The sequence below is a fragment of the Lampetra planeri genome, chromosome 33 (genome assembly GCF_965212315.1).
Source record: "Lampetra planeri chromosome 33, kcLamPlan1.2.h2, whole genome shotgun sequence".
Lineage (NCBI taxonomy): Eukaryota > Metazoa > Chordata > Hyperoartia > Petromyzontiformes > Petromyzontidae > Lampetra > Lampetra planeri.
In genome coordinates this window covers 9,188,250-9,249,197 of record NC_136139.1, presented here as the reverse complement: position 1 = coordinate 9,249,197, position 60,948 = coordinate 9,188,250, and the positions used below count along the sequence as shown (strand labels likewise).

General features: G+C 51.6%; 1 protein-coding gene across 1 annotated transcript; it reads left to right on the top strand.

The window, feature by feature from the left end:
- Positions 1-1,142: 1,142 nt before the first annotated feature.
- Positions 1,143-42,740, top strand: LOC144729763 (uncharacterized). The gene is made up of 7 exons (XM_078610231.1): positions 1,143-3,099; positions 29,459-29,558; positions 31,509-31,725; positions 32,463-32,667; positions 38,945-39,046; positions 40,091-40,162; positions 41,222-42,740. Exons 1-7 carry the CDS (start codon positions 2,098-2,100, stop codon positions 41,597-41,599), a joined length of 2,076 nt encoding a protein of 691 aa, XP_078466357.1. The 5' UTR covers positions 1,143-2,097; the 3' UTR covers positions 41,600-42,740.
- Positions 42,741-60,948: the final 18,208 nt, after the last annotated feature.

The following is a 60,948-nucleotide window of genomic DNA, read 5'->3' as shown; positions in this document are numbered from 1 at the left end:
AAGAAGAAGAAAGGGGTTTAGAAGTACAGTACAACAATGGATTTTTGCTGCACTGGCCTGCGTAGGGTCCGAGAACTGACGAGATCGGGAATGTTCTGGAAACGTATTTAAAAAAATAATAAAATAATTATCCCACCCAGGAAAGCCCCACTGCGTGACCGTGTGCGTGGGGAGCGGTGGCGCAGTGGTGAGCGCGCTCAGCTTGTAAAACCCAGCGACCCGGATTCCATTCCCGCTCACGGCCACCCACCAGGGACGCTTGTGAAGGCCGTGACGGCCTTCACAGGTGCTCGCGAACAGCACTTGCCCCAACAGTGTGTTAATGCTATACGGGGGATCTTTGTATTTGTCATGGTTCACGCACTGCGCTCCGAGCCCGGACAGCTGGGTGGGTGGCCAGCACCACGCCCGGTCGCCTTTGTCTTCCCAGTGCTAATGTTTACACACCGCACCATGTAGTCATTTATGGCTTAGTCGACCTAGGGGAGGCCCAGGACCGGTTCAGATAATCCGTCACTGGCGCTGGCGACCGTGAGCGGGCGAATCGAACTCGGGTTGAAGGGGGTTCACAGCGCGCGCGGCCGCGCTAACCGCTGCGCCTCCACTCCCTAGACAGACAGACAACACGCGCACACACAGACAAAGATCCCCCGTGTAGCCTTAGACTGTAGGGGCAAGTGCTGTTAGCGAGCACCTATTAAGGCCGGCACGGCACACCAGGGTTGGGTGGCCAACACCACGCCCGGCCGCCTTTGTCATCGCACCAGGTACTCATTTGAGGCTGAGTCGACCTAGGGGAGGCCCAGGACCGGTTCAGATAATCCGTCACTGGTGTTAACCATGAGCGGCGAATCGAACTCGGTTCGCAGCGTAGCGCTAACCGCTACACCACCGCTCCCCACACACACATACACACGGGCGCGCACACACTCGCACATACACACACGGGCACAAACGCGCACGCCCGCGCGCACACACACACACGCACACACAGACACACACACACACACAGACACACACACACGCACACACACGCGCACACACAAACACACGGGCACTAACACACACGCGCACTGTATATGTAAAACCGCTCGAGTGACGCGCGAGGTTCGCCCCGATGACGACGTCGCCGGGGGGATCCCCTTAAAGGGTCGCTCCTCTGCGCGGCGCACACGCGAGCGTCTGCGGTGCTGCGCGCGCTCTCCAGCCGGAACAAGTCTCCCTCTTCTCTCTCTCATCTCTCTCTCATCTCTCCCTCCGACTCTGTCTCGTCCGCCTCTCTCGCTGTGTCGCACGCAGCCTGCACCGTCGACTCCCGCAAGACTCGACGTCGCCGTGCCCCTCTGCTCGTGCCGAGTGGTTCCCCGACGGGCAGCAGCGATCTCAGCGCGCCCGTGCGTCGGGGACCCGTCGCTCTCTCGCTGCGGAACCATAGAGCCGCCCGCCTAGCTCTCATCATCAGCATCATCAGCAGCAGCATTATCAGCAGCAGCAGCATCATCAGCAGCAGCATCAGCATCATCATCAGCAGCAGCATCATCATCAGCAGCATCATCATCAGCAGCAGCATCAGCATCATCATCAGCATCGGCAGCAGCTCTACTGGCGTCAATATCGGCATCAGCACCTCGTAGCAGCGGAGTCATCGGGGGGTTGCACGCTTGGTTTTGGAGCAGGTGACTGGGAGACGTGAACTACCAAACACATTTCGCGCACGGTAGAGACGCATCTTTGTCGGCAGCAGTATCGGCAGAAGCCACCGTCACATCAATTGTATCAAGTAGATGTCGTCTACTCAACACAGAATCTGACGTGTCATCATCAGTAGTAGCAGAATCACGTAGATTGCTTTATTGCCATCATTATCAGCATCATCATCACCGCCAGTTGCAGGATCGAGTACTGTCACTTGCATCATCGTCAGCATCATCAGCAGCAGCATCGAGTGCTGTATATTGCATCATCATCAGCAGCATCATCATCAGCAGCATCATCATCAGCATCATCATCATCAGCAGCGCGGCACGGACTCCAGTTCGCTCCGCTCGCCCCAGGTCGCAAGAAGCGCTGCCACCGCGGAATGGCTGTGCGGCCGGCATGGAGACGAGGTCTGTGAGCGCGCGCTCGGAGGCGGCGGCGGAGGAGGAGAAAGAAGAAGTGGAGGAAGAGGTGGAAGTGGAGGTGGTGGAGGAGGAGGAAACCACGAGGTCTAGGGGAGACCACGCCATGGGGGTCCGTCCAAGCGAAACCGGCGGATTCCCTGGGGTGGACTCCACCCACGGCGGCAGCGGCAGTCAGATGGAGGAGGGGGGAGGAGGAGGAGGAGACCTGAATCTCGAGTCGAACCCGACCCCTGACATTTGCGGTGGCGGCGGTGGCGGTGTGAGTGTCTTAGCGGACATCGCCGGAGCACGTGAGACCGGCAGGCGGCAGAGCGGCGACCGCGTGGCAGGGCAGCCACCTGCCATCGGCAGCGGCACCTCGGACGCGCGCAATACCCTCGGCCTGGATCGGTTGTGCACGACGGAGAATGGATCCGGGCAGGAGGCAACGGCGCCATCGGAAGAGGTGAGCATGATCACCAGCAGCAGCAGCAGCGGCACCAGCAGCAGCAGCAGCACCAGCAGCAGCAGGATCAAAGTCCATCGCCACCAAGCCAGCCCCGGATCCGTCTCGCGGTGCAAGAAGAAGATCAAGGAGGATCGCCATCCGCAGACGGCCACCGCCACCAGCACGGACGAGCGGGGGGTCTCCTCCCGGGAGGAGATGAACGGTGGGTCGGGACCCCTCCCGGTGGTCACCGTGACCGAGCACGAGAGCGATCGCCGTGAGTCGGACTCGAACGAGGCGGCGAGTTCGTCGGACGGGGCCGTGGGATTCGCGGCTGCGGCGGAGACGCGCGGATTGAGTCCCGCGGACGTGGCCGCGAGCCGGTCCCCGTCTCCGCAGCGCGTCCACTCGGCGTCCTCATCCGACGGACTTCTGTCCTCGTCGTGCGAGGAGTCCGAGGGAGGAGGAGGAGGAGGTCAAGAGTGGCCGGGGGCTGAAGGACAGGGCCAGAGGAAGGCGGCCAATGGAGAGCCGAACAAGCGACCCACGGTGAGGAGGGATTTTGGTGTGTTTCGTGTGCGCGTGGACGAATTCTTACTTGAAGCGCGGCCCCCGGGTTTGTGTCTGCTGGGATTCTTTTTACGAGGCCGTGCGTGGTCAAACGTGCTCATCGGAGGTGCGACTCGGGCTCAGATGAGTAATGCGTTTCTGGTGCGATGTGTGACCATCGCCACTGGGGAGACAAAGGCGGCCGGGCGTGGTGTTGGCCACCCAGCCACCTATTCGTGTGCCACACTGCCGGCCTTCATAGGTGCTCGCTGACAGCACTTGCCCCAAGTGTATGATGTTAAGGCTATACGGGGTATCTTTGTCTTCATTGCTATTTCACGTGACGTGTTTGAACCGGTTCTACGTCTCCCCCTAGGTCAACTCAACCTTAAATACGTTACCTGGCGCGGTGTGTAAACATCGACGCTTGTTGGACAAATGTGGCCCGGTTTGGCGTTTGCCAGCCACCACCTCGTGTGCCACAGTGCCGGCCCTCACAGGTGCTGCTACTCGCGAACAGCACTTGCCCCCAACAGCCGGTGTTAGGCTTTGCGGGGTGTGTGTGGGGGATCTTTGTCTTTATCTAATTTCCACGTGGCCGAGCCGCAGCCATTGCCTGTTGCTTCTGGAGAATCCAGCAACAACAGCGGCGCAGTCGTCTCAGTTAACCCGAATGAACGAAGTCACCACGCGGTTCTGCTGTGCCTACCGATACCACACAGACCAGCGTGGGGAAGTGTGCTTCAGATAACCCCCTGCGGCTTAGGGAGGTCCTCATTCAGCAGTGGCATCCAGCAGTGGATTGACAACATACCCTGTTAGCTGGCTCTGTCCCCTGACCTTCTTTTTGTGTGCCAGCGAGCCTATGACGACATTTCCACGTGGCCCCAAAAAAGGGGCAACCTAGCCTGGCACGAGAGCTGTTGTGACGTCACCGGCACGCATTGGCGAATGGCGGCTGTTGTTGTGTTTTGGGAGTAGTGGCGCAGTGGTTAGCGCACCGCGTTACGCGACAACGCCCAGTCCAAGTGCGCTGCCCAGCCACGGCTAACATCTCAGCGGCGGATGATGATGATAACTGAACCGGTCCGTGGCCTCCCCTAGGGCGACTCAGCCATAAATGAGTACAGTACTTGGTTACGGTGCGCAGACATCAGCAATGGGGAGACAAAGGCGGCCGGGGGTTGGTTCGCAAGGCGTGTTTCTCGCACGGCTGATTTATCGGCCATCGCTAATAGGACTTTCCCGAACAGTCTTTAAGCCTACACGGTGGATCTTTGTACACGTGTGCGTGTGTATATGTATGTGTGTGTGCATCTCCTTTGTTGGCACAGCGTCAGTGATGGACATTCCACATTCATATGGCAGGGGGTACGTCTTCCCTGCAGCGTCTATTGACCACCACATTGCGTCGTGGCCTTTGTATGTTGAACTTCTTTCGCACCGTACGTAGCCAACCGTGCTAATCGGAGGCGCGGGGAAAGGACAACAAACCAACACACACAAAGCAATTGCTCAAGAAGTTGGTGGTTCTTGACCTTCGGGGTCCACGCATCCCCTGGGGCTGCGAGATTCCCTTTCAGAGAACCAAAGGGGGGGGGGGGGGGAGTGCAGACTTCAGTAAAGAACCGCACTGATCTATGAGATGACAGCACAGCAAGTGGGTACGTGCAACTGCACCCACCTTAAATTTCGATTTAAAGCTTTCGTGACTGCAAGGATTCATCTTCTTGGTTCTTTCGGTAAAGTCACGTAGAATGAGGACGGCTGCTTGCTTTGTGGCCGAAACGTCGTGAGAATTATTTTATTATGTTTTATTTTTATTATTTTTTTATTTCCATTTTACGTGACTTTACCGAAAGAACCAAGAAGATGCACCCACCTTGACGAGCAATGTCCCCTCGAATGCACCGGTGGGTTTTCTCCGGGCACTTTGGTTTCCCCCCCACCCCCCGCCGCACACGTGGCTCCAATTACCACATCTTCCCTTGTTAAATAAATAATATTATTAACATCATTATTATTTCAACGTCATTATCGGTCCACGATCTATCCACTGCTAGATGAAGGCCTCAAGAGTCCACCCCATCCGGTAGCACAAGTCGCTATACCTGCTACGGTCCCCGCACTTTCAAGGGCCCCGCGCTAAACGCTTTCAAGCGATCAATTCCGGTTCAGTGATTCTGCACTTGCTCTATTACTATAGTACTATACCGCCTTCGACTTTTATGAGCGATTGGGTGTTTAAGGTTAGCGATTTGTGGTATTATCTGGCTGTATAGCAAATGCAAAAATACAATTACCCTACTATGGAAGTTACAAATTTGCGTTTTAATATTTACGTGCTTTTTTGTTGTTGGTATTTAGTGCCCCTTTATAACAACATATGCTACAGGCCCCGCACTAGCTTAATCCGGCACTGGGTGGACGTACGTCCTTCTTGAGCGTCGTGTTTTTTCCCTCCCTTTGACCGGCACTCCGTGGCTAGTCTCGACCACCGTTGCAGCAGTTGCGTTCGTTGACAACAACAACAACAATAATGCTACTACTACTAATAATTGCAGAATCACGTGCAGCTCTGCACTTGAAACGACGCCACTGGCTTTTCTCTGCGCGGTATCACAGTCGGGCATATTTGCGGAATCCACCACGCCGCCGTTGACCCTGCAGGCCATTGACCGAGCAACCCAACGTTCCTACCAGCTCCCTCCGCAGGACAATGTGTTTATTTACACCAGAGGAATCCGATGATCTGTGAAGCTGCGCTTTTCACAGATGTTCAGTCGGGGTGGCGGGCAAGAACTTTCCAACAACAAACAGTGCAAAAATACGACAGCAGTGCAAAGTACAAGAAAGTTAAACAAATCACCCAAACACACAGTAGAACCCCGCTTAACGACGGTGATTGGTTCCATGAATTGGGTCGTTAAGTGATTTGGTCGTTGAGCGAGTATCGGAGATGCATGTTAAAGGCTTTATTTGTTCCGATAGCATCGAAGGTTACCCCCTTTTTTACCCAAAAAACGTACTTTATAATGTTTAAACAATGGATATTAATATCTAAAGATCCTCACAACATTATAAACACATACTATTAACAGAAACGCGGTTAATCGATGCATTAATTAATATTTACTATACCTACAACAGCCCAACGTTAACAGGGGAATGGTCGGTTGGCGAACACATTGGGCTCTATGGAGGTCCGTCGTACTATACACTACACTATGTACTACACTACTATACACTACACTGTACACTACACTACTATACACTACACTACTATACACTACACTATGCACTACACTACTATACATTACACTATGCACTACACTATTATACACTACACTATACACTACACTACTATACATTACACTATACACTACACTACTATACACTACACTACTATACACTACACTATACACTACACTACTATGCACTACACTATGCACTACACTACTATACACTACACTGTACACTATACACTACACTACTATACACTACACTACTATACACTACACTATGCACTATACTACTATACACTACACTACTATACACTACACTGTACACTACACTACTATACACTACACTGTACACTACACTACTATACACTACACTATACACTACTATACACTACACTACTATACACTATACACTACACTATGCACTACACTACTATACACTACACTACTATACACTACACTATACACTACTATACACTACACTATACACTATTATACACTACACTATACACTGCACTACTATACACTACACTATACACTAGACTACTATACACTACACTACTATACACTACACTACTATATACTATACACTACACTATACACTACACTGCTATATACTACACTATACACTACACTACTATACACTACACTATACACTACACTACTATACACTACACTATACACTACACTACTATACACGACACTACTATACACTACACTACTATACACTACACTGTACACTACACTACTACACACTACACTGTACACTACACTACTACACACTACACTACTATACACTACACTATACACTATACTACTATACACTACGCTATACACTACACATTGGCTCTATGGAGGCCCGTCGTTAAGCGATTAGTCGGTAATAGGGGTGGTAATTAAGAGGAGTTCTACCATTCTTTGGGTTTTTCGGTAAAGTCACGTAGATAGGTTCAAAGAAAATAACAAAAAACATTTATTATATATGTTATTGTTTGTTATTTTCCTTGAACCTATCTACGTGACATTACCGAAAGACCCAAAGAATATGAATTCCTGCAGTCACGAAAGCTTCAAGTCAGGGGTTCTATTGTACAAATACCACTAAACCATCCCCACCCTACCAGACAAAGCCCATTCAACACCACCACCAACAACAACAACAGCCACAATAGGAAATGCATTTACAAAGAGCAGCAGCACCTCCAAAACTATAACAGCCCCGGGCTCACGATCAAACTTAGTTTGGCACTGCACCAACGCAAGATCGCTGTTAATCATATCACTTATGTTTTGTTTTGCTCATTGCTGCTACTGCTGTTGGGTTGGCAGTGGTGCCCAAGCGAAATTAACAACAACACTCGACAACACATTCGTCGTTGTTAACTGCGCCCTTAAAAGGAAACACCCTCGATGATTGGTGACGTTTCGGGGGATGGATCTTCTGCACACCTGCACGAGCTACAGGTGTAAGGGGATCTAAGTTAAACGCACCTTGGATTACCGTTGTTAATCCACTGCTGGATGAGGGCCTCTAGTGGCCATGCGGGTCGTGGGTGGTTATTTGAACATACTTCACCACGCTGGTCAGTGTGGACTGTGAAACAGAGGGACATAGACGTCAAAGCACAAGTGCAATACACCAATGTCAGAAACGAAATTTTTATGTATCCTGGAGAAATCCGATGAACTATGAAGCTCTTTTTCCACAGATGTTCCAGTAGGGGCAACGGGGTCAGAAACTTACAGCAACAAGCAATACAACACGATTGGTGTGCAAAGTATAGGAAATATCGAAAAACATAAATAGAAATAAAGTATGAAGTTCAAATAGCACAAGTACATCTATTCCCAAGCATAGGCACTGAACTGCCCTCTGCTGCCCACAACGTAGCCCCACAGCAGCAGCAGCAGCCTATAGCACCTGTTATCCGTGGTGGTGGATGCCCCCATCCAATCACTACTCCAGGCTCAAAGTCCCTGCTTAGCTTCGGTGACCTTGCTCGCAGGAGCACCCCCCCCTGAAGCTGGTCTCAGGAAGGCCGGAGGACCCGGAGAAAAATCCATGCGACCACGAGGGAGAGAGACACCGCACACTCCAAATATACAGCAGCAGGCGTCAGGGGTCGGGATCGAACCCACAACCTCCTGTATACCTAGCGAGGTAGTTAACATCGCCTAGCCACCGTGATGATGATGAGAGAGAGACACGCAGACTCCAAATGTACAGCAGGCGTCAGGGGTCAGGATCGAAGCCAAGGCCTCCTGTAGACCTGGCGAGGTAGTTAACATCTCCTGGCCACCGTGGTGAGATTGTTGTTATTTTTGACGAAACACAGCGGGGGGACAAGTTTCACGACGAGATCGCCTCTGGCCACACATGGGCGGGTGGATGAACGCCCTCGGAGCAAGCCCCATCGCAGAGGCGGCATCGCGGTGGTGGCCTTTTGTTTGTACGGATCTCAAGACAAATTCTAGAACATTCTGAAGTCAAACTATGCAAGAGCTCTGTCATGGGACCCTTTTTTTTTGCTAATGTCAAAGTAAAGATTTTAATTGCTCAAACCGAGATATGAATACTTTGATACCTTTTGGCGCTCTCTGGTCCAACACTGGTGAAACAAGGCCACGAAAAAGGATGTCTCCAGTGTAGGCCAATCAGTTTGAAAGACAATGCATATGATTAATTATAAGAGCACGTTTTTTTGTTGCATGTTCACCACAAGTATGCGCGGTTAATGCAGACTGGATTCCTTGCAAAAGGTATCCATTTGGTGTATGAACAGCTGTTTTTTATTGCCAGTCTGCATCAGCAGTAGGCCATGCTTTCCCACCTGATGACGGACGCTTGTGTTGTGCCCGAAACGTCGCGATTTAATTTAGTTGTTTTAATTTATTTTATTAATTTTTTTTACCTACGTGACTTTACCGAAAAAAACAAAGCGTAGGCTACCACCTCTTCTTATCGCTTCATATGCAAGGGTTGTGCGCGAAAAGCGTCGCTCTTCATTGCAAGCCACTGGAAGCTCCTCCGGGTGGCCTTTCGTGTGACCGCTGGTTGCACCCCCATCATCATCATCGTGCTGCTGTCAATCCCCCCCTCCTCTCCCACCACCAATGGCTTCAAATGCGTGGCGGTCCTCACGCTGATGATTTCTTATCGTCGAAAGTGCCCCCCCCACACACACCCAGCCTCTTAAAATTCGTGAAGAATACCGCGCTCAAATATTACACACATTGTAAGATCATATTACACACACCCACGCAACAGCACCCCGTGGTGGCGAGATGGGGGGGGGGACGAAAATAAAGTGGGGGGTGGGGGGGTTGAGACGTTTGCGCTTGAGAGAAGTGATGGGGGGGGGGGGTTGGCGTGGGTGGTGAGTAGAAGTGACGGGGGCGGGGGTAGGCTAAGCTGGTGGGGGGGGGGGGGTAAATCCGCACCCCCCCCCCCTCCACGGGTCCCGCTCTGCGGTTCCTCTTATCGGAACCCCCTTATCGGGGTCCCCCCCTCCTCCACCCCCACTCGGATTTTTCCACTGGGCGCGCGCTTATCTGGAGTCGAAAGGCGAGAGAGAAGCACGCGCAGCGGAGGCCCGGGCTGATGCACAAACAGCAGCAGCAGTCGCAGCAGGGAGTGTAGCAGCAGAGAGTGTAGCAGCAGTAGCAGCTGTTGTAGCAGCAGGGAGTGTAGCAGCAGAGAGTGTAGCAGCAATAGCAGCTGTTGTAGCAGCAGGGAGTGTAGCAGCAGTAGCAGCAGGGAGTGTAGCAGCAGAGAGTGTAGCAGCAGTAGCAGCTGTTGTAGCAGCAGGGAGTGTAGCAGCAGTAGCAGCAGGGAGTGTAGCAGCAGAGAGTGTAGCAGCAGTAGCAGCTGTTGTAGCAGCAGGGAGTGTAGCAGCAGTAGCAGCAGGGAGTGTAGCAGCAGAGAGTGTAGCAGCAGTAGCAGCTGTTGTAGCAGCAGGGAGTGTAGCAGCAGTAGCAGCAGGGAGTGTAGCAGCAGAGAGTGTAGCAGCAGTAGCAGCAGGGAGTGTAGCAGCAGAGAGTGTAGCAGCAATAGCAGCTGTTGTAGCAGCAGAGAGTATAGCAGCAGTAGCAGCTGTTGTAGCAGCAGGGAGTGTAGCAGCAGTAGCAGCAGGGAGTGTAGCAGCAGAGAGTGTAGCAGCAGTAGCAGCAGGGAGTGTAGCAGCAGAGAGTGTAGCAGCAATAGCAGCTGTTGTAGCAGCAGGGAGTGTAGCAGCAGTAGCAGCAGTGAGCATAGCGGCTGTTGTAGCAGCAGTAGTAGCAGGGAGTGTAGCAGCAGTAGCAGCAGAGAGTGTAACAGCAGTAGCAGCAGGGAGTGTAGTGGCTGTTGCAGCAGCAGTAGTGGCAGTAGTGGCTGTTGCAGCAGCAATAGCTTGTTCTTAGTAGGAGCAGTGACAGCAGCCATTGTCAGCAGCTGTATCAGTATCAGTAGGAGTAGCAGCAAGCAGCAAGGGTACCTTAGCAGCTGTTGACTTTCACCATAGCAATAGCAGCAGTGTGTAAACCACCTGCGCCACCGCTCCATCCTGATGGAGATGGATTGGGGATGATGACGATGAGCGATGGATGAGAGTGATAATGATGATGGAGGACACAAATATTTGCCCTGTGTCTCATGCACCAGCGGTGGTCAATCACTTTCAAGAGAAAGTTTAAACCCATACAAAGGCTCTAATGCACGTCTGTTTGCTTTAACGGCCCTCCTGCGTGCGCCTGCATATAGGTGCGCTGTGTAAACATCGCCACGGGAGACAAAGGCGGCCGGGGGTGGTGTTGGCCACTTAACCTCTCGATGTCCCACCGTGCCGACCTTAATAGGCGTTCGCAAACAACACCTATGCCCTAAACTCGACGGTGAGCCCGTGGCGGTGTACATACCCTGACCCTAACCCTGGCCTGAACTTTGACCCTAACTCTGACCTGAACCCTGACCCTAACCCTGGCCTGAACTCTGACCCTAACCCTGGCCTGAACCCTAACCATGACCTGAACCCTGACCCTAAGCCTGACCTGAACTCTGACCCTAACCCTGGCTTGAACTCTGACCCTAACCCTGACCTGAACCCTGACCCTAACCCTGACCCTAACCCTGGCCTGAACTCTGACCCTAACCCTGGCCTGAACTCTGACCCTAACCCTGGCCTGAACTCCGACCCTAACCCTGGCCTGAACTCTGACCCTAACCCTGGCCTAAACCCTGACCCTGACCTGAACCCTGACCCTAAGCCTGACCTTCCGTTATGCTGAACTCAGCGGTAACCCCTTTAGACGTGGCAGTAACTGGGCTTGGCGGTTCAACACGAAAACAACTAAAACTATTTGTTTTGATTTGACCCGGTGAGGCCCAGTGAGCAGCACAGCTCTTTGTCAGACGCGACGTGGCCACAAATGCGAGCTCGACGAAGTGGCGGATTATCACGTGGACATTCATAGCAGGCACGTACTCCGAAGGCACTTTGATTGTAAATGTGGAGGACAAAAAAACCGGAGGACCCGGAGAAAAATCCACGCTACCACGGAGAGAGAGAGAAAGGCATGCAAACTCCAAATATACAGCAGGCGTCAGGGTCAGGATCCGAACGCACGACCTCCTGCACACCAGGCGAAGTAGTCACCATCTCCTAGCCACCTTGATGATGATGATGAGAGAGAGAGACGCAGACTCCAAATATACAGCAGGCGTCAGTGTCAGGATCCGAACTCACGACCTCCTGCACACCAGGCGAAGTAGTCACCATCTCCTAGCCACCGTGATGATGATGAGAGAGAGAGAGACGCAAACTCCAAATATACAGCAGGCGTCATGGTCAGGATCCGAACCCACAATTTCCTGCACACCAGGCGAGGTAGTTAACATCTCCAAGCCACCGTGATGATGATTAGAGAGAGAGACTCAAACTCCAAATATACAGCAGGCGTCAGGGTCAGGATCCGAACCCACGACCTCCTGCACACCAGGCGAGGTAGTTAACATCTCCTAGCCACTGTGGTGATGATAATGAGAGAGATAGACGCAGACTCCAAATATACAGCAGGCGTCAGGGTCGGGATCCGAACCCACGACCTCCTGCATACCAGGCGAGATAGTCAACATCTCCTAGCCACCGTGATGATGATGAGAGAGAGAGAGAGACGCAAACTCCAAATATACAGCAGCAGGCGTCAGGGTCAGGATCCGAACCCACGACCTCCTGCACACCAGGCGAGGTAGTTAACATCTCCCATCAGCCACCGCGGCGTAGCTGCAGTTGCCCGTGACGCTGTGCGAGCTGCCAGGGGAAACCCTCGGCCACGCGAGACGGAAACCGCCGCTTGAAAAACAGGAAACGCTGCCAGCGAGAGATGGCAGCGTCCTCCCCCTCCCACTCTTCCTCCTCCTCCTCGTGCCCCCTGAGCTCAGACTCTGGGGGTTCGAGTCCAGGACTGGGTACACGGGGGGGGGGGGGGGGGGGGGCGTGGGCCACGCACACCCGGCGAACACACCCGGCGAACCGAGTTCGGTTCCCGCTCTCGCGGCCACCAACAACCCATTGGCGATTATCTGAAGCAGTCCTGGGCATCCCCTCCTAGGTCGACTCAGCCTCGAATGAGTACCTTGTGTGGTTTGTGACATCGCCGCTGGGGAGACAAAGGCGGCCGGGCGTGGTGCTGTCCACCCATCCCCCTCGTGTGCCGTTCCGGCTTTCATTGGTGCTCGCTAACAGCACTTGCCTCAACAGTCTGTTTAGGCTATACGGGGGATCTTTGTCTTTGTATGTACATGTGCCATCCTAAAGTGCACCTAGCCTGGCACACGCATTGTGGTGGCTATCACCGCCGTACACTGTCTATGCATGTGTACAGCCAGTCTGTCAATCCACTGCTCGATGAGGTCTCTTCCCGCATGCCGTGCAATTAGCAGGGTTTGACTATACTTCACCACGCTGGTTATTAAATGGGTACTTCTAGATGTGAAGCTTTCGTGACTGCAAGGATTCATACTCTTAGGTTTTTCCGGTAAAGTCACGTTGGTGAAAAATAAATAAATAATAAATAATTTCTTTATAATAATACAAATAAAATACTAAATCACGACGTTTCGGAGGCAACACAAGCTTCCTTCGTCGGGTGCAAAAAGGCGCAGCGAAATAACTGTAGTGGGAGTATTTGTTATGGGAAATTGATATATAGGGTAAGAGGAGGGGGGAGGAGCCAAGGAGAACGGGGACCCCCCCCCACCCTGCACCCGTCCTCCTTGGCTCCTCCCCCCTCCTCTTACCCTATACACTTATACAGTATAACAATGTCCCATCACAAATTAAGTCTCACTACAGTTATTTTGCTGTGCCTTTTTACACCCGATGAAGGAAGCTTGTGTTGCCTCCGAAACGTCGTGATTTATGATTTTATTTCTATTATTAATTGCAAGTATTTTATTATTTATTTATGTCTTACCTACGTGACTTTACCGAAAGAGCCTTAGAGTATTAAATGGGTAGGTCGAGGAGGGGGGGGGTGTGGAAACGCCGGACCAGTTCAGAGATGTCACTCACCACTGAAGTTGCCCGTAGCCGAGAGTTGAACTCTGCTAGCTGGGTTCATGGCCAAGTGTGCCAACCACTGCCCCACTGCATTACCCGGGCATGTTTTGGCTGTACGTGCCAATGCAAGTGTATGCGGTCTTCGTTTTGTGCATCTGATTTCTGTGTTCAAGCGTGTTGCCTGGTTCCCTGTATTTTCATACATGCAAGCAAAATGTATGCGATGGTGCCGTATGCAAAACACACTGTGCACGCTCGTGTAGGTAAATGACACAAAGCTACGTGAAGCTGCCATGCGTACAGATGTGGGCTTATATACATATACACGCAAATGTAGGCATGCTTTCTCTCCGACGTGTGACCGTCCGTACGCTTCCGCATGTATATATTCCCACGTATGCACGTGTCCATCTGCACGTGCGCCTATGCATGGTTGAAACAAATGTAGGCAAAACTGCAGACTGTCTCCAACGTAAGAATAATGAAAACATGAGTCCTATCAGCCACCTGTTGTTGGAGTCTGGCACCGGTTTCAACCTCTGCCTGGCTCTCATCAGCAGCAGGCAGCGTCGTCATCTTCACGTTTCGTTAAAAACCAATGCCAGCTGTTATTGGCATGGGCACTCCATATACATTGTGGGGTCCCCCACCCCAACTCAACGCAAACAAAGAGCAGTGCCGCACACGTAGACTCACAGGCGTGCGTCGCCGTTTTGCATCGTCGATGCAATCAATCAGATCTTTGTCTCCCCAAATATCATGGTTTTATGATATCGGCCTGTGTGTATGGCATCCCTGTGTATGTGAACACGCCCACGTCTACGGGGAGCCGTAGTGTAGTGGTAAGTGTGCTGCGCTGCGAACCTGGCGACCCGAGTTCGATTCCCGCTTACGGCCAATATTAATGACGATTTTCTAAACCGGTCCTGGGCCTCCCCTAGGTCGATTCAGTCTCAAATGAGTACCTGGTGTGGTGCGTAAGACATCGCCAGTAGGGAGACAAACGCGGCCGGGCGTGGTTGCTGGCCACCCCACCCCCCTCGTGTGCTGTTCTGGCCTCCATAGTTGCTCGCTAGCAGCACTTGCCCCAACATTCTGTTAAGACTATACGGGGGATCTTGCCTTGTATCTATAAGTATCTCTGCGTGTGCACTTATGTATATGAATGTATCCCTGTGGGGAGCGGTGGCACGGCGGTTAGCATTCTGTACAAACGAAATTTTTTTATTTACCAGGTAAGGCCCACTGAGCTATGTTCAGACGCGGCCTGGCTATCACAAATGAGAGCTCAACGAAAGTGACTTATCACGTGGCTATTTATATTAGCAGCCAAATACTCTAAACACACGTTTATCACGAACATGCGACCCGAGATCGATTCCCGCTCACGACCAACACCAGTGACAGTCATCTGAACCGGTTCAGGGCTTCCCCTAGCTCGACCCAGCCTCAAATGAGTATTTGGTACAGTGTGTAAACATCGCCGCTAAAGAGAGACAAAGGCGGCCGGGCGTGGTGCTGGCCACCCACCCCCTCGTGTACCGTTCCGGCTTTGTCTTTGCACGAATCGCCATGTGCACGTGCGCTGTTGCCGTGTCCTAGAGTGGTCACAATGAAGGGGTCATCCTTTAATTTCCGCTCCCTTTTTTTTTGCGCAATCAATCACTGAGCGAGTCGTGACCATTTCCCACCACCCCTCCCCCCACTCTCTCCCCTCCACCCCAACCCCCCCCTCCTTCGACTCCCCCCCCCCCCGCGTAGATCCCTTGGGAAACCCCAAGTCACGCAGTAGCCCCTGGAGAGGATCTAAAGGTCCCCCCCCCTCCCTTGCCATGTCAACAACTCCCCTCCCTCCTCTCTGTTGCTGAGCAGCGTGACCTTGACGCGCAGGAGTGGAGGGTGTTCGAAGCGCGCTGCGCGGATTATTGCTGCTGCTTCTACTGCTGCAAAGCGGGCGGCGTGATGGGGGGGGGGGTTAAGATCGTGAGGGTAATCTTTTATTGAACTCGGATATGGGGGAGGGGAGCGGTGGCGCAATGGTTAGCGCATTGCATTGCGCTCTGTGCTCGGCGAAGCGAGTTCGATTCCCCCGGCCACGGCTCACGGCGTCGGTGGCGACTGATTGTTGTTGGGCCGGTCCTGGCCACCTTTCGCCAATCCGGTAACCGACCAGCGTGGTGAAGTATGGTTAAACAGCCCTTACCCTCATGACTAACAAGGACGTGGTAGAGAAGCACTCATCCAGCAGTGGATCAACAAAAGACCGGTTTGGAACTGCTTGGGGTGTCACTCGCCACTGGTGATGTTGTTAGCCCTGGCCGTTAGTCAAACTCAGGTTGGCGGGCTCTTTGCGCGTCGTTGATTCATGTTTGCAATGTCACAGAGTCGAGTGAATTGTCAGAATCTACGGTGATTGCAATCCGCAGCAGCTCCACGCGGTGTTTGGTGTCACCGGTGGTGGTGGTGTGAAATACCATTAAACCTCAGCAGATCGACGTTAACCAACAACAGGGGATTGTGCGCTCTCCGTGCGGCTATCGTCTGCACGTGTTATTGATCACACATGGTCATATCGATGCAGCATCAATGTATTTGATCGACCCCCCCCCCCCCGTCTCCCACTGTGCAGGTCGGTCGATGATGGGTCGAGATTTAAAGGTCTCACGCACGACCTGCTGATGTGTCACCACCAACAGTTAACAAATTAATTTAAATAATTTTTTCAAAAAATACAACTCTCATCACGCAGTCTAAAGTATGACTCGAAGAGCGACTTCATTTTAAATTTTATTTTTTTATTTTTTTGAAAGGGTGAAGCACATCTGTTCCGCTAATTCAGAAAAGGGAAATGTCGATTACACGGCGTGATCCATTTATAGATGCCCCACCGAAATGTCCGAGATGCGTTAAAGAGGCGGTCACGAAGGGGGCGACGGGGAGGGGTGGGACAGGCGTGACGATGACGTCGGCTCGGCAGGAGTTCTATCCAGCAGTGGATTGAGCAAGGCCGACGACGATGAAATCATTTTTTAAATGTCTTTAAAAGCCTCGTAGGTAAAAAATGAAATTAAAATTAATAAAAGTAAAATTAAAAATCACGACGTTTCGGAGGCAACACAAGCTTCCGTCTTCAGGTGGAACCGTCACAGCACGATTGCTTGATACAGCAATTAATTTTAATTAAATGTTTTACCTACGTGACTTTACCGAAAAAAACTAAGAGTATGAATCCTTGCAGTCACGAAAGCTTCAAATCTAGAATTTAAAAGCCTCCCCCCTCCCCCACCAAATGCATTTATACGTGTATGTTGAACTTCTTTTGCACCGTACGTAGCCAACCGCGCTAATCGGAGGTGTAGGAGGACGACAAACTAAACACACCAAATAGCGGTTCTAAATAAATGAGTTTTCAATGTTAGACGATTTAAAAGTTGCAAAGCATTACGTCTGTTCACGCTCTGCTCTGTTGTAAGACTACACCGTGGCGAGATGTTAACTTCCTCGCCTCGTATACAGGAGGTCGTGGGTTCGATCCCGACCTGTGACGCCTGTTATATATTTGGAGTCTGCGGTGTCTCTCTTTCTCCTCCACGTTTAGAATCAACATCACGCGTTTAGAGTGTTTGGCTGCTATGAATGTCCACGTGATGAACCACATCAGTTGAGCTCTCATTTGTGGCCAGCTCGTTTCTGAAAAAGAGCGATACATTTCAGCGGGCCTTACCTGGTCAAATAAAAAAAATAGTTTAGCTTTCACAACACTCGGTCCGCTCTTGAGAAGTGGGAGAGGCTCATTAGAAATCATTGGGGTATCTATATATGGGTCATTGTGTTTGTTTTCTCTTGTCGATTATCTGCTTTACAACACCACTGCAGTCACATAAAACAAGCAGTGAGATTGGTTTGACGGTCCAGTACTCACTGATTGACTCTTGTCACTCACTAAATCGGCGGTCAGTCACCTACTTATTGCTCTTCTATCGCTACTACCATGGTTAGTACTGTCCCCTGTGTGTTCAACCACCACCACCACCATCGACACTGCAAGTCAAAACAACACACCCACTCAATAACCCGGTCACCTATTCACTCATACCCCATCATCCACTCACACAGCCTGGCACAATCGCCGTCATCTCGGCGATTGTGCCAGGCTATGTGCACATTATTGCCACGTGAAGTGTCGAACGCCCGCTGGCAGGTCACGGGATAAACCCAGGTGTCATGGGTTACCCACCCCCCCCACTCACTCAATCGCCCACTCACTCACCCCACTGACCCCACCAACTCACTCCACCCATTCACTCACCCACTCACCCCACCCACTCACTCAATCGCCAACTCACTCACCTCACTCAATCGCCAACTCACTCACTCACCCACTCACTCACCCCCCACTCACCACACTGACCCCACCCACTGACCCCACCCACCCACTCACCCCTCCACTCACCACACTGACCCCACCCACTCACCCACCCACTCACCACACTGCAGGTCGCAACATTCCGCTGCGTGCGTCTTCCCTCCCACTGCTCCACGTTGGAATTCCCTCCTGCCATCGTCTCTTATCCCCACGTTCTTAGAATAATCGTGCTCACTGCAAGAAACGTGCTACACTTTTGCCTGTTTTACTTTCAACGGTGCTGTTTGTTGCCGCCCGTTTAGCGTTGCAGGCTTGTGCTCAGCAACTGTTATTATGATAATATAAACAACGCAAAGTAAAATATAACCGGGGGCAGGACTCAAACTTGTCAAGAAAACCTTGAAAGGTGATAGTTCCCCGTGTGGATATACATCAATCCACTGCTGGATGAAGGCCTCCCCAAGACACTATCATCACCTTTCACGATCCTGCAATACAATAATCTATTTGGATATCCACATAATTTGATAAAAAAAATTCTGCTCTGATATCGACTCTATTGGCTAAATCGTGGGACAGTAAAATGTTCTTCGTGTGTCGATAAAAAGGTAACTTTTATGGATCTCAGAAGTAGATCTGTGATAGATGATTCCATGGTTCGTTCTCTAATACGGGGCGATGGGAAGCCAATCGTATACTTGCTTAAAACCAAATGAGGGTTATTTGAGGCTAGCCGTGTCCTTGACGAGGGAGATCGCTAAGCAGCCAATGCATCTCCTTCACGTATCATCCGTCTCTCCACGTGCAAAAGAAAAGCCGCCTCGTTCACACCCCATCAGTTGAACAGCCTTCTGGAAACGCGCAGTTTCAGCGGCATTGATTCAGTACAAGAAAAACCCTGCACCGGTGTCGACACTCAGTGTTTAGTCAGGCTCGCTTGAATATATTCTGGTGAACTGCCAGATCTTTATTGGCATCGACTCTCTCTCTCTCTGTGTTAGATATGGGTCCTGGTTCGATGCCAAATTGGCTCGCGCGATGATACGTAACTCAAAACGATCGGAAGCGTTGTTGGCTTGGGTGGAATATAAATAAACCCGAGACCAGCGGACAAATATACGTCTTCCTTCATTTACCAAGGGAGGTCAGGGTCACGAATGATTGGACGGTTTAATGTGATGTATAGCGGCTATGGTTAGGAGTTATGGTGAGGGGCTGAATTATCTTCATGGTGCTGCTTGCCCACGGCACTGGAGCCGCCATGCGTTGCGGCTCTTGAAGGAACTGCTGCTTCGTGACGTTATTCACGTTGCACCGCGGCTCTTGAAATGTTGAGTCTCTTTTTTTTACACCGAATTTTTAAAAATAACGGCTCTTCTTCTTTTTTTGGCTGCCGACACCTGAGCTAGACCAAAGTTAAGTCAGCAGCTTGGGCTGTTATGCGTTTCGTTCAGAAGTTTACAAAGTGGGAACTATACAGCGTTTAAAAAAAATAAAACTTCGACTCGGCCTGCAAGACAACAGCGGCAGCAGAGTGCTGTTGCCGATGCTGTAGTAGCTGTAGTGGTTATATTAATTTAATAATAGTTAACTTATTTATCCAGGAAAGCCACACAGAATCGTATGACTCGTTTCCAGGAGGGCCCTTCATTGTTTAATTTTATTTCAAGATTAATGATGAGTGTTTATTATTATTATACAGCCGGGAGGAAACGGGAGCACCCAGAGAGAAAACCCATGCGAGGGGGCAACGCTCTATCCCCGTCCAGATGAAAACCAGATGGCCAAGATTAGTCCGCACGTTTCCCTCCCGTCCCGCCGCCTTCTCGCGGCGAGCCAGGCTACGGGCACCTCCACGACGCCCGCTCACGGGTAGAGAGAAGGGAGCTCCACATCAACATGTGCACGGCGATCCACCCACCCCCTCGCTGACGCTGCTGCTGCTTACGCGTTGCTGGAGGGTCGCAGGCACCAGCCACGTGCAGCAGCAGCATCCGCAGCCTCCCGGTATCAGTCCTGTCCGCTGTGGTTGAGTTGCGGGGCGAAGCTGTTGCCGATGCCACGAGGTGACGCGCGCTTTCTGCCGCCGTTCGTGGTTGTTACGAAACGCAGCGCGCGTTTGTGTGAATTAAACTAAAACTGCCGAACTATTTTTTTTATTTCGCCAGGTAAGGCCCACTGAATCTTGAGGCCGTTCGAGCGTTATCCAGATGGCTCGACCCCCTGCTTAGCATCCGTGATCTGTGGAGCTAAGGCGCATAGGCAATCATTCATGGTGATGCATTCTCTGTTTAATTGTACATACGCATTGTATACGATTCGCGGGACTTGTAGACAAGACGTTAAACTTTTTGTTTTGGCAGGTAAGGCCCACTGAGCTATGTAGCGCTTTTTTCAGAAGTGATCTGGTTGTCACAATTCATAGCTCAACGAAGTGGTGGCTTAAACATCACGTGGGAATGTAAAGCAGCCAAATACTCCGGACGCGTGATGTTGATTCTAAATGTGGACGGGAAAAACCGGTGGACCCGGAGAAAAATCCACGCGACCACGGGAAGAGAGAGAAACTCCACATATACAGCAGACGTCGGGATCAGGATCGAACCGACGACCTCCTACACACCAGGGGAGGGAGTTCACGTCTCGCCGCCGCGGTGCTCCAGCAGTGAAAGCAGCAGCAGAAGCAACAGTAGCAGCAGAAGCAGCAGCAGCAGCAGCTACAGCGGCAGAAGCAGCAGTAGCAGAAGCAGCAGCAGAAGCAGCAGCAGTAGCAGCAGAAGCAGCAGCAGTAGTAGCAGCAGCAGAAGTAGCAGAAGCAGTAGCAGCAGTAGCAGAAGCAGCAGCAGAAGCAGAAGCAGCAGCAGAAGCAGTCGCAGTAACAGCAGCAGCAGTAGCAGCAGCAAGAGCAGCGAGTTTGCCTTTCTGTTCAAAAGCAGTTACCGAGCGCAGAGCCCAAAGGCCCAAGACGTCAAGCGGCCTGGAACAAACAGCACCATTAGCATTGCCATAGATCACGAGTCAACAGCCACGCTTCTAGCAATGAGCAAGGTTATTGTGGGTTAAGTGTGCCTGCGTGCATGCGCGTTTGCTAACAGCACTTGCCCCTACAGTCTGTTAAGGCTATATGGGGAATCTTTATCTTTGTCGGTGTGGGGAGTGGTAGTGTCATGGTTAGCGCACCGCCCTAGGAACCCGGTGACCCGAATTTGATTCCTGCTCACGGCTGACATCGTTGGAGAATATGTGAACCGGTCCTGGGCTGCCCCAATGTCGACTCAGCCTCAAATGAGTACATGGTGTGGCGTGGAAATATCAGTACCGGGGATTCAAAGGCGGTCGAGGATGGTGCTGGCCACTCACCCCCTTTGTGTGGTGTGCCAGGCTTAATAGGTGCTCTCTAACGGGCACTTGCCCCTCACAGCCTATTAGAGGCTATACGGGGGATCTTTGTCTTTATGGACTTGTGCACTGCGCTCCGAACCTGGCTCTCCGCGTTCGATTCCCGCGCCGTGGCTCGTGAGTCGGCTCAGTCAATCACGAACCCTTCCGATAAAACGCGGTCGTCTAATTTTGACAGACTCATCCCCGCCAGAGTAACGTGGAATGTCCTCCCGCCGGCTCTAGCTTGTAGACCAGCAAGACGAGCCCCCTCTTCAATGCCCGTGAGAGAGCAGGCAATCGTCTGGGCTCCGTGCGAGCGAAAGAAATCGACGTCGAACAGACGAGGAGGCATCATCCCGCGCCCGTTGACCGCTCGCTCTCTCTTTCCCCTCCGCGGGGAGGATGTTGATGCCCTTGACGGCGGTGACTTTGAATTTAAGCACGCAGCGGTGTGTGGCGTTTGTGCCACGTTTGTTTGCGACGATGATGATGAGACTGTAATTATTGCCGATGACTTCGAATCAAAGTGGCTGCGGAGCAATTGCTGCCGCAGCAATAAAACTGTTTTAAAAGTCAAAAGTCTCTTTCCCCGATGGTGGAGTGGGAGCAGTAGGTTGTCCAATGTCACAAAGTGCCGAGCGACTGGGTTCACTGGCGGTTGTGTTGTTGTCGTTGTTGTTTTGGATTTCACCGAAGCCAAACTTTTAATCATGAAAAAAAACCGTAACACAGCGAGAACTGTCGGGGCTTCTGTGCGGTGTAAACAGAGCGCCGCTTTGTGCCTCGTCTCAGAGAGGCTCTTTTGTGAATCTCGGGCTCGTGTCACTCTCCTTACTTTATCTATTTAGTTTAATATATAATTGTTATTTTTTAAAACTATCATTCTCCCTCTTTGTCGAGTTCGGGAACGAGACGGAGCGATTCTTTTGTGCACTGCGCATGACTTCACTCTTCATCCAAACTTAGAAAAGCGTTGGGACAAGCGATCTCATTCATCACGAAGCGTTTTTGCCCTTTCATTCAGAAACTGTGTGGACGTTTCGGGCGATCGACCTACTTCTTCAGAGCAGAGCGAGAGTGTTGGCAGCTGAGCTCCTGGAACGCATTCAAAACTCTTCCACGCTCTTTACTTAAACGCAGCTCAGTGATTTCATCATTGAATTAGCACCCCCCCCACCCACAACCACTCAGCATATTTAAGAGCAATTCAAATGCGAATGTAGGTCATTGTTTCGTATAATCATTGAGTTTAGTTTACTTGATATCTTTAATGCTTTGCATCTTGATATTTGTTTTTTTACCCTTTTACCTGGCAACAAAACTGACACCTTTTTTTACAAGGAGTCATGTTATCATATTTTGCTCCTGGCCAAGGAGGTTCCCATGGTGCCTTGCATCTTGTTTATTAACCCTTGCTGCCGTGTCCGGTTGCTGGCCGGGTGACCCCTGAACCAGAGCCGCGTAGCTCAATGCGTTATTTACTCTGATAATAAACTTCTGATTCTGACCACAGCGCCCCCCCACCCCCCCCCCCCCACGATGGCACGATGTCCGACGTTTCATCTCCACGCGCTGGCCGGGAGCTTTCTCAATCTAACGGCAAAATGTCCCCGAGAAAAATGTTGCGCGCCTTGCGAAGGGCGATCGCGCGTGCAGGTCGCGCGGCGGCTTGACACCGCGAGCCCTTTCACGCGTGACTTTTGCACGGTCAGAGCAGACCATACACCCACGACGGACAATGCGTGTCGATGCTACACTGTGAGTGGACGTCAGGCAGCCCCACGTAGCCACAGAGCCACGTTACAGTCTCCTCCTCCTCCTCTTCCGCAAGCACGTGCAGGACAACAGCCAGTCCGCCCGGCACGCCCTCGCTGGCTTCACAGCCGGAGACGGTCGATGTGCGGCCACGGTCTCCGAACGCCGGCGTGTGTCTGCGTGGCACCCTCGCTGGCGCTGCGTGCACACGCACGAAGTGCCGGATTAAGCTAGTGCAGGGCCTGTAGCACATGTTGTTATAAAGAGACCCTACGTTCAACATAAAATGCGTAAATATTAAAACACGAATGTTTTTTACTTGCATAGTAAAGTCATTTTTTTTCATTCGCTGTACAGCCAGGTAATACGACAAATCGCTAACCTCAAACACCCAAGTTGAAGGGCGGTATAGTACTATAGCAATAGAGCAAGTGCAGAATCACTGAACCGGAATTGATAGCTTGAAAGCGTTTAGCGCGGGGCCCTTGAAAGTGCGGGGCCCGTAGCTACATGTGTAGCGACTTGTGCTGCTGGGAGAATCTGCCAATGATGTGGCGTAAACAACAGGGTCAACAACACGGTAAACAACACGGTAAACAACAGGGTAAACAACACGGTAAACAACAGGGTAAACAACAGGGTAAACAACAGAGTAAACAACACGGTAAACAACAGGGTAAACAACAGGGTAAACAACACGGTAAACAACAGGGTAAACAACAGGGTAAATAACACGGTAAACAACACGGTAAACAACAGGGTAAACAACACGGTAAACAACAGGGTAAACAACACGGTAAACAACAGGGTAAACAACAGGGTAAACAACAGAGTAAACAACACGGTAAACAACAGGGTAAACAACAGGGTAAATAACACGGTAAACAACACGGTAAACAACAGGGTAAACAACACGGTAAACAACAGGGTAAACAACACGGTAAACAACAGGGTAAACAACACGGTAAACAACAGGGTAAACAACAGAGTAAACAACACGGTAAACAACACGGTAAACAACAGGGTAAACAACACGGTAAACAACAGAGTAAACAACACGGTAAACAACAGGGTAAACAACAGAGTAAACAACACGGTAAACAACACGGTAAACAACAGGGTAAACAACAGGGTAAACAACACGGTAAACAACAGGGTAAACAACACGGTAAACAACAGGGTAAACAACAGGGTAAACAACAGGGCCGGCGGTCGTCTGCCTTCGTTGAATCCCGAGGGAGACAGCTCGGGGGCTCAGAAAAGCAAAAACGATTCGCGTCTTCCTTCCTGTCCCACGCCCCAACCCCGGTCTTGGGTTAAAACAGAAAATTGCCGTGGGACGAGCACGGTAGGCTAAGTACGGCGTGAAAGAAGTTCAACATGCGCGCACAACGGTGCCCGCACTGACTCGCCATTGTTTAGGGTTCAGGCAGCGCTGTCGTCGACGGTGACGATGCGGGCACGTGTAGAGACGCGCCGCCCGGCAATCTACTGCTGGATGAGGGCCTCCCACCGCCCCATCCCCCACAGCCGTGCGTAGCCATGCGGGCAGTGATGGTTATACGACCATACTCTACCTCGCTGCTTAGTGCGGGGATTGGGGGGGGGGCACGATCCAGGCTCAAGCCTGCTTAGCTTGCGCGGTCTGAAGGGGGTGGGGGGGTCGGTCGGGTGCATTTGGCCATTTTCTAATAAAGGTGCGATGACAAGTCTTGAAACGTATATTGGAGAAAAAAAATGTGTAAATAAGGGACACAAAGGAGGAAACGTGACCGTGAGCTCAGGCGGGGCGGATGACATCGCGATCGCATTTTAATAATCGCGGGATGGAACGCGTCCAACAAAGAGGAGGAGCACCTCCACCGCGGAGATGGAGTGATGAGATCGGCTCGCGTGCAGCAGCAGCAGCAGCAGCCGCAGCCGGCGGATTGAACTGATGATGATGGTGGGGAGGCGTTCATCCAGTAGTGGATTGATCATGACTGATGATGATGGTGGTGGGGAGGCATTCATCCAGCAGTGGAGTGACATCACTGCGCACGTCAGTGTGCGTCTCTCGTCTACACTTGGCCTCAAAGTGCACCTAGCCTGGCACAAGCGCTGTGATGACCCCACCATCACTTCGTGGGTGAATGGCGGCTGTTGTGCGCACGTAATCAAGTGAGGCGTGGTGGTGGTGCCGTGGTTCTCCATGGCTCTCTTATGTCAGTATGTGGGTCTCGACGTGAGTTCGAGTCTGTAGTTCGTTATGTATGGCGAAGCGTCTCTACGTGAATCTATGGGTCCATGCGAGTCTGTGGGTCTCTGTGTAAATCTCTGGGTCTCTGTGTAAATCTCTGGGTCTCTGTGTGAGTCTACGGGTCTCTGCGTCAGTCTATGGGTCTCTATGTAAATCTCTGGGTCTCTGTGTGAGTCTACTGGTCTCTGTGTCAGTCAGTTTGTGGGTTTCTATGTAAATCTCTGGATCTCTGTGTGAGTCTATGGGTCTCTGCGTCAGTCTATGGGTCTTTATGTAAATCTCTGGGTCTCTGTGTGAGTCTACGGGTCTCTGCGTCAGTCTGTGGGTCTCTATGTAAATCTCTGGGTCTCTGTGTGAGTCTACGGGTCTCTGCGTCAGTCTGTGGGTCTCTATGTAAATCTCTGGGTCTCTGTGTGAGTCTACGGGTCTCTGCGTCAGTCTGTGGGTCTCTATGTAAATCTCTGGGTCTCTGTGTGACTCTACGGGTCTCTGCGTCAGTCAGTCTATGGGTCTCTATGTAAATCTCTGGGTCTCTGTGTGAGTCTACGGGTCTCTGCGTCAGTCAGTCTATGGGTCTCTGCGTCAGTCAGTCTGTGGGTCTCTTTGTAAATATCTGGGTCTCTGTGTGAGTCTATTGGGACTCTGTGTAGTCTATGGGTCTCTGCGTCAGTCTATTGGTCTCTGTGTGAGTGTATGGGTCTCTGTGTGAGTCTATGGGCCTCTGCATCAGTCTATGGGTCTCTATGTAAATCTCTGGATCTCTGTGTGAGTCTACGGGACTCTGTGTGAGTCTATGGGTCTCTGCGTCAGTCTACGGGTCTCTGCATCAGTCTATTGGTCTATGTGTGAGTCTATGGGTCTCTGCGTCAGTCTATGGCTCTCTGTGTGAGTGGCCACTGACAGGGCGTTGAATTTCGCCAACGAGCCTCACCGGCTCACATCATTCCCCTGAGACTGGGACGCCCAGTGGGGTTTGTCAACAGCTCCACCTGGAGCCAGGGACTGCCACTCCTAGCCCCGGGCTAGGGCTGAGTTGAGAAAGTCAGAGGCGAGGATTGTTTTTTTTAATTCGTATTCAAATCGCTGAGAGCTGCCCGTGATATATTTCCCTGTGGTGAGTCACAGGGTACACACAAAGACAAAGATCCCACCGTGTAGCCTTTAACAGAGTGTTGGGGCAAGTGCTGTTAGCGAGCACCTATGAAGGCCGGAAAGGTACACGAGGGAAGTGGGTGGTCAGCACCACGCCCGACCGCCTTTGTCTCCACGAGTGGCGATGTTTACACATCGCACCAGGTACTCATTTAAGGCTGAGTCGACCTAGGGGAGACCCGGGACTGGTTCAGATAATCGTCACCGGTGTTGGCCGTGAGCAGGAATCGATCCCGGGTCGCCGGGTTTATAGCGCGGCGCGCTAACCACCACACTACCGCTCCCCACACACACACACCTCTACAACAACAACAACGACCTCCATTCGCCACTAAGTGGCGGTGACGTCACCACGACGCTTGTGCCAGGCCAAGTGCACCTTGAGGCCACGTGAAGTGTCGAACGCCCGCTGGCAGGAGGTCACGGGGCAGACCCACACACACTCACACAGACGCCGCCTCTGTGTATTGGACACGGCGAGCACAATCGTGAGTGAGGGCTGCCCGAGGCCTTCGAGGCCCAGGGGGACGACCAAAACCGAGTCGTCGGCCGCGCGTGGGCCCCGTGGGCCCCGTGGGCCCTGTGCGCATGGGCCCTGTGCGCGTGGGCCCCGTGGGCCCCGTGGGCCCCGTGGGCCCTGTGCGCATGGGCCCTGTGCGCGTGGGCCCCGTGGGCCCTGTGGGCCCCGTGGGCCCCGTGGGCCCTGTGCGCGTGGGCCCCGTGGGCCCTGTGCGCATGGGCCCTGTGCGCGTGGGCCCCGTGGGCCCCGTGGGCCCTGTGCGCATGGGCCCTGTGCGCGTGGGCCCCGTGGGCCCCGTGGGCCCCGTGGGCCCTGTGGGCCCTGTGCGCGTGGGCCCTGTGCGAGTGGGCCCCGTGGGCCCCGTGGGCCCTGTGCGCGTGGACCCTGTGCGCGTGGGCCCCGTGGGCCCCGTGGGCCCTGTGCGCGTGGGCCCCGTGGGCCCCATGGGCCCCGTGGGCCCCGTGGGCCCTGTGCGCGTGGGCCCCGTGGGCCCCGTGGGCCCCGTGGGCCCTGTGCGCGTGGGCCCCGTGGGCCCCGTGGGCCCTGTGCGCGTGGGCCCCGTGGGCCCTGTGCGCATGGGCCCCGTGGGCCCCGTGGGCCCCGTGGGCCCCGTGGGCCCTGTGCGCGTGGGCCCTGTGCGCGTGGGCCCCGTGGGCCCCGTGGGCCCCGTGGGCCCTGTGCGCCGCTCTCGCGGGCTCCCCGCAGCGCGGCGCAGAGCGGCCTCGGAAGGCGCCACGCGGCACTGCGGAGTCAGAGTCGGCCCGTCGGGGTGGGGTGGGTAGGGGGGTGGGGGGGGCGGATGTTTCCGTGTGGCAATTTGCGAATGTGTTTTTTGTTGTTCGAACTTGGCAACAAATAAAATGTTGAACCGAGACGCCAGCGCGCCTCCGGCCGACTAGAACGAAGCCAACGACGCGAGGCGGACGGCGTACGGCTTGCGTGGTTAGCCAGGGCGGCTGCGGGGTTAGAACCGCGAGGCCTCTCTCCTTATTTCATTTCTTTAGTTTAATATACAATTGTTACTTTTTGTTTCACTATCATTCTCCTCTTCGTCGAGTTCGGAACGAGACGAAGAGATTGTTTTGTTCACAGGCGCATGATTTCGCTGCAGCAAAGGCGGAAAATTCGCGAAGGCTCGGCCACTTCTCTGCCTGCTCCCCTCCGCATTTCCACTCAGTTTGTATCTTCTTAGAAGCCTAATTTGATCACGTGGCACGAAGACAGATTGACAACTCTGCACTTGAAAACTGCTTTTCACGTTTAGTTTGTTGCCCTTCCCCCGCACCTCCGATTAGAACGGTTGGCTACGTATGGCGCGAAAGAAGTTCAACATAGGTACATGCATACGACACGTGTTGTTGGTGTCGCGCCGTCACGAGATGGGTAATCAACCCGCAAGGGCAGTGTGCGTCTTCGCGTTGGAGAATGCCCCGCGGAAGCGGACATTACAGGGCTACCGCTGAGCACGTGCGCCTTGAAGGGAGCTCTGTTGCACACAGCAGAGGGCAGCGCTCTCTCCACCCGACTCGCCGCACAGAGTGACGTCCGCCACGTGACAGCGAAAGCGATATTGAATTCTCACAGCTGGAATTGAGGCGAATTCAGTTTTAGAACCGAATTAAAATGGGATAAAAACAAATGTGGCTAGCGACCCACGTGTCCTTTGTACGTCCCTCCGTCCAGCCCAGCACACCTTTTTTCGTCTTCAAATAAAAAAAGACGATGGTGTTTTTGACGATGGGCTTTCACGTGATTTGCGTGCGGGCAAGTGCAGCGCCCTCGGCGGCGTGGATAAGAGGTAACTTGAAGGCACGTCCGAAGCAGTTCTGTAGCATTCCTTCCGCGGGCCGTTCTCTATCTAACACGTGCTGATTGGTGGGCTGATTACTGCGGGAGCTCCGGATGGAGTTTCCCAATAACCACGCGTGTCTCCCCGTGTGTCTCCCCATGTGTCTCCCCATGTGTCTCCCCATACCTTCCCCTGCACACCCCTCCCCCAAACACAACCTCTCCCTCCTCACCCTCCTCACCCTCTCCCTCCTCACCCTCCTCACCCAAACACTCTGATACACCCTCACCGTGGACATCCTTCCTCCCACACTCTCTCCCGCACTCTCTCACCCCTCCCACACACCGTGCCCCCCCTCCCCGCCCCCCCCGGCGCAGCACAAGGCATGGAAGAGGATTCAGAGCATCATGCACCGCACGCCGTTCATCGTGGCTCTGAAGAAGCGCTACCCCTGGATCCAGCTGTCTGGCCACGCAGGTGAGAGGGACACAGAGAGAGAGAGAGACACACAGAGAGAGAGAGAGACACAGAGAGAGAGGGATACTGAGAGAGAGACACAGAGAGAGTGGAGTTGTGGAGAGATAGGATGTTGGGGGCGAGGGGCGGAGGAAGGGTAAGGGCTGTGGACCAGTGGGACTCGCAGTGTCAAGTCGAGGCATCGTATAACGATGTGCACCACGTGAGACTCTTCAGTCGATCCACTGCTGGATGACGGCCTCCCCCACGCTATGCGGCTCGATCAGACGCCCCCGTGAGGAGTCGCTCCGCATTGCTCTCCGCGCGTAGTTCGGCACTGTGTCCAACGTTTCGTTCCACTGAGCTCTTCAAGAACTGTGTTGGCTTCAGCGATAGTTGCCGGCGATAGCGGATTACGCCATGAAGCCTGGCAATTGCTTGAGACCGGCGACTCAAGCGTGGCGAGTTGATGGTTGCTCCCCAGTCACTCGTGACATCACTTCGAGATACACAGAACCAAAGACTGTTGGGGCAAGTGCTGTTAGCGAGCAACCTATGAAGGCCGGCCATGGCACACCAGCAGGGTAGGGTGGCCAACACCATTTTCCCGGCCGCCTTTGTCTCCCCAGTGCTGATGTTTACACACCTAACCAGGTACTCGTTTGAGGCTGAGTCGACCGCATTCACCCGCAAACACGTGACAGAGCAGTAACAAATGATGATGATGAGTCAGAACCGCGGTCATTAACGGAAAAAATATGGAACAAAAACTACAGAGTGCCCTAATAAGCATAGGGAGACGCATGCTCGCAGCAGTTACATTGAGAGGCAACAATAGGAATGCGTGGATTGGAGAACACACGCAGTTTTACTGACATCGTCAACCAAACTGCTGTATCAAGGAGAGTGAGGCTTGCGCAGGACGGGTCGCGGCTTGAAGAAGGCGTACGACCAGCATGTTGAACTCCTCTTGCATCGTGCGTAGCCAACCGTGCTAAATCGGAGGTGCGGTGGGAAGGGAAACAAAGTGACGGCCGATGGTCAAGAGCAATAACGGAGTGGCAGCCAAGGAATGGAACGCGTGCGAGACGATGAGATGGAACCGTGTAACCAGATCCATCACCAGATCGTTGAAGGTGGCGGCGGTGGCTTCGGGAGGCCTTCATCCAGCAGTGGGTTGATCGTGACTTTATGATGATGATGTAATATTCATTTCAACTTGTAGCGTGCGCGTGCAGTATTAGCTCACTCTAGGAGAGAGAGGACGACTCAGAGGCGCGTGGAACCACAGACGAGCCGAGAAGGCAGCCACGCGACTAGCCGGTGCTAGCAAAAATGTCCCAGAGCTCTGCAGTCCTCTACATATCAACGTATTGTCGGTATATTAATGGGTGTATACAGAGTGGGAGGAAACCCACGCCATGCGCGAGGGGGCAACACTCGATCCCCGTACAGATGAAAGCAGATGCGAGATTAGTCCACGCTTTGCTGTGTACGCAGCTCGACGCATACCCGCCGGCAGTGGAGTTCTTCAACATCTCTGCGGCGATCCACCAATCCCAGCTGCTGCCTCCACAGTGCTGGAGGATTGCAGGCGGCCACTAAAACTTAAACTAAAACTATGTTATTTGACCAGGTAGGGCCCACCGAGCTTATCATGTGGAAATGTGCAGCAGCCACATATCCTTACCGCGTGACGTTGATTCTAAATGTGGAGGGAAAACCCGGAGGCGACCCTAGAAAAAAATCCACGCGACCGCGGGGAGGGAGAGAGAGAGAGAGAAAGAGTACATGCAAACGACAAACATGCAGCAGGCGTCAGCGTCGGGATCGAACCCACGAGCTCCTGCATACCAGGCGAGGGAGTTAACATCTAGCCGCCGGGACACCCCACGTTTAGGGCACCCACCACCTCCTCCTGGCCACAGTGAATCACGATGATGATGAGGATGTTGCTTTGGTGGCACGCAGGGAACTTCAAGACGGGGGAGCAGCAGGGCGTGGTCCTGAAGCGCTTCTGCGAGGGGGAGCAGCGCTGTCTGCGCTTGCTCATGGGCGACGCGCTGCGCCCGTTCGTGCCCGCCTACCTGGGCGAGATGGAGAACGACGGCGTGCGCTACGTGCAGATGGAGGATCTGCTCACCGACTTCCACGCGCCCTGCATCATGGACTGCAAGATGGGAGTGAGGTCCGTGCGTGCGTGTGCGGATAGGTGTGTGTGTGTGCCGTTCCGGTTTTAATAGGTGCTTGCTAACAGCACTTGGCCCAACAGTCTGTGAAAGCTATACGTGGGATCTTTGTGTGTGTGTGTGTGGTGGGTGGCAGTAGTGTAGCGGTTAGAGCGCTGCGCTACAAACCAGGCCGCTCGAGTTGGATGCCCGCTCATGGTCAACACCAGCGACGATTATCTGAACTGGTCCTGGGCCTGGCCTAGGTCGACTCAGCATCAAATGAGTACTGGTGCAGTGTGTACTCAACACCACTGGGGAGACAAAGGCGGTCAGGCGCGGTGCTGGCCAACCACCCCTTTCGTGTGCCGTGCCGGCCTTCATAGCTACTCGTTAACAGCACTTGCCACAACCGTCTGTTAAGGTTATACGGGGGATCTTAGTCTTTGTTTTGTGTGTGTGTGTGGAATGGTGTGCTAATACTTTGCACAACATCATTAGCACTGTCCATCAGCACTCCATACATCATCGGCAGCCCATCCATCGTCAGCAGCCCGTCCACCATCATCATCATCATCAGCAGGCCACACCACGGCAGAGCTCGGCGCCACGATTTCAGCACCTCGTTGCGCTGAACAGCGACCCACCCACCCACCCACTCACTCCCCGCGTGGCGACGCGACGCATCGTCAAGGTTGAGAAACCTCTTTGGCCCTTCCTCAACCCTCTTTGCTCTCCACCCCAACTCGCACCGCAGGACCTACCTGGAGGAGGAGTTGGCACGCGCCCGGGAGAAGCCGCGGCTGCGCAAGGACATGTACCAGAAGATGGTGGCGGTGGAGCCCGGAGCGCCCACCGTGGAGGAGCACACCCAGCGCGCCGTCACCAAGCCGCGCTACATGCAGTGGCGCGAGACCATCAGCTCGTCCGCCACGCTCGGCTTCAGGATCGAGGGCATCAAGGTGCGTGGTGATCAGGTGATGATGATGATGATGGTGGTGACGACGGTGGTGGTGGTGGTGGTGTGCTGGTGGTGGTGATGGTGGTGACGACGGTGGTGGTGGTGGTGATGATGATGGTGGTGACGACGGTGGTGGTGGTGGTGGTGTGCTGGTGGTGGTGATGGTGGTGACGACGGTGGTGGTGGTGGTGATGATGATGGTGGTGACGACGGTGGTGGTGGTGGTGTGCTGGTGGTGGTGATGGTGGTGACGACGGTGGTGGTGGTGGTGGTGATGATGGTGGTGACGACGGTGGTGATGGTGGTGGTGGTGATGATGATGGTGTTGACGACGGTGGTGGTGGTGATGATGATAATGATGATGATGGTGACGACGGTGGTGGTGGTGATTGAAGAAGTTGCCGGTGATAATAATGATGCCATTATTATCAAAAGGTGGTGTAGCAGTGGTTCAGCGGTTGGCACGCTGCGCTACGGACCCGGTGACCCGAGTTCGATTCCCGCTCACGGCCACCAACACCGGTGATGATTATCTGAACCGGTCCTCGACCACATCTAGGTCGACTCAGCCACAAATGAGTACCCAGTGCGGTGTGTAAACATCGCCGCTAAGGGAGACAAAGGCGGCCTGTGTAGCGTTGGCCACCCACCCCCTCGTGTGCCGTGCCGGCCTTCATCGGTGCTACTCACTAACAGTACTTGCCCTAACATTCTGCTCAGGCTATAGGGGGGATCTTTGTCTTTTGTTTGGTGGTGATGATGGCGATGATGGTGTGGGCAGTGATGCGGCCGGGCGGTCAGGATAATGATGTCAACTCGGAACGCTGCGCCACCATCACCGCCGCACACAGTATTCACTCTTCGCTCTCGTGGACAAAGAGCAGCTGGCGCCAACAATTTCCCAAGCTCTGCAGTCCTCTATATATATGTGAAGGTGTTGTCAGCCAATTAATGAAGCTTATCATGTCGCAGAAAGCCGGAGCACCCAGGGAAATCCCACGCTTTTCGAGGGGGAAACACTCGATCCCATACGGGTGGAACAGGTGGAGTCAACGTTTTTTACTGTGCTGCCTTCTTCTGACGAAACAGCCTCCTCGACGCCCACCCATGGCGGAAGGGAGTTTCACCACAACATCTGTGCGGCGGTGATCCACCAACCCTCGCTGCTGCCGGATCACAGGCGGCAGTCACGTGCGGCAACGTAGCAATCACCACCCAGATATGGGTGGGTGGGGGGGGTCAGTCAAAGTCACATGCTGGCTCTCTCCACCTTGAATCTGTCTGCGGGAATCTCCCGATTGTTGTTGTTGTTGTTGCACTGCGCAAGCTAAGCGGAGTTTGAGCCTGGTTAAGGGGTAGCTTAGCAGTTGAATGGCGTGGTCGGCATCAGCACTGGTGGAAGGAATTAAATGTGCGCCCACCCTCGCCCTTCCCTGTCCCAGTGGGGATCGCCCTTCGTAGCCCAGACCGTGGGCCCCTCCGGCCCGTGGGCCCCTCTGGCCCATAGGCCCCTCCGGCCCGTAGGCCCCTCCAATCCCGTGGTGCCCCGGTGCAGGGCCACCGGACTGCACCGCTGCTAGCTGCCTGAGGCCTCTACCTCTCTTCTCAACGCCGGTGCAGACCCAGAGCTTGCTCTCGATTCCAGGTCGCTCGGCACTTTCAACGCTCACGGTGCTCGAAGCATCTCCCTCGGGGCCAACCCCCTCCTCCCTCCCCTCCCCGTGACCTCCGCATGAACCCTGCAAGCAGGGGGGTCACGCAGGGGTCACCACATCCCACTCTCACGCGAGTGGGATGTGGAGGGGACTGTGTCGGTTCTTACACTTCATAGAGCCACACACGTGGGTGTGTGTGCGTGTGTGCCTGTGTTGTTATTCGTCTCTGCATTTGCCCAATTTTATTCCAATCCATGTCACGGAACGAGACGGCGAGTTGTCCGGTTGGGACGCTCAGCGCCCTGGCATATTCATCACGGAGCGAGCGGTGCCATCGCAGTTAGAGGAGGACCCTGGAATGAGATATGTTCGTCGCACTGGCAGTAAAGCAGACACATGATCATTCTCGGAGTTGGAATATTTTGATGAATTGAGTGAAACGTGCGTGTGTGTCGACTGTAATGAGTAGCTGGTGCGGTGTGTAAACATCGCCACTCGGGTGACAACGGCAGCCACGCGTGGTGCTGGCCACCCACCCCCTCGTGTGCCGTGCTGGCAGCACTTGCCCCAACAGTCTGTTAAGGATACACGGGTGATCTTTATCTTTGATGCCATGTGGCGAGATGTTCCTGTAAATATCTCTCCTGGTATACACGATGTCGTGGGTTCGATCCCAACCCTGACGCCTGTATATTCGGAGTTTGCATGTTCTCCCCGTGGTCGTGTGGATTTTTCTCCGGGTCCTCCGTTTTTCCCTCCACATTTAGAAACGTGCGTTTAAAGTGTTTCGCTGCTATATATTTCCACGTGAAAAGTCTCTTCATTGAGCTCTCATTTGTGGCCAGGTCGCTTCTGAAAATAGCCATATAGCTCAGTGGGCCTTAGCTGGTAAAATAAAAAAAATAGTTTATCGTTTAGTTTTTATTTACAGATCTCCACCATAAATTCAACACAGCGAACCCACTGCATCGCACTGGAGACTTACCTGGGCAGTGACTGGTCGTACAAAGTCCACATCACCCAACAAGCGTGTACACACGGCGTCTTGAGAGATAGTAATCAATAATACGGACATGACTCCAACGGACATGACTCCAAATATAACACTCGCGAAACTTAAAACGGCCACGTCGACACAAGTAAAACCTGATCACAGTCCCATCATAACGGCGAGACAAAAAAAAACCTCCCAAATATATGCCGAACAACTAAAATAAATGACCTCTGATCGAGGCCAGTTGAGGTTCAGAAAGCCCGGTGGGTGTTTGGTGTGTGTGTAGTAGTAGTCGTAGCACGCTCCTAATCGACCGTGACCAGAAGCATCTGAGTTATTGCAGCCACCACGCTGCCTTGTAAACTTAATCTCCGGCGCGATGCTGTGCGTTGGCTTCGGGTGCGCGGGGGTGGGGTGGGCCTGGAGGGTGGGGGCGGGTGGGAGTTGGGGTGTGTAGCGGGGGAGGGAGGTGGAAGAGATATGAGGCCACGGGGTTCCACGTTTGTGGTCACACAGTGGAAAATACCACGGGGGGGGGGGCGGTGGTGTGGCGGGGGGGGGGTGAAGGAGGGGGCTGCTTGACGGAAGAGGGGGAGGGTGCCCGGCCAGGCGATCGTTTGTGGGTGGTGGTTGGAGGAGCGGTGGCGCAGCGGTTAGCGCGCTGCGAACCCGGCTACGCGCGACGAGTTCGATTCTCGTTTTACGGCCACCAAGAACCCCGTGATGATTTTCTTGAACCGGTTATGGGCCTCCCCTAGGTCGACTCAGCCTCAAACGAGGACAGCACCTGGTGGCGTTGTGTAAACATCGCCGCTGGGGAGACAAAGGCGGCCGGGTGCGGTGCTGGCCACCCACCGGAATTCATAGGTGCTGCTCGCTAACAGCACTTGTCCCTACAGTCTGCTAAGGCTGTACGAGGCGGGGGGGAACTTTGTTTTTGGTGGTAGTTCGAGCAAAGAGCAAAAGCGACGGTTGTGCCTTTCATGCCGTGACGTCAGTAATTTCCCCTTTTTGAAAATAAATAAGGAAATGCGTTTCAAATTTAAATGGCCAAACGGGCTCGGTTGGTGGTGATGTTTGTTTTTGTGTGTGCGTCTTGTTGATGATGATGACATTCGTGGTGTGGTTTACTTTCCTTACGTGTGTTTATCGTTTGGGGGGAAAAAATGTAAAGTGCGCGCGCATGAGTATTTTAAGACGTTTTAAGTGCTTGCAATTGAGCGGGGTGTGTTTTTTTGTTTAAGATGTCACATTCTTTAGCAGCAAGAAGCGGAGTTGTTCCACTTTAGAGTGTGCCGATTGTGATGTTTGTGTTCGTTAGGTCTTGGCGCGCGTGCGTGTGCATTGCACGTCTGTCGACTCAGCCTTAAATGTGGAAACCTGGTGCGGTGTGTAAACATCGCCACTGGGGAGACAAAGGCGGCCGGCCATCTATCCCCCCCCCCCCCCGTGTGCCGTGCCGGCCTTCATAGGTGCTTGCTAACAGCACTCGCCACAAGAGCCTCTTATGCCTATACGGGGGATCTTTGTCTTTTTCTTGGTTCTTTCGGAAAAGTCACGTAGAATGGAAATAATAAAATAATAAAAATAAAACATAATAAAATAATTCTCACGACGTTTCGGCCACAACGCAAGCAGCCGTCCTCAGGTGAAGAACAGGTCTGTCGGAAAGACAGCGTCTGAATGAAACACCCCAGGCTTGGAGCGTGTGTTTCATTCAGACGCTGTCTTCTCGACAGACTGTAACAACTACAAGGGCATCTCACTCCTCAGTGTGCCGGGTAAGGTCCTGGCAAGGATTATTCAACATCGCCTTGCTAGGCACGCTGAGGAGAGGCTTGCGGAGCCCCAATGCGGTTTCAGGAAAGGGCGGTCCTGCACAGATGCCATATTTTCTGTCCGTCTGCTACAGCAGAGGTGTAGGGAATTCCGAAAAGACCTACATCTCTGCTTTATTGACCTGGTCAAGGCCTATGATACCATCAGTAGGACTGGGCTCTGGGTTGTTCTTCGTGCTTTCGGAGTCCCTGACCCTCTGCTCACGATCATTAAGGACCTTCATGATGGTGAGCGGGCCCGGGTAAAACTACGTGGCCGGGAGTCAGAGCCTTTCCCTGTACACCTTGGGGTGCGACAGGGATGTCCTCTGGCTCCCACATTATTTAACATCTTTTTCGACTGCGTAGTTCGTGAAGCCTTCAATAGCTGTACCGGGGGAATTTCCATTTGGTACAGATATTATGGGAGGCTGATCGACGCCCGGGTGCGATCAAGGGATGGCTCCCTATTGGTCAACCACGTTATGTATGCCGATGATTTGGTAATAGCTGCTCATTCAGAAGAGGAGTTGGAGACGCTGCTGCTGAGACTGGAGCGTGCCACTAAGAGGTGGGGCCTTACCATCAGCCCCACCAAAACTAAGCACCTGCCTGGGTATTTTGTACCATCGGACACTCCACCCCCACAACTCCCAATTGGTGATGGGGCAGTTGTGGAGAGAGTGGAGAGTTTCCCATACCTGGGCAGTGTGCTTATGACCGGCTCCAGTTTATCAGCAGAGGTCTCACTCCGAATCAGTCGAGCGGCAATATCTTATCATCGGTTGCGTAACGCTGTGTGGAAGCTACCTGGTCTGTCGCTCCGCACGAAGCTTCAGGTCTTCTCGGCTACGGTCATTCCCTCCCTTCTCTACGCTTACGAAACGTGGACCCCCCTAGTGGAGCATCTTCGCCGGTTGGAAACATTTAGGCTGGCCTGCCAACGATCCATCCTGGGTTTAACCAGGCTGGATTGTGTGAGGAGCTCACAAGTCCTTGAAAGATTTGGGCAAAGTCCCATCAGTGAGCTCCTCCGGCAGGCAAGGCTGCGTTGGCTGGGTCATGTAGCCCGCATGCCCAGCCACCGCATGCCTAAACAGCTTTTGTTCGGCCGGATCGAGGGGGCTAAACGGGCGCGGCACGGGCTAGAGAAGAGATGGAGTGGTGTGGTACAGGAGGACGTGGAGCTGAGTGGACTTGCCGATGACTGGTACCAGCAGTGTCAAGATCGGCCTCAGTGGAGGAGGCTCGTGAAGGACGCTACTGGGCAGTTGGAGGCAGTCGCCCTCCAACAACAACGGAGGGCGGAGGAGCGACGCTCACAACAACGAGCGGAGCGCCGGGTGGCTAAAGCACAGCAAGTTGGTACAGTAGGGGGCACAGGTGGTGCATCAGCCAGTCATCTCGGTCATCTCGGTCAGTCGACCCGTGGCACCTGGGTCTGCCCCGTGACCTCCTGCCAGCGGGCGTTCGACACTTCACGTGGCCTCAAGGTGCACATGGCCTGGCACAAGCGTCGTGGTGACGTCACCGCCACTTAGTGGCGAATGGCGGTTGTTGTTGTTGTTGCATACGTTTGCGTGCGTGCATGCTTGTACTGTGCGCGTCCTTGTGTGTTCACGCGCGCGTTCACGTTTTGTGTTCACGTGTTGTGTTCAAGTTTTTGTGTTCATGCGCACAGTCAACTGTGTGTGTGTTCATGCGCGTGTTGTGTTCATGCGCGTGTTGTGTTCATGCGAGTGTTCATGTGCATTCGAATTCACGCGTTCACGCGCGTGCTCACGTGCGTGTTCACGCGTTGTTGTTCACCAGAAAAGCGACGGCTTCCTCAAGCAGGACTTCAAGAAAACGAGAACCCGCGAGCAGGTGATGGATGTCCTTGATGACTTCATAGGAAAGAATGTGAACATTCAGGTGAGCTGGCTGTCTGTTGAACTTCCTTCACACAGATGACTGGTGACCACCCAATGAATTGACCCCTAATAACCCCCCCCCTCATTAAATATTAATTTATGTTGAAAATAAACCTTACTTTTTGGAAATATGAGGTTTATTAATTAAATGATGGGGGGGGTCACAAGACATCTGGACCACTTTGAAGCATTCAACGATGGACGTTACTGCACTGCCCCCTGCTGGGCACGAGTTGTAAGGGCGGCAGAGCTACTATGCCGCACAATCAATTGTTGCATTTTCCCATCGTCTATAGGGTAACGCTGACCGCATTCAATAGGCGGGTAAGATAACAGACCCACGACCAGCGCAGGCTGGGAGAGACCCTGATCCAGCAGTGGATTGATACAAGGTGCTGTGCAACTACTGCACACAGTTATAATTCCTACTCTTAGTTCTTTCGGTAAAGTCACGTAGGTAAAATTAATAAAAAATAAAACAATACAAATCAGGTGAAGACGGAAGCTTGTGTTGCCTCCGAAACGTCGTGATTTTTATTGTTTTATTTTTATTAATTTTACCTACGTGACTTTACCGAAAGAACTAAGAGTATGAATCCTTGCAGTCACGAAAGCTTCAAATCTAAAAGTTATAATTCCTATTGAGCGGACTTGCTGCTGCAGTGTCCCTGAGTGTATGTGTCCTGGCGCTGTGTGGATCTCAACAGAGATGGCCTAGCGGTTCGTGCGCTTGCACGACGAACTCGGCGGCCCGAGTTCGATTCCCTCCCACGGCCGCTAACAGCCGGTGACGAATATCGGAATCGGTCCTGTGCCTCCCCCTGGTCGACTCGGCCTTAATCGAGTACCTTGTGTGGTGTGTAAACATCGCCACTGGGGAGACAAAGGCGGTCGGGTGTTGTACTCGCCACCCACCCCCTCGTGTGCCGTTTCGGCCTTCATTGGTGCTCGCTAACAGCACTTGCCCCTACAGTCTGTGAAGGCTCTACCGGGGATCTTTGTCTTTGTTCGTGCGTGTGTTCTCACGGTCTGCTTGTGTCTTCAGATCCGATACCTCGCCCGGCTGAAGGCAATGAAGGCCACGCTGGAAGACTCCCCTTTCTTCCAAACGCACGAGGTGAGCGAGCAAGCGAGCGAATTGTGGAGCCGAGGAAGAGGATTTTTTCTTTTAATCTACGACACCTTTTTTATACTCTTTTGGTTTTTTCGGTAAAGTCACGTGGGTTAAAAGAAAACAAATAAATTAAATCACAACGTTTCGGAGGCAACACAAGCTTCCGTCTTTAGGTGGATCCGTCACAGCAAAATTGCTGTATCAAGTAATTTTGCTGTGACGGTTTCGGAAGCTTGTGTTGCCTCCAAAACGTCGTGATTTAATTTAGTTGTTTTCTTTTAACCCACGTGACTTTACCAAAAAGAACAAAGAGTATGAATCCTTGCAGTCACGAAAACTTCAAATCTAGAATGAACACCTTTTTTGCCAGTCTCGAAATGATGAAACAACAAGAGTCGAGGTTTTACCCTTTCCGCTAATAAAACAGGAGGTTTTAAGATGTTCAAACCACCAAATAGATACATTTTGCAAGGCATCCGGTGTACATTAACCACATGCACTCGTGGCAAACATGGAAACAAACGTGCTCTAATAATAATGCATGCCGTTCTCTGGTCTGACACTGGTGAGACAAGGCCATAATGAAAGCTGTTTCTGGTGTAGGCCAATCAGTTTCAGAGACAACGTGTGTGTGTGTGCGTGCGTGTGTGTGCGTGTGTGTGCATGTGTGTGCGTGCGTGTGTGTGTGTGCATGTGTGTGCGTGTGTGTGTGTGCATGTGTGTGTGCGTGTGTGTGTGTGCGTGGGGAGCGATAGTGTAGTGGTCAGCGCGCTGCGCTACGAACCCGGCGACCCGAGTTCGATTGATGCTCACGACCAACAACCAGTGACGATTGTCTGAACCGGTCCTGCGCCTCCACTAGGTGGACTCAGCCTCAAATGAGTACCCGGTGCGGTGTGTAAAAACACCGCCGCCGCTGGGGAGACAAAGCCGGCCGGGCGTGGTGCTGGCCACCCACCCCCACGCGTGCCACAGCGCCGGCCCTCACAGTCGCTACTCGCGAACAGCACGTGACCCCAGCCGCCTGTTAAGGCGACATTGTGTCCCGCGCGCGCGTCCCAGGTGATCGGCAGCTCGCTGCTCTTCGTGCACGACGGGTGCGGCCGCGCCGGCGTGTGGATGATCGACTTCGGCAAGACGACGCCGCTGCCCGCGGGCCAGACCCTGAGCCACCGCGACGCGTGGAGCGAGGGCAACCGGGAGGACGGCTACCTGTGGGGGCTCGACCAGATCATATCGGCGCTGGAGGGGCTCGCCGCGCGGTACGCCGCGGCCGGGGGCCTCCACAGACCGGCGAGGGACGCCGCTCACGGCGGCGACGGTGGCGGTGACGGTGGTGGTGATGGTGGTGATGGTGGTGGTGGATGTTCCGTCGCGCCGAGCTGCGTGTCGGCAGAGCCGCCCTCGGCAGTGTCGCTCGCACCGGACTGCGGAGTGTAGCGGCGTGTGTCGCAAGTGTGCACGCGCGCGCGCATAGACACAAGGACAAAGAGCACCCGTATAGCCTGAACAGACTTGTTGGGGCAAGTGCAGTTAGTGAGCGCCTATGAAAGCCGGCACTGTGGCACACGAGGGGGTGGGTGGCCAGCACCACTCCCGGTCGCCCTTTTCTCTCCCCAATGGCGATGTTCACACACTGCACCAGGTGCTCATTTGTGGCTGAGTCGACCTCGGGGAGGCCCAGGACCGGTTCAGATAATCGTCACCGGTGTTGGCTGTGAGCGGGAATCGAACTGGGGCCACTGGGTTTGTAGCGCAGCGCGCTGGCCTCTACACTACCGCTCCCCGTTAGTACGTGCGTACAAACACATACGTAGTGCTGCGTGCCCGAACACACGACCCCTCTATAGCCGGAGGGAGACTGTTGTTAGCTGGTCCTGCACACGAGGGACTGGCATGGCAAGCGTCTCCCCCGGTGCTGATGATTTTTTTTTTTTACATATCGCACCAGGTACTAATTCAAGGCTGTGCGGACCTAAGGGAAGGCCCAGGATTGGGTTCAGATAGTCACCACTGATGTCGGCCGTGAGCGGGAGTCACCGGGTTCGTCACGCGGTGCGCTAACCACAGACACATGTGGCGAATACACAGAGACAAAGATCCCCTGTGTAGCCTGGACGGACTGTTGGGGCAAGTGCTGTTAGTGAGCAGCTGTGAAGGCCGGCACGGCACACGAGGCGATAGTGTGGCCAGCACCACACACGGCAGCCTTTGTCTCCCGAGTGCTGATGTTTACACACCGCGCCAGGTACTCATTTAAGGCTGAGTCCACCTAAGGGAAGGCCCAGGACCGGGTTTAAATATTCTTCCGGATTCGTAGCGCAGTGCGCTAACCACTGCGCCACCGCTCCGCGCATATGATGCACTCATGGACTACACGAACACATAGTTTACGTGCGCGCGCATACATGCGTATACATACACACGCTTATGTACTTAAATACATACACACGCGGCTTCATATTTTCAAAAACTAAAAGTTTTTTTTTCAAATGATAACCCAACGAAGTGGCTTATCACGTAGACATTTATAGCAGCCAGATACCCTAAAGACGTGTTGTTGATTCTAAATATGGGGGGGGGGGGGGGTAAACCGGAGGACTCGGGGAAAAATCCACATGACCACGGGGAGAGAGACATTCAAACTCCAGGGTCGAGATCGAACCCACGACCTCCTGTATACCAGGTGAAGTAGTTAACATCTCCCCATCGTGGCTGCCCCATTTTTCCGGCTGCTACTAGTCACAGCCACAGCAATAAGTACACAGTACTGGATGTGGTGTGCCGGGAACACAAATTTAAACTGTGATCATTCGTCGACATTAGGCACGGAACGATTTTGTTTTGATTCGATTATTTGTCTCAACCGTAGTATCTTGTTTCGTTTGTCTCGTTTGTATTGTCTGTCCCGTTTGTATTGTCTCGTTTGTATTGTCTCGTTTGTATTGCCTGTCTTGTTTGTATTGTCTGTCTCGTTTGTATTGTCTCGTTTATATTGTCTGTCCCGTTTGTATTGTCTGTCCCGTTTGTATTGTCTCGTTTGTATTGTCTGTCTCGTTTGTATTGTTTCGTTTGTATTGTCTGTCTCGTTTGTATTGTCTCGTTTGTATTGTCTCGTTTGTATTGTCTGTCCCGTTTGTATTGTCTCGTTTGTATTGTCTCGTTTGTATTGCCCGTCTCGTTTGTATTGTCTGTCTCGTTTGTGTTGTCTCTCTCGTTTGTATTGTCTCGTTTCTGTTGTCTCGTTTGTATTGCCTGCCTCGTTTGTATTGTCTCGTTTGTATTGTCTCGTTTGCCTTGTCCGTCTCGTTTGTATTGTCTTGTTTGTATTGTCTCGTTTGTATTGTCTCGTTTGTATTGTCTCGTTTGTATTGTCTCGTTTGTATTGTCTCATTTGTATTGTTTGGCTCGTTTGTTCCATTTAAATGTAACACTGAACAGTCACATATTACTCATTTGCATTCGTGGGAAATCATCGATCTCACGCGCACTACGATACGCTCGTCACGGTTGACGTAACCCTCTATTAGAATCGATTAATCGTAATCGACTATTCATCGATCGTAATCGTCACGGGCCGACTAATAACGTCACGGGGTGGACTTGGTGGGGGGGGGGGGGGGTGAGGTGGACTGCGGTTGTTTTTTTCTTTCATATTTAATGTGACTTTTAAAAGACTAATATAATAATAATGCGGGGTAAATGTTTTAACGTTTTTTTTTTTATATTTCTCTGTGGTGTGGCGTTCGAGGTACCAAAAAGCACAACTGGCTCTTGCAAACGCGAGCGGTGGGAATCACGGCGTGAATTCAGACGGAGCCGTACGGGGCTCAGTTCCAGAAAATATGTTCCTTCTCACCCTCCCCCCCCCCCATCCTCCACGAGGGGCTGGGGGGTTGGGGCAGGTGCAGGAAAATGTTCCCATGAGAAATTAAGAACCCGAGTCGGAAACGATTATTATCATCGATTTTTTGTTGTTGTTGCTGTTTAATTTTAAACTTCGTTGTCTCAAGCAGCTGGCTGCAGGGTTACACGCGAACCGATCACCACACAGCGGAATACGAATCGGCGATAATAAAACACAAACACCGCCACTTCGTGCCGGTGACGCTGCTGTTGTTACAGCGATGGCAGTGGTGCACAACTGACGATAACGACACTATCATAGAGGGGGGTATTTGGGTTACATCGCGTAAATATATACATGTGTAGTTAAAACCCGCCGCCACCCGACACAGCCAACTAGTAAGGGTTGTCACGTAAACAGAACGTGGCCGATTCGTCACTAGTACAGCACTAACCGATGTGTTGGAGAGCCAAGCCACAACATTTACAATCTGAGTACGACGTTTGTAAAACGTGGTATGCCTTCTTCATAGTACATGCTATGAAGAAGGCCCATTGCCTGAAACGTCGCCTATTCTATAACAATGTAAAGCCACAAAGTGTTGATACGTGTTGAGTGCTGCTGGCATTGTTAACTTAAACTATAAAAAAAAATTGTATTATACCAGGAAATGTATAGCAACCAGATACTCTGAATTTAAGTTTCTAAATGTGGAGGGGAAATGAAGTGGTTTAACATATGGAAATGCACAGCAGCCAAAGGCTCTAAACTCATGCTTCTAAATGTAGAGGGAAAACTGGAGGCCCCGGCGAGAAATCCACACGACCACGGGGAGAACATGCAAACTCCAAATATACAGCAGGCGTCAGGGTCGTGGATCGAACCCATAACATCCCGGATAGCAGGCAAGGAATGCATCATCTCGCCTGTGTGCCAATGCCAACGCTGCTGCGGCAGTAGCAGCAGCAGTAGCAGCATCACCACCGGGGGAAATTGGTATAATTTTGGCAATAATCATGCGCGATCGCATTCATAAACGGGGCTTCGTCGTAGCATCCTTAAAAGCCGCGACCCAGTCAGCTTGCCACGTTGGGCCACTTGGTTGGATCAACGTTCCGTGTTTACTGAGAAGGCACGTTGGCTTCGCGGAGTCGCGAAAGCGACGAGAGAAGAGCCCTTTGCGTCTTTTTGTGTGAGTGTGTGTGTGGCGTATTCCTAACCAGTTTGAGCTGCAAGGGAACCATGATGATGTAACTATGACGTGTATCATAATGCTCGCTTTTAATTGCACAAATATAATGCAAACTTGGGTCGTTTTATTGTATTATACGGGGGGGTGGGGGGGTGGGGGGGTTCTAGCCGCGTGTATAGTTTTATCCATACGTCAGTGAGTAGTGGTACTAAAGAAAGTGGTAGTTAACCTTGAAACGTGAAGCACACCGATGGGTGTAATGGTACGATCTGACAGCTGGGGGGTGGATGTCTCGTACACGACGAGGTGGACTGTTTCATTAATTGTGTAGGGTGAGTTACGTTTCAGAAATAACTAAAGTTGTTTTTGTCAGTTATTGAGAGTTTATTCATATGAGGTCGTTATTGTCTGCATTGCCAACTATGGCAAGAGGTTATTTAACGGTATCTACGCAATGATAATAATACAACACAATATAGTTTGGATTTCGGATGAGTATATTAATATTAATAAAGGTATATCAAACCCAATAGAAGAAACTGAACCCAGAAAACGTAGCTACCAGCCGTTGAATACAGCCACTTGGAGAGGATTATCAGACATTATGAAGAATCATCAGAAAATAAATTAATATTTGTCAATCACACTGTGACCTTAAAATAAACAATACAACAGGTGACGTTTCGGGCGATGCCCCCTGCTTCAGTACACATAAGTGGACGGATCATTGCCCGAAAATGTCGCCTATAATATATGCATTATTCGAAGACATCGTTAATATTGGCCAACGCGGAATCGCCGAACGAATGAGTTTCATTAGCAAGGAGTAATAGGATCAGCAGCGTGGACGTTGGGGAAAATCGACGCGTCGATAACACGTAAAGTGTTGTTGATAGCGATCAGCAGGGGGAGGAAGGGGAGGAGGAGGAGGTCGTGATGGGTGGGACACGTGCGTGGTGGGACAGGGCAGTATCAAAACTGTGAAAATAAATATATTACAAAATGGCTTTACCCTTTCTGGCAATTAAACGGTAGGTTTCGATTTAAAGCTTTCGTGACTGCAGGGATTCATCTTCTTGGTTCTTTCAGTAAAGTCACGTAGAATGGAAATAATAAAATAATGTCTCCTCGACAGACCTGTTCTCCACCTGAGGACGGCTAATTGCTTTGTGGCCGAAACGTGAGAATTATTCTATTATGTTTTATTTTTAGTATTTTATTATTTCCATTCTACGTGACTTTACCGAAAGAACCAAGAAGATAAACAGTAGGTGTTAAGATGTTCAAATACCGCTTAGATACCTGGCCGTAGTATCCAAGAGGCACATCAGGACCTGTAGGTACTGTGCCTAGGGCGTACGAAAACGAAAGGGTTTACGAAGAAAGTTGCCCATGGTTTTTTGGGGGGTTTGTATGATGAACAAAAATGTAACCGATATATCTTCTTGAATAAATATATTTATATAGCAAGTGTATATTCCTAAGAGGCAGAATCACGTCAATCTTTTTGTTTCTCATAAGGTGAGAGGAAATTAACTTCGGAGATGAACTTTTAAAGAGTTTTGTTCATTGAAAAATTAGCCATAACATCTTATTATTGTGTTTTTCGCACTATCAAGCGGAGTAGTTACAGCGGCGGTAGTAGTAATACGGGGCAGCAGTAGTAGCTGTAGAAAGTGATCACCGAAGGCCTACGAAACAGAAGTGTCTAGGGCCTACAAGAACAATAATCCAGCCCTGCCGTGATACCTCTTGCAAGGCATCGGAGTCTGCACAGATGTAATCGCTCAACCCGAACGATTGGAAACTTTGATAACTTTCATTGACTTTGCACCGTTCGCCTTTTGGCGTTCTCTGGTCTGACGCTGCTAGTGAGACAAGGCCGTTGAAGAAGGCTGTCTCTGGGGTAAGCCAATCAGTTTCAAAGACAATGCATACATTATCACAGATTTTGTTTGCATGTTTTGCCACAAGTGTGTGTGGTTAATGCAGACTTGGTGCCTTCCAATGGGTATATAAGTGGTGCATGGACATTTTAAAAACCCGTTTTATTGCCAAGAAAGGTAAATAAAAACTTCTCGTTTCCATCAAGCCTATAACACCTGTTATGCAATGATGGTCTCTCATCCAGTCGACTACCCAGGCTCAGCCATGCTTGGTGTGCGAGATGCTGACGAGGTCGGTAGGGTGAATTCTGGGTAATGTTCGGTGATAGGCGATACGCGCGACTTCCACCGGGAGGGAAGCATTCTCATAACACTAAGGCGTTTGAATCAATACTGATAGTTGTTGCTTGCAATTACTCTTTTTTTTTTCTTAAGACTATAGCGGAGTCGTCGGCTGTAAGATTACGTGCTTTTGTCGTGTACAGATGTAGGGTGACTTAGTTGTGGTACTGTGTGACAGCGACTTGGGGTGAAGCAGCAAACTGCATAGCAGTTGGATTTTATTGTTTTAAATTAAAGTTCATGATGTGGAAACTTATCGAAGTGTGGAGTGCGGTGTTTATTGTTCTTCTTCTCCTTCTGTGCGAGTCGACGAGCCCGTTCGGAAATCTCGCAGGGCGCGAGCGTCGAGAACGGCCCCGCTGAAGTGGATCTCGGAGAGCTACCTCTGAGGTGCCATCGAAGTGACCTCTGGTGTCGCAAAGCAGGGGACGGAACTTTCACAGCCGGCCTGCCACGGAGAGCAATGTTCGTCGCACGACAGTCAAACCGAAATCTTTTTTTTATCCTCAGAGGAGCTGGAATTTTTGGCAAATAAATTAAATACAGGTTTCCCTCGCTTTATGCGCTTGGAGATGCATTCCAAGAAAAGGGCGCAACAAAGCAAAACCGCACGAGGAGACAGCTCCCTTGCCTAGTAGCGCACACAAAGACAAAGATCCCCTGTATAGCCTGAACAGACTGTAGGGGCAAGTGCTGTTTGCGAACACTTATGAAGGCCGGCACTGCACACGAGGGGGTGGGTGGCCAGCACCACGCCCGAACGGCTTTGTCTCCCTAGTGACGATGTTTACACACCGCACCAGGTACTCGTTTGAGGCCCAGGACCGGTTCAGATAATCGTCACTGGTGTTGGCCGGGAGCGGGAATCGAACTCGGGTCGCCGGGTTCGTAGCGCGCTAAAAATTAGATGATGATGATGCGTGAGAAGGAGGACACGTGGAAGAGAGGAGGAAGGGGTGGATGACGACGATGGTGATGAGGTGGAGGGAGGGAGGATGGATGGGGACGAGGAGCGGTGGAGGAGACGTCGAGACGCAGGGGGGAGAGTGGGTGCCGGAGAGTTCGCGAGATGTCTCCGGTCACGTGGCACCACATGGAGGAACCTCCGGGCGCAGCGTCTCCAGGAGCGGAGGATGGGGGCTTCGCACCCCCCGCCCCCTGGGGGCCTCACACCCCCCACACCCCGCCCCCCGCCCCGCAGCTACCAGGGTAGGGGGTTGAGGCGAGGCTACGTGAGCCAGCAGTACTCGCCCAGGTCGGACGAGTCCCATGTGGTCCTACACACTTTATCCGAGAGCCATGTGTGGTCCTACATACAGTAAAACCTTGGATTGCGAGTAACTTGGTCTGCGAGTGTTTTGCAAGACGAGCAAATTTTTTTAATAAATATTAATTTGATAAACGAGCGAGGTCTTGCAATACGAGTAGTACGTGTATACGCTTTGTCTGCCGAGCGTCACGTGATCACAACTGATATACGAGTGCTTTGATATACGAGTGCTTTGGATTACAAACACGTTTCCGGAACGAATTATGCTCGCAATCCAAGGTTTTACTGTAATTTATCAAAGTTACATGTGGCACTACACACTTAAACCCAGAACCATGTGGTCCTACAGTCCGAGTGTGACGTGTTAGAAGTGTCTCTCCTGAGTTCTACTAAAAACCAAATGTGTTCAAACATTGTTTTCTTCTTGGTTCTTTCGGTAAAGTCACGTCGAAGGGAAATAATAAAAGAATAAAAATAAAGCAATATATTATTTTATTTTATTTTTATTATTTTATTATGTTTTATTTTTATTATTTTATAATTTCCCTTCTACGCGACTTTACCGAAAGAACCAAGAAGATGAATCCTTGCAGTCACGAAAGCTTTAAATCGATGTTCAAACATTGTTTGGTTAAAATAAAAACTCGTAATTTCGCGTTGCTGCTCCACGTTGCGGGAATCCCCATTGCCGCTCATCTAGAGATTGGCTCCCTCCAATCACTCCCCCTCTTTATCTTCCTGTTACACCAACACACACGGAGTTTTCTTTGCACGTACACCTAATTCTAGATTTGAAGCTTTCGTGACTGCAAGGAATCATATTCTTAGGTTTTTTCGGTAAAGTCACGTAGGTAAAACATCAAAATTAATGAAAATAAAATAAAATAAAAACAAAAATCACCGAAACGTCGTGATTTTGTTTTTATTTTATTTTATTTTCATTAATTTTGATGTTTTACCTACGTGACTTTACCGAAAAAACCTAAGAATACGAACACCTAACTTTGTGTTCCTGACGCCTCTTGCCCAACGCACGACTTTGTTTCGATTCGCGTGTGATTATGTCACTGTTACACTCAACTATAGAGCTTGCATCTTGACTGAAAGCTTTCGTGACTGCAGGAATTCATATTCTGTGGGTCTTTCGGTAAAGTCACGTAGATAGGTTCAAAGAAAAGAACAAAAACACTACAACACAAGCGGTCGTCATCAGGAAAAAAAGTTGCAATGACGTCGTAGTTTTTAGTTTTTTTCTTTGAACCTATCTACGTGACTTTACCGAAAGACCCAAAGAATATAGAGCTTACGTCCACCTGTGCCTATCGGTTTTTTTAAAAAAATGTATCGTGTGTTTCATTTACGACCGTCAAAATACCTCGTCGTATATTTGGGCAATACTCCTGAAGTAACTTTTTCTCTGCGATATTCACGTCCGTGCCTTTAATTTTCTTGCCGCTGCTGCCGCCGCTGCATTCACGGAACGCCACAGATCTCCGGGGCAAGATAGCCGGGCCAGGCTGGCCAAACGGGCCCCACCGTCCGTGTAATCCGCACCTCCGATTAGCACGGTCGGCTACGTACGGTGCGAAAGAATGTCAACATGCGCAAATACATCCCGCGAGGCAAATCAAAATAAACGTCAACTTGAGCCTCGCCGTCACGCGGCTGCGTAGGTTTGTCGCGGCTTTGCTGCCGCTTGCTGCTGCTGCGTCGCCCTCTGAGTTGTGAATCCCAGGGTTCATACAAAGAATATGAATCCTTGCAGTCACGAAAGCTTCAACATCTAGTATTCCAGGGTTGTTGTGGGGCTCCGTGATAATGACAACAATAATGCATTTTATTTAGACAGCGCTCTTTCCCACGCTCAAAGCACTGCACGGTAGAAAAAAAAAATCAATATTTACATACACAATAAGATCTTAGATTTGGGACAAAAAACAATGGCATATGTATGACAAACTGATGGATTCTCCATTATCTCCGGTTGTGGCCAACATTTTCACGGAAAAATTTCAGACGGACGCCATCCAGGCATTCACTCTGCGCCCGTCACGTGGATGACACGTTTGTCATCTGGCCACATGGCCCACCGGCTCTGGAACAATTTCTCAACCACATCAATTCCATACACCCAGCAATCAAATACACCATGGAGGTAGAAAAGGATGGCATGCTACCCTTCTTGGATGTCTTAATCAAAAAAAGAGACCAGATGGCTCAATGAGCCACTCTGTCTACAGGAAAGTAACCCATACCGACGCCTACCAATCCATCCCAGAAGAATTCCCTCATCAAAATGCTACACCATAGAGCTCAATGTATCTCCGACGATGAACACCTGACCAGTTAACTCAAACACGTACACCAGGCTCTCAAGGCGAATGGATATTCTGACTACACAATCCGCAAAGTCATCACCCCAACCGCGAGGAAGGAGCCATCTGAAGATCCCAATCAAAACCATCACCTTACCTTACAAGGATAACCAGAAAGATTTCAGCCTGTGTTGCGATCGGAAGTTTGTGGGGAATAATAGCCATTTTCTATACTTTTTAGGCAGATGCAATTAAAAAGTAACACTTAGTACCCAGTAACAAAAATTGTGTTACATAATTATAAAAGTATATTTTTTTGCATTTTACCATAAGTATGTGTGGTTAATACAGACTCGATTCCTTGTAATAGATGTCTAGTTAATGTTTGAACATCTTAAAAAACCTCCCGTATTTATGCCATGAAAGCCTTTTTTTATTCATTAAATATATTGGTACTGGCCAAAGGTTCGAGTACAATCGGACGTTGTACCTGAATTTCGTTCGCTTCTTAGGTTGGCATCAGAGAAACTTTACCAAATGCGACTCGTGCGTGTGCTTGTGTTTTAATTATCATTTTAAAACCGAATTCTCCACCAAAATATCATCACGAGGCTCTGCTCCTATGGGTTTTTTTTTATAAACGGAGGACATTGTTGAAGATTATTGATTATTATTCCGTTATGATTACGACGCTTCTTTACCCAGGCGCTTTGAGTGGCGGACTTGTGCAAGAAAGGTGCCACGTGTTTAAGGGAAAATGAAATTTACTTGACTCACCAAGTCTCAAGACTCGTTTTCAGGAGGGGCCTGCCGAGTTGTTGCAGTAGAGGGCGATGTTGCTGTTGCCGCTGCTGCTGCTGTGTATTCAGCACCATAGGTCGATTGAAATGAGTACCTGGTGCGATGTGTAAACATCGCCGCTAGGGACAGGGCGTGGTGCTGGCCACCCATTCCCTCGTGTACCGTGGCGGCCTTCATAGGTGCTCGCTAACAGCACTTGCCCCTACAGTCTGTTCAGGCTATATGAGGATCTTTGTCTTTTTGTGTGTACGTATATTTCTCTTTGTCTAAGCACAATTGAGTGATTTTCAGGCATTGTTAAAATTCAGTTTTGGGTTGTTTGTTTTGGCCAATACCAGTTCCATTGTGTGTGCGGCAGTTGTTTTGTTGATCTGTGGGAGAGAAACGGGAGAACCATAAGTAAACCCATGCAGAACAGAGGGGGAGACTTAAAGCTTTTGTGATTGCAGGAATTCATATTCTTTGGGTCTTTCGGTAAAGTCACGTAGATAGGTTCAAAGAAAATAAAATAACCAAAAAACTACGGCGTTTCGATCGCAACACAAGCGGAAGTCATCAGGAAAAATGGGGTGACGACTGCTTGTGTTGCGATCGAAAAGTTTTGGTTTGTTATTTTCTTTGAACCTATCTACGTGACTTTACCGAAAACCCCAAAGAATACACATTTCACTTTATTCCATCTCTCAAAATCAGCTCAAGCCTCCCGTAAATTCCGCAACTTTTTGCGCGGCCACCCCCACTCGGAATCCCTCCCCTCTCCTCCCCGCCCACTCTGAAAACAGACGCTGGCACGTGCAGCGGCGTCGACGCCGACAATGGCGAGATGTTAACTCCCTTGCCTGGTATGCAGGAGCGCTTGGGTTCGATCCCGACCCTGACGCCTGCTGTATATTTGGAGTTTGCCGTGTCTCTCTCCCCGTGTTCGCGTGGATTTTTCCCCCAGTGCTCTGTTTTTTTTCGTAATTTGGCTGCTATAAACGTCTACACGATAAGCCACTCTATTGAGCACTCATTTGTGGCAAGTTCGCTTCTGTAAAAAGCTGTATAGATCAGTGGGCCTTACCTGGTAAAATAAAAAAAATAGTTTGACTCTAGAACCAATACCTAACAGAGAGGGTCCCTTCCCACAAACATCCGGGCAGTTCACCAGCATCGGTTTAAGCAAGATCTGGCTCTGCGAATAAGACACTCAATGTCGACATGGGTCCATGCAGCGTTTGCTTTCTATTAAACCAATGCTGCTGAAATGATTCAATCTCAGCAGGCCGTATGACCGATAGGGGGGATGTATAAACAAAGATACAAACATCTACAGTCTGTACATATTATGTAGAGGAGGCAGGAGACGTGAAGTCTTGCATATCCGTAGCGTTCAGCCTCGGGTGACTTCATGCGGGTCTGACATTGCCGCTTGTTATCCCGAGCACCCAAAACGTGGGGGCAATGCCTCGCTGCGTTCAGCAGAGGGCGCGGATGGCTCACCCGCCAAACCAAATACACGAGCAGGCGCGGGACGCCTCCTTCCCATGGCTGTCCCTCAACATGCATAACACAGGCACGGGATATCTGTTTAAAAAGTGTGCGTTGTTTTTTGGTTTGTTTCCATAACTCATCATTATTGTACAGCGACGCGTAGAGCCGGGACACCTGCGGCGTCCTCGCTGTGACATCGGCAGTTCGGCAGCATTGGCTTCAAGCCACGCCCGTCCCTGCCGATGGGACACTGCGAGTCGAAACCGCTCCAGAGTGTTGCTTTGTCTTGAATGAATGATGCTGAAATGATGCACTCCCGCAAGAACGCGCTAATAGGTCGTGTAAGAAATACGTAGAAATATTTTTTTTTATTATGCGCAGACGGATATGTGAAAGAGGGATTTGTCTTAGAGATCATTGCTGTTCGTGCAATGCATGGAAATGTCCCGAAATCGCTGTAGAATTTGTAACGCGCACAGAGTCCAATTATAGGCTCACAGAGCCCACGCTCTGCGATTCTATAATTGGGATGTTTGTCCACCTCGGAGTGGCACGGAGATGCAGTGGTTACACTCGTGCCTCACAGCAACAACAAGGTCCTGGGTTTGATTTCCCACTCGGGCACCGTTCTGTTGTGGAGTTTATATGTTCTGCCCCTGTTCTGCATGGGTTTCCTCCCATAGCGAAAAACCATGTATACTGTACTGTTAAGCAGTGCATAGGGTTGATGAAATAAAGTAGGCGTACTTACGTGCCCGCACTTAATTTGTGTTTCGATGATTTACCTTCATTAAAAAAAATCTGGCCACGTCTCGCACCCCCAGAGAGGACATTTAGGGGTTGCGGGCACTCCAATTTAAGAAGCACAAGTCTCCTGCATTTGGCTGCCATAAATTTCCACCTGATAAGTCACTTCGTTGACATATCATTTGTGCGAGCTGGGTCGGTTTTGAAACAAAGCTAAATAGCTCAGTGGGGCTTTACCTGGCAAAATAAAAAAAGTAGTTTAACGTCTTGTCGACGAGTGACGCGAATCGTATACAACGCGTAGACCGAATAACAGAGCAGACATCCATCATCAACGTTATTGGGTTAGATCGCGTTATTTATAAATGTGTCGTAACCCTCCACCACCCGACACGGCCATTCTGGCGAATTGCCCGATGATGCTGGATACAATTACCAGCGAAACGTCGTACTCAAAAATTGTAAATGTTGTGGTTTCACGCTTCAACACACCGGTGGGCTAAGCAGTGAACTATTTGTCTTTTATCAACGTGACACTTTTTTGCTGATTGGCCGTGTCGGGTGGTGGAGGGTTACGACACATTTATAAATAACGCGATCTAACCCAAAAACGTTGAATATGAATAATATTGGTCGCGAAAGCCTACGTGTTAAACAGAGCACACATCACCACTCATCATGGCTAATGCCCCTGCGTTCAAGAGTTCTCGAAAGCTAGGCAGGGATTGAGCCGCCTGGATAATGCTCGGACGGACCAAAGACAAAGATTCCCCGTATAGCCTAAACCGACTTTTGGGGCAAGTGCTGTTAGCGAGCACCTATGAAGGCCGGCATGGCACACGAGGTAAGTGTGTGGCCAGCACCACGCCCGATCGCCTTTGTCTCCACGAGTGGCGATGTTTACACATCGCACCAGGTACTCCTTTGATGCTGAGTCGACCTAGGTGAGGCGCAAGCCCGGTTCAGATGATCGCCACTAGTGTTGGCCGTGAGCGGGAATCGAACTCGGGTTGCCGGGTTCTTAGCGCACCACCACCATCACGCATTCATAAACAGCTGTCATAGGCTGCTGAAACAGCAGTGTCCGTATAGCGAGATCAATTGTTGCATTGTACTTCCATGCTACCGTTACCAACCCTCAACGTCCATCGTGGTGAAGTGTGGTCACTTAACCCCTTCCCACTACCCTTCACGGAGGTGGGAAGGGTGGGGGGGAGGCGGTGGACGCAACTCATCCAGCAGTGGATTGGCAAAGGGCTGCACTTAAACAATGACCGCTGATATGCGTTGACGAGTGTGCCGCTTGGGTTTCTAGGTGGGGTCACGTGCTCTGGCAATACAATCGCCGCCCCTTGTTCGTACCGACAAGCCATGAGCATGAACCCACGCACACAAATGCATTGACAAAGATCCCCGGTATAGCCTTTAACAGTCTGTTGGGGCAAGTGCTGTTCGCGAGTCGCACCCACGAAGGCGGGAGCGGCGCGCACGACTGAGGTGGGTGCGTTGTCAGGAACATGCCCGCGGCCGCCTTTGTCTCCCCAGTGCTGATGATTAGCCACCGCACCAGGGTACTGCCGCTCACTTAAGGGGGCGGCAGTGGTTCGCGCAACTGCACGGCATCCTACTGTAATGACGACTTGAGATGGCACTTGTATTGAAGACACGTTCACTTGGCGTCAGGCTGAGGCCCCCACTGCAACAGCCCCGAGTCTCCCGCGCATCTCCCTTTTATACCGACCCAGGCCACGCCCCCTTTCTCGATCATTCTCGCTGACTCTGGACGCTCACTCCACCGGCAGACTCCACCGGCCTCTTCCGTCACCTGACCACGCTCCCTTCTCGAACATTCCCGTAGCCACCAGTCCCTTCGCACTCACAACTGACTCCCCTGTCATTACCTCCCGTAGCCACTAGTCCCTTCGCACTCACAACTGACTCCCCTGTCATTACCTCCCATGGCCACCAGTCCCTTCGCACTCACAACTGACTCCCCTGTCATTATCTCCCATGGCCACTAGTGCATTCGCACTGCAGGCTGACTCCCCTGTCATTACCTCCCATGGCCACTAGTCCCTTCGCACTCACAACTGACTCCCCTGTCATTACCTCCCATGGCCACCAGTCCCTTCGCACTCACAACTGACTCCCCTGTCATTACCTCCCATGGCCACTAGTGCATTCGCACTCACAGCTGACTCCCCTGTCATTACCTCCCATGGCCACTAGTCCCTTCGCACTCACAACTGACTCCCCTGTCATAATCTCCCGTGGCCACTAGTGCATTCGCACTGCAGGCTGACTCCCCTGTCATTACCTCCCGTGGCCACTAGTCCATTCACACTGCAGGCTGACTCCCCGGTCATTACCTCCCATGGCCATCAGTCCCTTCACACTCACAACTGACTCCCCTTTCATTACCTTCTGTAGCCACCAGTCCCTTCGCACTCACAACAGACTCCCCCTTCATTACCTCCCGTGGCCACTAGTCCACTCACACCGCGTGCAGGCTCTAGTGTCATTACACTACTACTATACATGTAGAGACCCCGGCTATCTGAGTTCGATTCCCGGCCACGGCTAAAATACAGTCAGTGGCGAGTTGTATCCGACCCGGTCCGGGGCCTCCCCATTGGTCGACTCGGCCTCTATAAACGAGTCGCTGGCTCGGTGCGTGAAGATCAGCACGAGGGAGACAAAAGTGGTCAGGCGTGCTTCCTGGCCAGACCACGGGCCTGGTAACTCTCTTCCGCGTACACAGGCGTGTGTACGTGCATGTTGAACTTCTTTCGCGACGTACGTATCCAACCGTTCTAATCGGAGGTGCGAGAGAAGGACGACAAACTAAATCACAAAATAAGTAAAACATTTACTTTTTTTAAAACACGCTTTTATGAAATGTACTAGTAATGTCAGAACTCCACGACTCCAGGAAGTGGCCCCGAAGATTGCCATAACGTGAAGGACCGTGGCCAATTACAGCCAACGTCAGTTGACAGTACACAATTAGACCCAAGCCGAAACATAACAGATAAAAAATAATGTTTCAAAATATTGTATTTTAGTTTTTATGGTAGAATATAGTATTGTCATCAGTATGAAATAAGTATACCAAGTTTGCAGTCGATACCACATTGGGAAGTGGGTTCAAATTGAGTTACAATTTTTGAGGATACAACAACGACAACAACAACAGACCGAGTGAGTTAAAATAAAGCGTGTCAAAAGCAGTTTTAATAAGTTAACTTTCCATCGAGGTGATTAGAAAAGTGCAATAGCTCCAGTGGCTTCCTCACATCGGAAGGAGGAGCGTTCCAGACGACCCCAGAAGGCGCATCTAAGAGGGCGCGTATCAGTGACCGCGTTCGTTCAACGTTGAGTCGTTGGTCGCACGTGGTATATATAGCTCGAGGCCTTATCGAAGCGCGCGCACTCGGCCCCAGTAATTGACGCGCCCGAGGTCAATTGGGCTCGGGGTGGGGTAAGGACACAATGAGGGCCACGGGGGGGCGGGTGTCACGGGGGGGAGGGGGTGGGGTGGAGGTGGGAGCTGTATCTCCCCAGCTCCGATTTATTTTTCACTTAGCCAGGTACCAATTTACAGCTGAGTCCACCAAAAGGCAGCAGCCCCCCGCCCCCCTACCACCTCCCAGACCCGGTTCGAATTCTGTGTGTTACATAACATCAGGCGGACCCCGCGTGGCTACTACAGCAGTGGCTTGGATCGTGACGGTGGGGTCACACGCGCGCACACAGACGAAAACAAAGATCTCCTGCATGGGCAAAGTGGCGCTATGAAGGCCCAAACAGCGCACGGGCAGCGTTGCTGTGGCCAGATTCCAGCACGGCCGCCTTTGTGTTCCTCCCCAATCGCGATGTGTACACACATCCACGCGAGATACACATTTAAGGCTGAGTCGATCTGGGGGGGGGGGGGGGGTGGCGAGGCCCACGACCGATGGCTGTTTCCCCGATTCAGATACTCGGGGCTTCTCTGATGGCTGAGGTCACGCCGGGTTTATAGTTGGGTGATTAGGATGCGGGGGGGGATCGTTGCCCTCGAACACGCGTACACGCACGAATAGAGACGCACACAGACAAACAGAGACAAAGATCCCCCGTAAAGCCTTCAAAATGATTTTTGTTAGCGAGCACTTATGAAGGCCGGGACGGTACACGAGGAGGTGGATGGCCAGCACCACGCCCGATCGCCGTTGTCTCCCCAGTGGCGATGTTTACACACCGCACCAGGTACTCATTGGAGACTGAGTCGACCTAGAGGAAGCCCAGGACCGGTTCAGACAATCGTCACCGGTGTTGGCCGTGAGTGGGAATCGAACTCGGGTCGCCGGGTTCGTAGCGCAGCGCTGACCGCTGCGACACCGCTGCACACGCACACATCTGTAGACACACACACACGCGCGCGTGCTGTCACGCACACTTGCATAGCAGGCATTCCACGTGTTTACAGTGTGTGCTAATGGTATAATTCCTTCTGATGATCCCAGGCATTTGGAGCATCCTGCAGAGTGCACGGTACAGTAGATCACGTAAACAGACATCTACTGAAGGCTGCCAGATGGCCGAACGGTTCATACTGGCTGCGTCGGAGACGCCCAGACGGCACCGCTGAAATTCAGGATTCCAAGGTTCAATCACTGGAGACAACCAACGGACGTTCTTTGAGTCTGTCTCTGATGCTTCATGATGGCCGTGCCAGGGAGGCGAATCGTGGGTTCCACTCCGTGTTTTTTTGTTTTTGAGCCGTGCCAACCACGGTGAACTCGACTTTAAGTTCGCGAGTACTGAATGGTGAGCGGTCGTCAATCACCGCTAGCAGAAAAACCGTCCCCGGGTTCATCGCGGGGCAGTTGCTTCTCTCTGCTGCGCCACAGCCCTGGCGAGTGAAGGCCATGTGCATGGAGATCAGTGACAGACTGGAACAAACAAAAAATCGTCCCAAACATTTGTAAACACACCGGGCGAAATGTCGGGCTCTGGTGCGTGAGCTGGATTCGCGATGTGACGAAGCATCGTCGCGATCTAGCCGTGCGATCTCTCCCTGGCCCATTTGGGCTGGTCCACAAACACAAATGGGCCGCGGTTAAGGAAGAATATTTGGGGCTGCCGAATATGGGAACTGAAAACCAACTGAGAGCGTAAATAAACAATGAAGAGTAATAACATATTTCAAAAAATATAAAAAAAAAATGTAGAAACATTTTTGTTACCCTGATCACATTAGCAATTTCCCCACACAGATCGGGCCACCAAATAAACAATGAAGCGTAATAACATATTTTTACGTAAAAAAAAATGCATATACATATTTATTTTTTACTCTGATCACGTTCGCAATTTCCCGACACAGATCGGGTCACCGGCCCTCGGAATGGACCGGCCCACCGAGCACGTGATCCTTATGGCGGTGCCCCGTGGCACCAAACAATACTAAATGGCCGAGGCAATTAAATATTTCCTAACTCCGCGACTGGGGTACCAATCAATCCGAAATCGGTGCTACTCCGCGATGTCGAAACGCAGCGAGGACGATTGCGCTGAAACCCTGAACGCTCGCACGCACCGTAGTGGTGGTGCATCGTAGTGTACAGCTCGTCGAGATGAGTCGATTGCCGCGTCGCCGACCATCAACAGACTAAAACGACTGGATCACGGACATTATGCAACCCCGGGGGTCCCGCCATGAGGTTCATTTGTCCTGTGGACTGCTGCCCGCATGGTCAGTCCCGGGACTGATTGAGATCATGGGCAGCTCCGGTTAAAGTGCCCTCGCTTTGTAAACTCGCCTCGCTTTGTTGCTGCAGACGCCTTCACGCGCACCACCTCTCGGCAAGCTACGGGCGACTCGAGCCCTGGTTCGGCTGCTTGGATGAGCGACCACGGTGTACACACTGCAAGGCGGTCCTAGCAGAAAACTCGATTGTTGTACCGTACTTCTTTGCTCTCCGCCGTCCCCAAACTCACACTGGCCAGCGTGATGGGGAGGCCTTCATCCAGCAGTGCATTGACGAGGTCTTGGATTCAAACAAAACTGACACCATTGTTTCAGCTGCCGCACCTGGAGATCGATCCCAACTGGCGACCTTCTGGATCACAAGTCCGGTGTGCTTACCATTGCATCACTGTGGCGGCAGTGCAATTATGCTAATTAATTCCTGATTATTATAATTTATTATTATTATTATTATCATCATTACTACGACAGCGTTGTGATTATGATCCGTCCTGTTATTTCCGATTCTACAACAAACGAACAAAAAAAGCGACTCTCCGAGCACGGACGCGATCTGATCCTGCAACTCGCACGCGCAGTGACGGTGGCGACATCAGCAATCGCAAACCGCATGACCCCGAATCTCGGGGGAGATTAAATAAGCCTGGGGGTCTGCGGCGCCTGGCAAGAACGCGTGGCAGCGAGACGCAATTTGGGTTTCAGGAACAGAGACGGTCGCGATTTGGTGGAACGCGTGTAACGTGATGGAAGGGGGATAGGGCAAGCGACTTGTAGGTTGGGAATACGACGTTGGCAGGCAGGCGTTTCGATTTAAAGCTTTCGTGACTGCAGGGATTCATCTTCTTGGTTCTTTCGGTAAAGTCACGTAGAAGGGAAGTAATAAAATAATAAAAATAAAACATAATAAAACAATTCTCACGACGTTTCGGCCACAACGCAAGCAGCCGTCCTCAGGCGAAGAATGAGACATTATCAAGCTAGGAGCTTATATAGGTGTAGCGAGGAGGAGCGCCTTAACAAAAGAATGTGCATATGAAGAGGAATTTTAGCATACCAATGGGCAATGCGTAGGAGGGGGGGCGGAGGGGTTTCAAAGTCCCATTATGCCCATGCATTATGCAGGATCAACAGCACCACGGGGGGGCGCAAGGAACAACGTTA

Excerpts from the sequence above, each read along its gene's own strand:
- LOC144729763 (XM_078610231.1), top strand. The coding sequence starts at position 2,098 with ATGGAGACGAGGTCTGTGAGCGCGCGCTCGGAGGCGGCGGCGGAGGAG. Across the intron at positions 29,559-31,508 it reads CCAGCTGTCTGGCCACGCAG|GGAACTTCAAGACGGGGGAG; the intron begins GTGAGAGGGACA and ends GGTGGCACGCAG. Across the intron at positions 32,668-38,944 it reads TCAGGATCGAGGGCATCAAG|AAAAGCGACGGCTTCCTCAA; the intron begins GTGCGTGGTGAT and ends GTTGTTCACCAG.